The 71,171-nt window shown below is 36.1% G+C and overlaps 1 pseudogene; it reads right to left on the bottom strand.

The window, feature by feature from the left end:
* Positions 1 to 12,971: 12,971 nt before the first annotated feature.
* On the bottom strand, positions 12,972 to 40,086 carry LOC131151086 (beta-glucuronosyltransferase GlcAT14B-like; annotated as a pseudogene).
* Between the last annotated feature and the right edge of the window lie 31,085 nt (positions 40,087 to 71,171).

Below are 71,171 nucleotides of genomic sequence, written 5' to 3'. Positions count from 1 at the left end.
CTAGGGTTAAGGGTTGTATAGTTTTTGGTTTATGTGTTAGGGTTTAGGGTTTGGGTGTATGGTTTACGGTTGAGGTTTGGGTTTAGTTTTTCGGTGTTTCAGAGGGTTACCTTGGTTTAGTTTTAGATTACTCACTCAAACAAATGATCACTCGGAAAATCATCTCAGTATAGATTTGTGTCGTGTACTAATAGTCCAGTGTTAATCGTCTAGGGAATTCGTTTTTAATCTCGACGTTATACATTCGTTCCAATCGGACACAAAATGCATTGAACTTAGTTCATATTCGGGGTTTTTCATTTCAAATTGTTCATTTCCACTTTTGATGAATTAAAATTACACTTAATATTACAACCTCTAACTAACATGCACTAAATAAACCGGACAACAAATGAAACTCTGATCCTACTTCCGGAAACACTTAAAGCACTTCAATTAAAGAAGGAACTTTGAATATGCAATTAAAACACTCATTAAAACCTTAACTATATTACTCACAAACGATAACAACGAACCTTTAACAAGAAGAACCTCGAATTAAAAACTAAATTATTAATGAATTAAATGAAAACAAGACACAATAAAAACACAAACTTAATAAAAAAACGACCCTAAACTAAATCAAGTTTCAAAAAATAAAAATTAAATCTTGAAAAGATAACTATTCTAATTTCGTAAAAAAAAACAAAACACTTCCCTCTTTTTTTCGTATTTTATTTTATTTTATTATTTTTTTTAAAACAAAATCAAAATTTAAATTAAGCGAAGATAAATAAAGCAGGACTAATTTAAATGTTTTAGACCTAAGACTAACTTTAATTTAGAACAATAAGAGTAAATAAAAAATTTAAACTTCAATAAAAAAAAACTAAAATCCCTTAACACATACTCAAATCCCAAATTCCAAATAAACTTAAACAATAAAAGACACATCATTCATTGCAACTAGAAAAGCAGAGAAGGGGCGCAGGACTGCTGTTCCTATGCTCGGGTGGCTGTGGTCTCGGGTGGCTGTGATGAAGGCTGGAGCAGAGGGGCTTGCTGCTGCTGTGTTGCTGGCCGAGACAGTGCTGTGGCCGAAGGAGAAGTTGCTAATGATTCTGCAAGGTGGCGCTGCCGTGTGGAGTTTCTGGCTGTGGTGTGTGTCTCTTGGTTTGGCAGAGGATTTCACATACAGCAGAAAAAACGAGGGGAAAAGAAGGGAAGGAGAAGAAGAAAGGAAAAGAAGAAGAGAATACTGAAAGATATAAAATACTAAAAGAAATACCAAAAGATAAGACAGGAAACAGCAGGAAAGTAATGAGAAGAGAATAATAGAAGAAGAAGAAGAAGAATAAGGATTTAAGAGGAGAGGAGGGAGGAGAGGAGAGAAAGCTTGTGCGCTGGCACACGCTGGAAAGAGGGGAAATGTATAATAAATAGAGTTGAGAAGAAGCCCTGACCCTTATTAGAGATTTGACCCATTTAGAGGACCCGAATTATTATATTTTTTTGTTCTCTGTTCATTGCAAATTCTGTTCTTCTGGAGCCCGTATCTCCACAAAACTTAAAACACAAAAGTTGTAGATGATCCTTTCCTCTTTCCTTCCAAAAATTTGAATCATCTCAATTGGAGTTCGGACGGAAAAGTTATGCACGAATACGAACAGGTGTCGGTTTTGGTTTTCGGGAATTTTCCTGCGACAAAAAATTACCAAAATTTCATAAATAGTGGCAATAAAGTTCAGAATGATGATTTTTGGCACGTTATTAAAATATTGGACAATTTTGGACATTTAATTAAAATATAAACGGTAAAGCCCGGGATAAGCTTCCAATTACGCAGTTTTGACGCGTAATTCATTAGTGGTTTAGGATTTATGTTTAAGTGTTTAGGTTTACGGTTTTGGTTAGGGTTTAGGGTTTATGGTTTCAGATTTAGGGTTTACGGTTTAGGGTTTAGTTTTTACTATTAAGTATTTAGGGTTTAGGGTTTAGGGTTAAGGGTTTACGATTTAGGGTTTTTAGTTTTTGGGTTTAGGGTTAAGGGTTTGTGATTTAGGGTTAGGGTTTTGGGTTTAGGGTTTAATGTTTAGTGATTAGTGATTAGTGTTTAGTGTTTTAGTGTTTAGTGTTTAGTGTTTAAGGTTTAGAGTTTACAATTTAGGTTTTTAAGGTTTAGGTTTTAGGTTTAGGTTTGGTGATTAGGGTTTATGGCTTTTAGGTTTAGGGTTTAGTGTTTAGGGTTTAGGGTTTGGGTTTATGGTTAGGGGTTAGGGGTTTAGTTTTTAGGGTTTAGGGTTTAGTGTTTTGGGTTTAGGTTTTAAGTTTTAGGGTTTAGGGTTTAGGGTTTTAGGGTTTGGGTTTGGGTTTTAGGGTTTAGGGTTTAGGGTTTAGGGTTTAGGGTTTAGGGTTTAGGGTTTAGGGTTTATGGTTTAGGTGTTTTGGTTTTAGGGTTTAAGTTTTAGGGTTTTGGGTTTAGGGTTTAGGGTTTTGGGTTTAGGGTTTAGGGTTTAGGGTTTAGGGTTTATTGTTTCAGATTTAGGGTTTAGTGTTTACTATTGAGTATTAAGGGTTTAGGGTATAGGGTTAAGGGTTTACGATTTAGGGTTTAGGATTTAGGGTTTGGGGTTTTTTGGGTTTAGGGTTTAGGGTTTAGGGTTTAGGGTTATGGTTTAGTGTTTAGTGTTTAGGGTTTATGGTTAGGGTTTAGAGTTTAGGGTTTTGGGTTTTAGGTTTTTGGGTTTTAATGTTTAGGTGTTTGGGTTTTAGGGTTTAGGTTTTAGGGTTCAGGGTTTAGGGTTTAGGGTTTTTAGTGTCTCGGGTTTTGGGTTTTTGGATTGGGGCTAAGATTAGGGTTTAGGGTTTTGGTTTTAGGGTTTAGGGTTTAAGGTTTAGGGTTTAGAGTTTAGGGTTTAGGGTTTAGGGTTTAGGGTTTTAGGGTTTAGAGTTTAGTGTTTTTAGGGTTTAGGGTTTTAGGGTTTAGGGTTTAGGGTTTAGTGTTTAGGGTTTAGGGTTAAGGGTTTAGGTTTTAGGGTTTAGGGTTAAGGGTTTAGGGTTTAGTATTTAGTTATTAGTGTTCAGGGTTTAGGGTTTTGTGTTTAGGGTTTGCGGTTTAGGTTTTTGGGTTTAGGGTTTAAGGTTTTAGGTTTATGATTTAGGGTTTAGGGTTTAGGGTTTCATGTTTCGGGTTTAGGATTTTGGGTTAGGGTTTCGGTTTGGGGTTATGGTTTAAGGTTTTTAGGGTCTAGGGTTTTGGGTTTAGGGTTTTGGGATTGGGGTTTTGGGTTTTGTGTTTAGGGTCAAGATTTTTGGTTTAATGTTTAGGGTTTAATGTTTTGGGTTTAGTGTTTAGGGTTTAGGGTTTATGTGTTTAAGTTTTAGGGTTTTGGTATTAGGGTTTTGGGTTTTGGGTTTAGGGTTTTGAGGTTTAGGGTTTTGGGTTTAAGGTTTAGGGTTTAGGGTTTAGGGCTTAGGGTTTAGGGTTTAGGGTTTTAGGGCTTAGGGTTTTGGGTTTTGGGTTTTGGGTTTAGGGCTTAGGGTTATAGGGTTTAAGGTTTAGGGTTTCATGTTTAGGGTTTGGGGTTAGGGTTTAGGTTTAGGGTTTAGGGATTACGGTTTAGGGTTTTTGAGGTCTAGGGTTTAGGGTTTAGGCTTTAGGACTTTTGGTTTAGGGTTTAGAATTTGGGGTTTACGGTTTCGGTTTTGGGTTTAGTGTTGAGGGTTTAGGGTTTAGGTGTTTAGGTTTTAGGGTTTAGAATTTAGGTGTTTAGGTTTTAAGGTTTAGGTTTAATGGTTTAAGTTTTAGGTTTTAGGGTTTTTTGGGTCTAATGTTTTAGGGTTTAGACATTACTGTTTAGTGTTTAGGGTTTAGTGTTTAAAATTTGGGTTTAGTGTTTATTGTTTAGGGTTTAGGGTTTAGGGTTTAGGTGTTCAGGTTTTACACTTTAGGTTTTACAGTTTAGGGTTTAGGGTTTTAGGTTTAGGGTTTAGGGTTTTAGATTTAGGGTTTAAGGTTTAGGGTTTAGGGTCAGGGTTTAGGGTTTAGTCTTCAGGGTTTATGGTTTAGTGTTTAGAGTTTAGAGTTTAGGATTTATGGTTTAGGGTTTAGGTGTTTAGGTGTTTAGGTTTTAGGGTTTAGGGTTTAGTGTTTAGGGTTTTGAGGGTTTAGTGTTTATGGTTTTTGGTTTATGTTTTTGGGTTTAGGGTTTAGGGTTTAGGGTTTAGGGTTTGGAGTTAGGGTTTAGTGTTTTGGGTTTAGGGTTTAAGGTTTAGGGTTTTGGGTTTAGGTGTTTAGGTTTTATGGTTAAGGTTTTGGGCTAAAGGGTTTAGGGCTTAGGGTTTATGGACTTTGATTTAGGGTTTAGGGTTTGAGGGTTTAAAGTTTAGTGTTTTATGGTATAAGGTTTTAGGGTTTAGGGTTTAGGTTTTAGGGTTAGGGTTTAGGGTTTAGTGCTTAGGGTTTAGGGTTCAACTTTTAGGATTCAGGATTTAGGGTTTATGGTTCAGGTGTTTAGGTTTTAGGGTTTAGGGTTTGGGGTCTACTGTTTAGGGTTTAGGGTTTTGAATTTAGGGTTTAGCGTTTAGGATTTAGGGTTTAGGGTTTAGGGTTTAGTGTTTACTATTTTGTATTTAGGGTTAGGGTTTAGGGTTTAGGGTTTGGGGTTTTGGGTTTAGGATTTAAAATTTAGGGTTTAGGGGTTAGGATTTAGGGTTTATGACTTAGAGTTTAGAGTTTGGGGTTTATGGTTTCGGATTCAAGGCTTTGAGTTTAGCATTTAGGGTTTAGGGTTTAGAGTTTATGGCTTAGGGTTTTGGGGTTGGGGTTTAGGGTTTATTGTTTGTGGTTATACGGTTTAAGGTTTAGGGTTTCAAGTTTCGGGTTTAAGGTTTGGGGTTAGTGTTTGGAATAGGGTTTAGGGTTTTTAATGTCTAGGGTTTAGGGTTTGGGGTTACGGTTTAGGGTTTAAGCTTTTAGGTTTAGGGTTTATGGTTTACGGTTTATGGTTTAGGGTTTAGGGTTTTTGATTTAGAGTTTAGGGTTTAGGGTTTAGGTGTTAGGGTTTTGGGTTTTGGGTTTTAGGGTTTCGTATTTCGGGTTTAGGGTTTAGTTGTTAGGGTTTAGGTTTTAGGGTTAGGGGTTTACGGTTTAGGGTTTATGGTTTTAAGGTTTAGGGTTTAGGTTTTAGGGTTTAGGGTTTTGAAGTTTAGGTTTTAGAGTTTACGTTTTACAATTTAGGGTTTTGGGTTTAGGGTTTAGTGTTTAGCATTTAAAGTTTGGGGTTTAGTGTTTACGTGTTTAGGTTTTAGGGTTTAGGGTTTAGGTTTTGGGGTTTTTAGGTTCTAGGGATTAGGGATTAGGATTTAGTGTTTAGGGTTTAGGGTTTAGGGTTTAGAGTTAGGGTTTAAAGCTTAGTGTGTGGGTTTAAGGTTTAAGGTCTAAGGTTTATGGTTTAGGATTTAGGGTTTGGGGTTTAGGTGTTTAGGGTTTAGGGTTTAGAGTTTAGGGTTTAGGGTTTAGTGTTTAGGGCTTATGGTTTAGTGTTTAGGGTTTAGGGTTTAGATTTTAGGGTTTAGCTTTTACGGTTTGGGCTTTAGGGTTTAGGGTTTAGGATTTAAGGTTTTGGATTTAGGGTTTGGGGTTTTGGGTTTTATGTTTTAGGGTTTAGGATTTTGGGTTTAGGTTTTTGGGTTAGGGTTTGTGGTTTAGTGTTTAGTGTTTAGGGTTTAGAGTTTACAATTTAGGTTTTAAGGTTTAGGTGTTTAGGTTTTAGGCTTTAGCGATTAGGTTTTATGGCTTTTAGGTCTAGGGTCTAGGGTTTAGGGTTTAGGGTTTGGGTTTTATGGTTAGGGGTTAGGGTTTAGTTTTTAGGGTTTAGGGTTTATGGTTTTCGGTTTAGGTGTTAGGTTTTAGGGTTTAGGGTTTATGGTTTAGGGTTAGGGTTTGGGGTTTAGTGTTTAGGGTTTAGTGCTTAGCGTTTAGGGTTCGGGGTTTAGGGTTCGGGGTTTAGGGTTTGGGGTTTAAAGTTTAGGGTTGAAAGCTTAGGGTTTAGGGTTTATGGCTTAGAGTTTAGGGTATAGGGTTTAGGGTTCAAGATTTTGAGTTTAGCGTTTAGGATTTAGGATTTAGGGTTTATATAGCTTAGGGTTTAGGGGTTAGGGTTTTGGTTTTAAGGTTTATGGTTGTAGGGTTTAGGGTTTAGGGTTTAGTGTTTGGGGTTTGTATTTGGGGCTAGGGTTTAGGGTTTAGGTTTAGGGCTTTTACTACCTAGGGTTTAGGGTTTAGGGTTTATGGTTTTAGGTTTTAGGTCTTAGGTTTTAGGGTTTAGGGTTTATGGTTTAGGGTTACGGTTTGGGGTTTAGTGTTTAGGGTTTAGTGCTTAGTGTTTGGGGTTTGGGGTTTAGGGTATAGGGTTTAGGATTTATGGTTTAGGTGTTTAGGTTTTGGGGTTTAGGTTTTAGGGTTTTTGGTTTAGGGTTTAGGGTCTAGGGTTTAGGGTTTATGGTTTTAGATTTAGGGTTTAGGGTTTAAGGTTTACTATTAAGTATTTAGGGTTTAGGGTTTGGGGTTTGGGGTTTTAGGTTTAGGGTTTAAAGTTTAGGGTTGAAGGCTTAGGGTTTAGGGTTTATGACTTGGAGTTTAGGGTTTAGGGTTTAGGGTTCAAGCTTTTGAGTTTAGCATTTAGGATTTAGGATTTAGGGTTTATAGCTTAGGGTTTAGGGGTTAGGGTTTTGGTTTTAGGGTTTAGGGTTTAGGGTTTCGGGTTTAGGGTTAGTGTTTGGGGTTTGTGTTTGGGGCAAGGGTTTAGGGTTTAGGTTTTGGGCTTTTAGCGCCTAGGGTTTAGGGTTTAGGGTTTAGGGTTTAGGGTTTGGGGTTAGGGTTTTGTGTTTAGGCCTTAAGGTTTAGGGTTTATGGTTTATGGTTTTGGGTTTAGTGTTTAGGGTTTAGGTGTTTAGGTTTTAGGACTTATGTTTTGGGGTTTAGGATTTATGGTTTATGGTTTAAGGTTAGGGTTTAGGGTTTAGGGTTTATGGTTTAGGGTTTAGGTTTTTTGATTTAGAATTTAGGGTTTAGGGTTTAGGTGTTAGAGTTTAGGGTTTTGGGTTTTATGGTTTTAGACTTGGGTTTACGGTTTACTGTTTAGGGTTTTGGGTTTTGGTGTTAAGGTTTAGGTTTTAAGGTTTTGGGTTTAGAGTTTAGGGTTTTGGATTTAGGGTTTAGAGTTTAGGGTTTAGGGTTTTAGGGTTTAGGGTTTAGGTTTAGGCTTTACGGTTTAGGAGTTTTGGTTTTAGGGTTTAGGTTTTACGGTTTAGGGTTTAGGGTTTAAGGCTAAAGGTTTAAGGTTTAGGGTTTAGGGTTTAGTGTTTAGCATTTAGGGTTTAGGATTTAGAGTTTAAATGTTTAGGTTTTAGGGTTTAGGGTTTAGGTTTTGGGGTTTTAAGGGTCTAGGGTTTAGGGGTTAGAATTTTGTGTTTAGGGTTTAGGGTTTAGGTTTTAGAGTTAGGGTTTAGAGTTTAGTGTATATGGTTTAGGGTTTAGGGTTTAGGGTTTAGGGTCTAGAAATTAGGGTTTAGGTTTTAGGGTTTACGATTTGGGGTTAGAGTTTAGTGTTTAGGGTTTAGGGTTTAGGGTTTAGGGTTTAGGTGTTTAGGTTTTAGGGTTTTGGGTTTTGGGTTTTGGGTTTTGGGTTTTTGGGTTTTGGACTTAGGGTTTAGGGTTTAGGGTTTAGGGTTTAGGGTTTAGTTGTTAGGGTTTAGGTTTTAGGGTTTTGGGTTTAGTGTTTAGGGTTTTGGATTTAGGGTTTAGGGTTTAGGGTTTAGGGTTTTAGGGTTTAGGCTTTAGGCATTAGGTTTTAGGGTTTGGGAGTTTTTGTTTTAGGGTTTAGGGTTTAGAGTTTAAGAGTTTAAGGCTCAGGGTTTAGGGTTTAGGGTTTAGTGTTTGGGGTTTAGTGTTTAGCATTTAGGGTTTAGGATTTAGAGTTTAGGTGTTTAGGTTGTAGGGGGTTTAGGTTTTGGCGTTTTAAGGGTCTAGGGTTTAGGGGATAGAATTTAGTGTTTAGGGTTTAGGGTTTAGGGTTTAGAGTTAGGGTTTAGGGTTTAGGGTTTAGGTTTTAGGGTTTAGGGTTTAAGTGTTTAGGTGTTTAGGGTTTTGGTGTTTAGGTTTTAGGGTTTAGGGTTTTGGGTTTTGGGTTTTGTGTTTAGGATTTAGTGTTAGGGTTTAGGGTTTTGGGTTTTGGGTTTAGGATTTAGTGTTAGGGTTTAAGGTTTAGTGTTTAGGGCTTAGGGCTTAGGGTTTAGGTATTAGGGTTTAGGGTTTAGGATTTAGCGTTTAGGTGTTTAGGTTTTAGGGTTTAGCGGTTTAGGCTTTAGGGTTTAGGGTTTAAGGTTTTGGATTTAGGGTTTAGGGTTTTGGGTTTTGGGTTTCAGGTTTTAAGGTTTAAGGTTTTGGGTTTTGGGTTTTGGGTTAGGATTTATGGTTTAGTGTTTGGTGTTTAGGGTTTAGAGTTTAGGGTTTATGATTTAGGGTTCAAGGATTAGGGTTTAGGGTTATAAGGTTTCGGGTTTATGTTTTAGGGTTTTTAGTTCTAGAGTTTACGGTTTACGGTTTACGGTTTATAGTTTTGGGTTTAGGGTTTATGGTTAGGGGTTAGGGTTTAGTGTTTAGGGCTTAAGGTTTAGGGTTTTGGGTTTATGTGTTTAATTTTTAAGGTGTAGGTTTTAGGGTTTAGGTTTAGGGTTTAGGGTTTAGGATTTAGGATTTAGGGTTTAGGGTTTAGGGGTTAGGGGTTTAGTTTTTAGGTTTAGGTTTTACGGTTTAGGGTTTAGGTCTTAGCGTTTTGTGTTTAGGGTTTAGGGTATAGTGTTTTGGATTTAGTATTTAGGGTTTAGGGTTTCTGGTTTAGTGTTTTGATTTAGGTGTTTAGGTTTTAGGGTTTAGGTTTTATCCTTTAGGGTTTAGGTTTTAGGGTTTTTAGGGTGTAGGGTTTAGGGCTTAGGATTTAGTGTTTAGGGTTTAGGGTTTAGGGTTTAGGGTTTGCGGTTTAGGTGTTTATGTTTTAGGGTTTATGTGTTTAGGTTTTAGGGTTTAGGTGTTTAGGTTTTAGGGTTTTGGGTTTTGGGTTTAAGTTTTAGGGTTTAGAGTTAGGGTTTAGGGTTTAGTGTTTAGGGCTTAGGGCTTAGGGTTTGGGTTTTAGGGTTTAGGGTTTAGGGTTTAGGGTTTAGGTGTTTAGGTTTTAGGGTTTAGCTTTTACGATTTTGGCTTTAGGGTTTAGGGTTTATGGTTTAAGGTTTTCGATTTAGGGTTTAGGGTGTAGGGTTTTAGGTTTTAAGGTTTAGGGTTTTGGGTTAGGGTTTATGGTTTAGTGTTTAGTGTTTAGGGTTTAGGGTTTAGGGTTTTTACAGTTTATGGCTTAAGGTTTTAGGTGTTTAGGTTTTAGGTTTTAGGGTTTATGTTTTAGGGTTTGTAGGTCTAGGGTTTACGGTTTACGGTTTGGGGTTTAGGGTTTAGGGTTTACGTGGTTAGCGGTTAGGGTTTGGGTTTTTAAGGCTTAGTGTTTACGGCTTTGGGTTTTGGGTTTTGGTTTTACGGGTTTAAGTTTTAAGGTTTAGGTTTTAGGGTTTAGGTTTAGAGTTTAGGGTTTAGGGTTTAGGGTTTAGGGGTTTAGGTTTTAGGGTTTAGGTTTTACAGTTTAGGGTTTATGGCTTAGGGTTTAGTGTTTAGGGTTTAGGGTTTAATGTTTAGCATTTAGTATTTAGGGTTTAGGGTTTATGGTTTAGTGTTTAGAGTTAGGTGTTTAGGTTTTAGGGTTTTGGTTTTATCATTTAGGGTTTAGGTTTTAGGTTTTTTAGGGTCTAGGGTTTAGGGCTTAGGATTTAGTGTTTAGGGTTTAGGGTTTAGGGTTTAGAGTTAGGGTTTAGGGTTTAGTGTATAGGGTAAGGGTTTAGGGTTTTGGGTTTAGGTTTTACAGTTTTGGGTTTAGGGTTTAGGTTTTTGGGTTTTAGGGTTTAGGTTTTACTGTTTATGGTTTAGGACTTAGGGTTTTGGGATTAGGGTTTTGGGTTTAGGGTTTTGGATTTATGGTTTAGGGTTTAGGGTTTATGGTTTAGGTCTAGGGTTTTGGGTTTAGTGTTCAGGGTTTATCGTTTAGGGTTTAGAGTGTAGGGTTTAGGGTTTTGGGTTTAAGTGTTTAGATTTTAGGGTTTAGGGTTTAGAGTTTTTAGGGTCTTGGATTTTGGGTTTTCAGATTTAGGGTTTAGGGTGTAGGGGCCAGGGTTTAGCATTTAGGGTTTGTGGTTAGGGTTTTGTGTTTAGAGTTTAGGGTTTAGGGTTTTGGGTTTAGGTGTTTAGGTTTTAGGGCTTAGGTTTTAGGCTTTTGGCTTTAGGGTTTGGGGTTTAAAGTTATGATTTTGGATTTAGGGTTTAGGACTTAGGGTTTTAGGGTATAGAGTTTAGTGTTTTATGGTTTAGGGTTACATGGCAGAAGCAGTTAGACCCACTTTAAAGAAAAAGGAAAAACATAACCTTATGCAACAGCTAGACCCACTTTCTCCGATAAGTATTTATATTTATTTTCGAATTTCCATAATTGATATAATATAAAATTGCCTTAAAATTTCCACCAAGTATCACCTAAGTTAACGTACACCAGTAGTGTGTCTACAAACTCCAACATTAGTAGTAATTGTATAATTACTTCTAGGGGTTTGAGTTTTTATGCTTCTAGGGGTTAATTGCAAAAATCTAGGAAAGCCCATGAAATAAAAAGCAGTAATGCAAACTAGGGTAGCACGATTTCACCTGACAAGTTTTGCAGAAAAATCAATAAATGTAACTACGAATATCACATATTGGCCATACAATACCATATATTAATCATGACATATGACGTAATGATGCAAACAAACAAATTACTTAGGATAAATTCACCGGGTATCAATTTTAGGAAGTTACATCAGAAGATATTTTAAATATTATTAGGTCATATCTAGGTTAAACATGCAATAATTGACATAAAAATAGAATCCTACTGCAGGACTTGTGAACTTATACATAATTTGTTTTCTTCACAAACAAACTTCGTCACTAAAACTCAATCACACTGTTCACAAAAAATCATAACCTTAAACCAATTGAGCAAGATATTAATGACACAATAATCCAAAAGTCCAAAAAGAATTTATCATTTTAATCAATAGCCAATAACAGAGGTCTGAAAATATATGAATATCTAATATATTTATTAATTTATGCCAATGCAAGAGTGCCATAAGAACCAAATGAAAGTATGTGGGCAGATATTACATGAAGGCATTACATGAACTTTTTGGGATCCAAATATCACTACATCCCACCATGACAGCGGGAATAAAACTAACAACTGCATCAACCACGACTGATTGTTACGGATACTACACAGCTACAGAATTATTACAAAAAAAACAAAAACAAAAACAAACAGCTTTTTCATTCTTTTTTCTCACTTTCCTTTTCGTTTTCTCCCTTTTTCCTTTTCATACATCAATCCCAATATGCCTTGTGAAAGGAGGGGGAGGAGATTGTAACAAGATAATGATGCACAAATTAGTTGTAATACTAAAAGAACGATAATTGACAATTTAATATGACCATATTTTCTTTTGTAACTTCTATTTTCCCAAGTCAGTAGTAATTATCTGGGGCTTGATTATTTCTTTTTACTTTTTTATTTTTTCCTTGCATTCCAACAAATCTTCATCAATAAGTTCTATGACTATGATACTATGATTGTATGAGTTGGAATATAAAATATGACTATGTAAGTTTATGATAAATTTGGTATATATTATTTAACTTTTTAAGAATTTCCATAATAAAATAATGGAACTTGTCTAATTTTATATGTTTTATGACGCTTGACAGACTTATGATGTATTTGTACATGCCAACTCTATTTTGCTTCATTATTTATCTATCGAATTTGCGATCTAGTTATCGACTTATTTATGTGCTTAATCAATGATCTATTTATATTTATGCTCATAAACTAAAGAAAAATGGAATTTTGTGTGTTTTATAAGGCTTGACAGATTGATGATCTATATTGTACAGGCCAACTCTATTTTGCTTGTTTATTTATCTGTTGAATTTTCGATCTACTTATCGACTTATTCATGTGCTTAATCAATGATCTATTTATATTTATGCCCATAAAGTAAAGAAAAATGGAATTTTAAGTGTGTGCACATAACTCTCCCCCCCCCCCCCCCCCCCCCCCCATGCAATAGCATTTTAAGGCCAATATAAATTTATTAATCTTGTCAAGCTACCAACCATGTTTGTAGGTTGCACTAAGGAACCAAAACAGACTAAAAATTTTATTACGAAGAACAAGGGGATGAGGACGTCCAAGTCTACCTACATAGACAAGGCTGAGCATGCTTTAAAAAAGAAATTCAGTCAAATATCAACCACTCCAACTTGCTGCATAAACTATTGTGCTTAACAATATTATATTGCTATTTAAAACCATCATTCAGCAAAGCTTTTGAGAAAACAATTGAACACAAAATAAGTAATTGATGCATATAGGAAAAGGTGCCTTCAATCAATTGAAAATCTTAATTAGAACCATTATTCCCGTGTTTGACAAGAAGCACATCTCAAAATATAAATGCAATCCTTTGGCTGTCTCAGGATTGATTGCTAAATCAGAATCGTCATTGCATGACTATACCAATAAGGCCATGGTTTAAATTTCCAAACTTGTGAAAATAACAATTTTAACTCCAAACCCAATAATTGACAAGGGTGCATGGTTCCCAAGTAATTTCATCCGTTTGTTAACATGTTCATTCAGGCTACTTTACTAATTCAAGAAGCCAGTGTCAAGCTTAAGCTTCAAGCCTGATTGCATGATACAAGCATAAGCAAAACCAAGCTTGCCACAATCTCATTATCTATGGAAACTATTCAAACAAGGAAGCCTTCAATATTGCCATGTAGTTTTATGGTCTGCCTACCAAAAGAATGTAGTGTTATGGTCTACTTGAACTTCTACTTTTGAAAATAACGTTATCCACATCATTAGAAAACAACAGTAATTTATACCTCAAAGAAAAAGAAGAATTTAAGCCGATCAAAAAAAAAAAAAATAGATGGGAGGAGGGGGAGTCCAATATAGGGATTCTCCACAATGGTCAACTCCTGTATGTTTCTACTTACAGGAATTATCTTCCTTCTTTTTCATTTCATGGAAATAAAATATTTTAATGATCCATACCACTCAGGTGGAAATAAAAATATCTTGTAAATTCTCTTCATATATATGTGGACACACGGATGTGTGTTGATCAGAGAAGCCATCACTGCAAGTTCTTCAACAAGATGCCAACTTCTAGTAGCATGTTATATTGACACAATCAAAGCAAGCACCAAAATGATTGTATATGTCAGGTAAATCAAATCAGAATCTATATTCAGAAAACAATTTATTTTATCCCTAGAGTAAATACAACAAGAACGTATTCAGAAAATAATTTATAAATAATGTTCATGTAACATAACATGGACGTGAAATACTACTCTTAAGCTGAAGAAAACAAAAAAGGGAATAATGGATCACTATAACAAATTTGTTGAGAGTTAGAATATGCAACATAAGTAAATAAAAATAATAGCAATAAAACCCAAACCATATTAAGGGTAGTTGGTTTGCGACAAGAACAAGCATATTCATGTATGACGTAGCTTAGACTCAGTTCATCTCCAAGATAACTGACCATGAAAATAATGTACATGGAATTATAAAAATAAATAAATAATTAAATTAAATTAAATTCTTAATTAATTATATTAATAAAAATAAATAAATAAATTAATTAATTATATAATTAATATCATGAGTTTGTGAAAGCAACACGAGGCATTGCAAACACATCATGTGTGTGTCCCAACCTACAGCTTACATCATGCATGCAAAGCATACTCTTGACTATATAATGACAGCATAACAGGGAACATACTAATGACAGCCACATAGCTCGGTCGAACCAGGACCGATTCCAATAAAAACCAACCACTTTTCTGAAGGATGACATCAACAATTAATAATCTGATTGGTCACCAAATTAGCAATTCACCCAAACTCCAAGATTAGTAGTAATTATAGAATTACTTCTAGGGGTTTGAGGTTTTATGCTTCTAGGGGTTAATTGCAAAAATCTAGGAAAACCCATGAAGCAGTCATGCAAACTAGGGTTGCAGGATTTCAACGGACAGGTTTTGCGGAAAAACCAATGAATGTAACTGCCAATATCGTATATTGGCCATACAATACCATATATTAATCATGACATATGACGTAATGACAAATCATAACCTCAAACCAATTGAGCAAGAGATTAATGACAAATTAATCCAAAAGTCCAAAACAATTTATTATTTTAATCAATAGCCAATAACAGATATATAAAAATATATGAATATCTAACACATTTATCAATTTATGCCAATGCAAGAGTGCTATAAGAACCAAATGAAAGTATGTGGACAGATATTACGTGAAGGCAATACATGAACTTTTGGGGATCCAAATATCACTACATCCCACCATGACAGTAGGAATCAAACTAACAACTGCAGCAGCCATTACTGATTGTCACGGATACCAAACTGGTACAGAATTATTACAAAAAAAAAAAAAAAAAAAACAAAACAAAAACAAACTACCTTCTCATTCTTTTTTCTCACTTTCCTTTTCGTTTTCTCCATTTCATACATCAATCCGAATATGGAATGTGAAACGACAGGGAGGAGATTGTAACAAGACAATGATGCACAAATTAGTTGTAATACTTATAAAAGATAGATAATTGACAATTTAATAGAACCATATTTTCTTTTGTAGCTTCTATTTTCCTCAAGTTATTAGTAATTATCTGGGGCTTGATTATTTCCTTTTTTTTTTTTTCTTCGCATTCCAACAAATGTTCATAAATAAGTTCTAATGACTATGATACTATAATTGTATGAGTCGGATAGCTATGTAAGTTTATGATAAATTTGGTCTATATTAAAGCCTTTTAAGAATTTCAATAATAAAATAATGCAACTTGTCTAATTTTATATGTTTTATAAGGCTGGACAGATTGATGATGTATATTGCACATGCCAACTCTATTTTGCTTCTTTGTTTATCAATCGAATTTACGATCTAGCTATCGACTTATTCATGTACTTAATCAATGATCTATTTATATTTATGCTCATAAAGTAAAGAAAAATGGAATTTTGTGTGTGTCCAGGTAACGTGTCCCTGCAATAGCATTTTAAGGCCAATATAAATTTATTAATCTTGCCAAGCTACCAACCATGTTTGTAGGTTGCACTAAGGATCCGAAAAACATTAAAACTCTTATTACGAAGAACAAGGGGATGAAGATGTGCAAGTCTACCTACATAGACAAGGTTGTGCATTCTTTAAAAAAAATTCAGTCGAATATCTACCACTTCAACTAGCTGCTTAAACTGTTGTGCACTATATTATATTGCTATTTAAAACCATCATTCAACAAAGCTTTTGAGAAAACAATTCAACACAAATCAAGTAATTGATGCATATAGGAAAAGGTGCCATCAATCAAATGAAAATCTTAATTAGAACCATTATTCCCGTGTTTGACAACATGCACATCTCAAAATATAAATGCAATCCTTTGGCTTTCTCAGCATTGATTACTGAATCAGAATCGTCATTGCATGACTATACCAAAAAGGCTACGGTTTAAATTTCTAAACTTATGAAAATAACAACTTTAACTCCAAACCAAATAATTGACATGGGTGGTTCCCAAGCAATTTAATCCGTTCGTTAACATGCTCATTCAGGCTTCTTCACTAATTCAAGAAGCCAAGGTCAAGCTTAAGCTTTAACCCTGATTGCATGATACAAGCATAAGAAAAACCAACCTTGCCACAATCTCGTTATCTATGGAAACTATTCAAACAAGGAAGCCTTCTATATTGGCACGTAGTTTTAAGGTCTGCCTACCAAAAGAATGTAGTGTTATGGTCTACTTGAACTTCTACTTTTGAAAATAACCTCATCCACATCAATAGACTACAGCAGTAATTACCTTAAAAGTAAAAGCAGAATTTAAGTCGATAAAAAAAAATAGATGGGAGGAGGGAGAGTCCTATACAAGGATTCTCCATATTGGTCAACTCTCGTATGCTTCCTTCTTTTTCATTTTTTGGAAATAAAATAAGTTAATGATCCATACCACTCAGGTGGAAATAAAAATATCTTGTAAATTCTCTTCAGATATATGTAGACACACGGATGTGTGTTGAACACAGAAGGAAAGACTGCAAATTCTCCAACAAGATGCTAGCATCTAGTAGCATGTTATATTGACACTATCAAAGCAAGCACAAAAATGATTGTATATGTTAGGTAAATCAAATCAGAATCTATATTCAGAAAACAATTTATTTTATCCCTAGAGTAAATAAAACAAGAACCAATTCAGAAAATAACTTATAAATAATGTTCATGGAACATAACATGGATGTGAAATACTACTCTTGAGCTGAACAAAACAAAAATGGGAATAATGGATCCCAATAACAAATTTGTTACGAGTTAGAATCATGCAACATAAGTAAAGAAAAATAATAGTAATAAAACCCAACCCATATTAAGGGTAGTTGGTTTGTGACAAGAACAAGCATATTCTTGTATGACGTAGCTCAGACTCAGTTCATCTCCAGGATAACTGGCCATGAAAATCATGTGCATGGAAGTGTATAAATAAATAAATAATTAAATAATATTTAAAAAATTCATAATTTAATAATTAATTAAATTATTATTATTATTAATTAACTAATATAATATAATATATTAATATATTAATATAATATAATATAAAGAAATTAATTAATATCATGAGTTTGTGAAAGCAACACGACGCGTTGCAAACACATCGTGTGTGTCCCAACCTACAACTTACATCATGGAAGCAAAGCACAAACAACTGTCTTGACTATATAATGACTGCATAGTAGGGAACATACTAAAGACAAGCCACTTACTTCAGGCGAACCCAGAGCGATTCCAATAGAAACCAACCACTTTTCAGAAGGATCACATCAACAACTAATTATTCGATTGTTCACCAAATTAGCTCTTCTCTCAAACATCTTTACGGGTTCGGAGTCACCTACATGGGAGAAGCAGTTAGACTTACTTTACAGAAAAAGGTGAAACATAACCTTATGCAGCAGTTAGACCCAATTTTGTCTTATGCTATGAGTATTTATTTATTTTCCACTTTGATTTTACACCTAGTATGACCTAATTTATACGTACACCAGATTTTACAGTGTCTACAAACTCCAACATTTGTAGTAATTATATAATTACTTCTAGGGGTTGGAGGTTTTATGCTTTTCGGGGTTAATGACAAAAATCTAGGAAAGCCCATGAAATATCATGCAGTCAAGCAAACTAGGGTTGCAGGATTTCACCAGACAAGTTTTGCAGAAAAATCAATGAATGTCTGCAAATATCATATATTGGCCATACAATAGCATATATTAATCATGACATAAGACGTAATGATGCAAACAAACATAATACTTATGATAAATTCACCGCTTATCCGTTTCAGGCAGTTACATCAGAAGATATTTTAAATATTATTGGGGCATATCTAGGCTAAACACGCATAAATTGACATAAAAATAGAATCATGCTGCAGAACTTGTGAACTTATACGGAATTTAATGATTTTATCCTTTTTTCTTTCTTCACAAATAAACTTCGTCGTCACAAAAACTCAAACCCAACTGTTCACACAAAATCATAACCTCAAACCAATTGAGCAAGAGATTAATGTAACATTAATCCAAAAGTCCAAAAGAATTTATCATTTTAATTAATAGCCAATAAGAGAGATCTGAAAATATATGAATATCTAATATATTTTAATCAACTGCAACGGCCATTACTATTCATATGCTTAATCAATGATCTATTTACAATTATGCTCATAAAGTAAAGAAAAATGAAATTTGTGGGTGTGCACATAACTCCACCCTGCAATAGCATTTTAAGGCCAATATAAATTTATTAATCTTGCCAAGCTACCAACCATGTTTGTAGGTTGCACTAAGGATCCAAAACACATTAAAAATCTTATTAAGAAGAACAAGGGGATGAAGATGTGCAAGTCTACCTACATAGACAAGGCTCCCCAAGCTTTAAAAAAAATTCAGTCAAATATCTACCACTCCAACTTGCTGCTTTTACTGTTGTGCACTATATTATATTGCTATATAAAACCATTATTCAGTAAAGCTTTTGAGAAAACAATTGAACACAAAATAAGTAATTGATGCATATAAGAAAAAATGCCTTCAACCAATTGAAAATCTTAATTAGAACCATTATTCCCATGTTTGACAAGAGTTGAAGCACATCTCAAAATATAAATGCAATCCTTTGGCTTTCTCAGCATTGATTGCTGAATCAGAATCGTCATTGCATGACCATACCAACAAGGCCAGGGTTTAAATTTCTAAACTTATGAAAATAACAATTTTAACTCCAAACCCAATAATTGACATGGGTGGTTCCCAAGCAATTTAATCCGTTCGTTAACATACTCATTCAGGCTCCTTTACTAATTCACGAAGCCAAGGTCAAGCTTAAGCTACAAGCCTGATTGCATGATACAATCATAAGCAACACCAAGCTTGCCACAATCTCGTTATCTATGGAAACTATTCAAACAAGGAAGCCATCTATATTGGCATGTAGGTTTAAGGTCTGCCTACCAAAAGAATGTAGTGTCATGGTCTACAGGAACTTCTACTTTTGAAAATAACCTTATCGACGTCACTAGAATACAGCAGTAATTTATACCTTAGAGCAAAAGCAGAATTTAAGTTGATCTAAAAAAAGATGGGAGGTATTGGCATGTAGTGTTATGGTCTACGTGAACTTCCACTTTTGAAAACAACCTTATCCACACTAATAGATTACAGCAGCAATTGCCTTAAAGAAAAAGCCGAATTTAAGTCGATCAAAAAAAAAAAAGATGGGAGGAGGGAGAGTCCAATATAGGGATTCTCCACAATGGTCAACTCCTGTATGTTTCTACTTACAGGAATTATGCTTCCTTCTATTTCATTTCTTGGAAATAAAATAAGTTAACGATCCATACCACTCAGGTGGAAAAAAAAAATCTTGTAAATTCTCTTCAAATATATGTAGACACACGGATGTGTGTTGATTAGAGAAGGCAAGAGTTCAAATTCTTCAACAAGATGCTAACTTCTAGTAGCATGTTATATTGACGCTATCAAAGCAAGCACCAAAATGATTGTATATGTTAGGTAAATCCAATCAGAACCAATTTTCAGAAAACAACTTATCGTATCCCTAGAGTAAATACAACAAGAACCAATTCAGAAAATAATTTATAAATAATTTTCATGGAACATAACATGGATGTGAAATACTACTCTTGAGCTGAAGACAACAAAAAAGGGAGTAATGGATCACTATAACAAATTTGTTAAGAGCTAGACTGATGCAACATAAGCAAATAAAAATAATAGTAATAAAACCAAACCCATATTAAGGGTAGTTGGTTTGTGACAAGAACAAGCATATTCTTGCATGACGTACCTCAGACTCACTTCATCTCCAAGATAACTGGCCATGAAAATAGTGTACATGGAAGTGTAAAAAAATAAAATATATAAATAATTAAATTAAATTAAATAGTGAAATAATTAAACAATTAATCAAATTAAATAATTATTTAAATAATTATTATTATTAATTAAATTATATCATATAATATATTAATACAATATAAATAAATAATGAATTAACTAGATTAAAGTAAATAATTAAATAATAAATATGGTATGTTTGAGAAAGCAACACTAGGCATTGCAAAGACATCGTGTGTCCCTACCTACAGCTTACATCATGCATGCAAATCACAAACAACTGTCTTGACTATATAATGACAGCATAGCAGGGAACATGCTAAACACAAGCTACATACCTCAAGCGAACCCAAAGCGATTCCCATAAAAACCAACCACTTTTCAGAAGGATCACATCAACAACAAATTATCTGATTGTTCACCAAATTAGCTCCCCTCTCAAACATATTTGCAGGTTTACAGTCACCTACATGGGAGAAGCAGTTAGACACAACTTACAGAAAAAGGTGAGACATAACCTTATGCAGCAGTTAGACCAACTTTCATCTTATGCGATGAGTATTTATATTTATTTTCCACTTTGAATATTTGACATAACATAGTATGACCTAAGTTATACGTACACCATATTTTACAGTGTCTACAAACTCCAACATTAGTAGTAATTATATAATTACTTCTAGGGGTTTGAGGTTTTATGCTTCTAGGGGTTAATTGCAAAAATCTAGGAAAGCCCATCAAATATCATGCACTTATGCAAACTAGGGTTGCAGGATTTCACCAGACAGGTTTTGCAGTAAAATCAATGAATGTAACTGCAAATATCATATATTGGTCATACAATACCATATATTAATCCTTACATATGACCTAATGATGCAAAAAAACATAATACTTATGATAAATTCACCGCATATCAATTTTAGGCAGTTACATCGGAAGATATTTTAAATATTATTGGGTCATATCTAGGTTAAACATGCAATAATTGACATAAAAATAGAATCCTACTGCAGAACTTGTGAACTTATACGTAATTTAATTATTTTATTCTTTTTTTTTTCATCACAAACAAACTTCGTCACTAAAACTCAAACACAACTGTTCACACAAAATCATAACCTCAAACCAAATGAGCAAGAGATTAATGCCACATTAATCCAAAAGTCCAAAAGAATTTATCATTTTAATCAATAGCCAATAGCAGAGATCTGAAAATATATTAATATCTAATATATTTATCAATTTATGCCATTGCAAGAGTGCTATAAGAATCAAATGAAATTATGTGGACAGATATTACATGAAGGCATTACATGAACTTTTTGGGATCCAAATATCACTACATCTATCACTACATCCCACCATGACAGTGGGAATCAAACTAACAACTGCAGCGGCCATTACTATTACTGATTGTTACGGATACTACACTGCTACAGAATTATTACAAAAAAACAAAAAACAAAAAACAAAAACAAACTACATTTTCATTCCTTTTTCTCACTTTCCTATTCATTTTCTCCCTTTTTCCTTCTCATACATCAATCCCAATATGCCATGTGAAAGGAGGGGGAGGAGATTGTAAACAAACAATGATGCACAAATTAGTTGTATTACTTAAAAAAGATAGATAATTCACAATTTAATATAACCATATTTTCTTTTGTAGCTTCTATTTTCCTCAAGTTATTAGTAATTATCTGGGGCTTGATTATTTCTTTTTTTTTTTCCTCGCATTCCAACAGATCTTCATCAATAAGTTCTATGACTATGATACTATAAGTTCCAAAAGAATTTATCATTTTAATCAATAGCCAATAGCAGAGATCTGAAAATATATTAATATCTAATATATTTATCAATTTATGCCATTGCAAGAGTGCTATAAGAATCAAATGAAAGTATGTGGACAGATATTACATGAAGGCATTACATGAACTTTTTGGGATCCCAATATCACTACATCTATCACTACATCCCATCATGACAGTGGGAATCAAACTAACAACTGCAGCGGCCATTACTATTACTGATTGTTACGGATACTACACTGCTACAGAATTATTACAAAAAAACAAAAAACAAAAAACAAAAACAAACTACTTTTTCATTCCTTTTTCTCACTTTCCTATTCATTTTCTCCCTTTTTCCTTCTCATACATCAATCCCAATATGCCATGTGAAAGGAGGGGGAGGAGATTGTAAACAAACAATGATGCACAAATTAGTTGTATTACTTAAAAAAGATAGATAATTCACAATTTAATATAACCATATTTTCTTTTGTAGCTTCTATTTTCCTCAAGTTATTAGTAATTATCTGGGGCTTGATTATTTCTTTTTTTTTTTTTCCTTGCATTCCAACAAATCTTCATCAATAAGTTCTATGACTATGATACTATAATTGTACTAGTTTGAATATAAAATGTGACTACGTTTGTTTATGATAAACTTGGTATATATTACTTAACTTTTTAAGAATTTCAATAACAAAATAATGGAACTTGTCCACTTTTATATGTTTTATGAGGCTGGACAGATTGATGATGCATATTGTACATGCCAACTCCATTTTGCTTCTTTGTTTATCTGTCGAATTTGCGATCTAGTTATCAACTTATTCATGTGCTTAATTAATGATCTATTTGTATTTATGCTCATAAAGTAAAGAAAAATGGAATTTTGTATATGCGCACGTAACTTGGCCCTGCAATAGCATTTTAAGGCCACTATAAATTTATTAATCTTGCCAAGCTACGAACCATGCTTGTAGGTTGCATTAAGGATCCGAAACACATTAAAAATCTTATTACGAAGAACGAGGGAATGAAGAGGTGCAAGTCTACCTACATAGACAAGGCTGTGCATGCTTTAAAAAAAATTCAGTCAAATATCTACCACTCCAACTTGCTGCTTAAACTGTTGTGATTAACTATATTATATTTCTCTTTAAAACCATCATTCAGCAAAGCTTTTGAGAAAACAATTGAAGACAAAATAAGTAATTGATGCATATAGGAAAAGGTGCCTTCAATCAGTTGAAAATCATAATTAGAACCATTATTACTGTGTTTGACAAGCAGCACATCTCAAAATATTAATGCAATCCTTTGGCTGTCTCAGCATTGATTGCTGAATCAGAATCGTCATTGCATGACTATACCAATAAGACCAAGGTTTAAATTTCTAAACTTAGGAAAATAACAATTTAAATTCCAAAGCCAATAATTGACATGGGTGGTTCCCAAGTAATTTAATCTATTTGTTAACATGCTCATTCAGGCTCCTTTACTAATTCAAGAAGCCAAGGTCAAGCTTAAGCTTCAAGCCTGATTGCATGATACAAGCATAAGCAAAAACAAGCTTGCCACAATCTCGTTATCTATGGAAAGTATTCAAACAAGGAAGCCTTCTGTATTTGCATGTAGTTTTAAGATCTGCCTACAAAAGGAATGTAGTGTTATGGTCTACTTGAACTTCTACTTTTGAAAATAACCTTATCCACATCGCAAGAATACAGCAGTAATTTATACCTTAAAGCAAAAGCATAATTTAAGTTAATCTAAAAAGAACGATGGGAGGTATTGGCATGTAGGTTTAGGCCTGCCTACCAGAAGAATGTGGTGTTATGGTCTACGTGAACTTCCACTTTTGAAAATAACCTTATCCACACTAATAGAACAAAACAGTAATTGCCTTAAAGCAAAAGAAGAATTTAAGTCGATAAAAAAAAAAATAGATGGGAGGAGGGAGAGTCCAATATAGGGATTCTCCACAATGGTCAACCCCTGTATGTTTCTACTTACAGGAATTATGCTTCCTTCTTTTTCATTTCATGGAAATAAAATAAGTTAATGATCCATACCACTCAGGTGGAAATAAAAATATCTTGTCAATTCTCTTCAAATATATGTGGACACACGGTTGTGTGTTGATCGGAGAAGGCAAGACTACAAATTCTTCAACAAGATGCTAACTTCTAGTAGCATGTTATATTGACACTATCAAAGCAAGCACTAAAATGATTGTATATATTAGGTAAATCAAATCAGAATCTATATTCAGAAAAAACAATTTGTTGTTTCCCTACAGTAACTACAACAAGAAGCTATTCAGAAAACAATTTATAAATAATGTTCATGAAACATAACATGGATGTGAAATACTACTCTTGAGCTGAAGATAGAAAAAAAGGGTATAATGGATCACTATAAATAAAATTTTAAGAGTTAGAAGCATGCAACATAAGTAAATAAAAATTATAGTAATTAAACCCAACCCATACTACGTGTAGTTGGTTTGTGACAAGAACAAGCATATTCTTGTATGACGTAGCTCAAACTCCTTTCATCTCCAAGACAACTGACCATGAAAATAATGTACATGGAAGTGTAAAAATAAATAAATAATTAATTAAATTAAATTTATTAATTAATTAATTATTATTATTAATTTAAATTATATAATATAATAATACAATATAAATAAATAAATAAAATTTAATAATTAAATAATTAATATCATGGGTTCGTGAAAGCAACACGAGGCATTGCAAACACATCGTGTGTGTCTTAACCTACAGCTTACATCATGCATAAAAAGCATAAACAACGGTCTTGACTATATAATGACAGCATAGCAGGGAAGACACTCAAGACAGCCACATACCCCAGGCGAACCCAGAGCGATTCCAAAAAAATCCAACCACTTTTCAGAAGGATCACATCAACAATTAATTATCTGATTGTTCACCAAATTAGCTCCTCTCTCAAACAACTTTACAGGTTCAGAGTCACAAACATGGGAGAAGCAGTTAGAACCATGTTACAAAAAAAGGTGAAACATAACCTTATGAAACATAACCTTATTCCATAATTGCCATAATATAAAATTGCCTTAAAATTTCTACCTAGTATCACCTAAGTTAACGTACACCCGATCAGTAGTAATTATATAATTACTTCTAGGGTTTGAGGTTTTGCAAAAATCTAGGAAAGCCCATGAAATAAAAAGCAGTCTTGCAAACTAGGGTTGCAGGATTTCACCAAACAAGTTTTGCAGAAAAATCAATAAATGTAACTACCAATATCATATATTGGCCATACAATACCATACATTCATCATGACATATGATGTAATGAGGCAAACAAACATAATACTTATGATAAATTCACCGCGTATCAATTTTAGGCAGTTACATCAGAAGATTTTTAAATATTATTGGGTCATATCTAGGTTAAGCATGCAATAATTCACATAAAAATAAAATCAACTTCAGGACTCGTGAACTTATGCGTCATTTAATTATTTTTATTTTTTTTTCTTCACAAACAAACTTCGTCACTAAAACTCAATCACAACTGTTCACACAAAATCATAACCTCAAACCAATTAAGCAAGAGATTAATGACACATTAATCCAAAAGTCCAAAAGAATTTATCATTTTAATCAATAGCCAATAACAGAGATCTGAAAATATATGAATATCTAATATATTTATCAATTTATGGCAATGCAAGAGTACTATAAGAACCAAATGAAAGTATGTGGGCAGATATTACATGAAGGCATTACATGAACTATTTGGGATCCAAATATCACTACATCCCACCATGCCAGTGGGAATAGAACTTACGACTGCAGCAACCATTACTAATTGTTACAGATACTAAACTGCTACAGAATTTTTACACAAATAATAAGCAAAAAACTAAAAAAACTAAAAAAACAAAGAAAAAACAAAAACAAAAACAAAAACAAACTACTTTTTCATTCTTTTTTCTCACTTTCCTTTTCGTTTTCTCCCTTTTTCTTTTTCATACATCAATCCAAATATGCCATGTGAAAGCAGGGGGAGCAGATTGTAACAAGACAATGACGCACAAATTTGTTGTAATACTCGCAAAAGATACAAAATTGACAATTTAATATAACCATATTTTCTTTTGTAGCTTCTATTTTCCTCAAGTTATTAGTAATTATCCAGGGCTTGATTTTTTTTTTCCGCATTCCAACAAATCTTCATCAATAAGTTCTTTGAGTATGATACTGTAATCGTAACAATTTGAATATAAAATGTGACTATGTTAGTTTATGATAAATTTGTTATATATTGTTTAACTATTTAAGAATTTCAATAATAAAATAATGGAACTCTTGTAATTTTATATGTTTTATGAGGCTTGACAGATTGATGATGTATATTGTACATGCCAACTCTATTTTGCTTCTTTATTTATCTTTCGAATTTGCGATCTAGTTATCGACTTATTCATGTGCTTAATAAATGTGACTATGTTAGTTTATGATAAATTTGTTATATATTGTTTAACTATTTAAGAATTTCAATAATAAAATAATGGAACTCTTGTAATTTTATATGTTTTATGAGGCTTGACAGATTGATGATGTATATTGTACATGCCAACTCTATTTTGCTTCTTTATTTATCTTTCGAATTTGCGATCTAGTTATCGACTTATTCATGTGCTTAATAAATGATCTATTCAAATTTATGCCCATAAAGTAAAGAAAAATGGAATTTGGTGCGTGTGCACGTAACTTCCCCCAGCAATAGCATTTTAAGGCCAATAAAAATTTATTAATCTTGCCATGCTACCAACAATGTTTGTAGGCTGCACTAAGGATCCAAAACACAACAAAAATCTTATTACGAAGAACAAGGGGATGAAGATGGGCAAGTCTACCTACATAGACAAGGTTGTGCATGCTTTAAAAAAAAAATTCAATCAAATATCTACCACTCCAACTTGCTGCTTAAACTGTTGTGCTTAACTATATTATATTGCTATTTAAAACCATCATTCAGCAAGGCTTTTGAGAAAACAATTGAACATTAAATTAGTATATGATGCATATGGGAAAAGGCGCCTTCAATCAATTGAAAATCTTAATTAGAACCATTATTCCCGTGTTTGACAAGAAGCACATCTAAAAAATAAATGTAATCCTTTGGTTGTCTCATCATTGATTGCTGAATCAGAATCGTCATTGTATGACTATACCAATAAGGTCAGGGTTTAAATTTCTAAACTTATGAAAATAACAATTTTAACTCCAAAGCCAATAATTGACATGGGTGGTTCCCAAGTAATTTAATCCGTTTGTTAACATGCTCATTCAAGCTCCTTTACTAATTCAAGAAGCCAAGGTCAAGCTTAAGCTTCAAGCCTGATTGCATGATACAAGCATAAGCAAAACCAAGCTTGCCACAATCTCGTTATCTATGGAAACTATTCAAACAAGGAAGCCTTCTATATTGGTATCTAGTTTTAAGGTCTACCTACCAAAAGAATGTAGTGTTATGGTCTACTTGAACTTCTACTTTCGAAAAAAACCTTATCCACATCACTAGAATACAGCAGTAATTTATACCTTAAAGCAAAAGCAGAATTTAAGTTGATCTAAAAAAAAAAGATGGGAGGTATTGGCATGTAGGTTTAGGTCTGCCTACCAGAAGAATGTGGTGTTATGGTCTATGTGAACTTCCACTTTTGAAAACAACCTTATCCACACTAGTGGAATACAGCACTAATTGCCTCAAAAAAAAGCATAATTTAAATCCATCAAAAAATAAAAATAAAAAAAAAGATGGGCGCAGGGAGGGTCCAATAAAGGGATTCTTCCTTCTTTTCCATTTCATGCAAATAAAATAAGTTAATGATCCATACCACACAGGTGGAAATAAAAATATCTTGTCAATTCTCTTCAAATATATGTACACACACGGATGCGTGTTGATCAGAGAAAACAAGACTGCAAATTCTTCAACAAGATGCAAACTTCTAGTAGCAGGCTATATTGACACTATCAAAGCAAGCACCAAAATGATTGTATATGTTAGGTAAATCCAATCAGAATCTATATTCAGAAAACAATTTATTGTATCCCTAGAGTAAATGCAACAAGAACCTATTCAAAAAATAATTTATAAATAATGTTCGTGGAACATAACATGGATGTGAAATACTACTCTTGAGCTGAAGACAACAAAAAAGGGAATAATGGATCAATATAACAAATTTGTTAAGAGTTAGAATCATGTAACATAAGTAAATAAAAATAATAGCAATAAAACCCAACCCAAATTAAGGGTACTTAGACTCAGTTCATCTCCAAGATAACTGGCCATTAAAATAATGTATATGGAAGTGTTAAAAAATTAATTAATTAATTAAATTAAATAATAATTATTAATTAAATTATATAATATAATATATTAATATATTATAAATAAATTAATTAATTAATATCATGAGTTTGTGAAAGAAACACGAGGCATTGCAAACACATTGTGTGTGTCCCAACCTACAGCTTACATCGTGCATGCAAGGCATAGTCGTGACTATATAATGAAAGCATAGCAGGGAACATACTAAAGACAGCCACATACCTCAGGTGAACCCAGAGCGATTCCAATAAAAACCAACCACTATTCAGAAGGATCACATCAACAAATAATTATCTTATTGTTCACCAAATTAGCTCTTCACTCAAACATCTTCACAGGTTCAGAAGTCACCTACATGGGAGAAGTAGTTAGACCCACTTTACATAAAAAGCTGAAACATAACCTTATGCAACAGGTAGACCCACTATCGTGTTATGCGATGAGTATTTATATTTATTTTCCACTTTGCATATTTGACATAAGGTAAATTACCTTCATTTTTCCACCTAGTATCACCTAAGTTATACGTACACTAGATTTTACAGTGTCTACAAACTCCAGCATTAGTAGTAATTATAGAATTACTTCTAGGGGTCGGAGGTTTTATGCTTCTAGCGGTTAATTGCAAAAATCTAGGAAAACCCATGAAGCAGTCATGCACACTAGGGTTGAAGGATTTCACCAGACAGGTTTTGCAGAAAAATCAATGAATGTATATCATATATTGGCCAAACAATACCATATATTAATCATGACATATGACGTAATGATGCAAACAAATATAATACTTATGATAAATTCACAGCGTATCAATCTTAGGCGGTTACATTTGAAGATATTTTAAATATTATTGGGTCATGTCTAGGTTAAACATGCAATAAGTGACATAAAAATAGAATCCTACTGCAGGACTTGTGAACTTAAACATAATTTAATGATTTTATTGTTTTCTTTTTCTTCACAAACAAACTTTGTCAGTAAAAGTCAAACACAACTGTTCACACAAAATCATAACCTCAAACTAATTGAGCAAGAGATTAATGACACATTAATCCAAAAGTCCAAAAGAATTCTTCATTTTAATCAACAGCCAATAACAGAGATCTGAAAATATATGAATATCTAATAAATTTATCAATATATGCCAATGCTAGATATTACATGAAGGCATTACATAAACTTTTTGGGATCCAAATATCACTGCATCCCACCATGACAGCGGGAATCAAACTAACAACTGCAGCAGCCATTACTATTACTGATTGCTATGGATACTACACTGCTACAGAATTATTACAAAAAAAAACAAAACAAAACAAAAAATAAACTACTTTTTCATTCTTTTTTCTCACTTTCCTTTTCGTTTTCTCCCTTTTCCCTTTCCATACATCAATCCCAATATGCCATGTGAAAGGAGGGGGAGGAGATTGTAACAAGACAATGATGCACAAATTAGTTGCAATACTTATAAAAGATAGATAATTGACAATTTAATATGACCATATTTTCTTTTGTAGCTTTTATTTTCCCAAGTCATTAGTAATTATCAGGGGCTTGCTTATTTCTTTTTATTTTTTTATTTTTTCCCCGCATTCCAACAAATCGATCAATAAGTTCTATGCCTATGATACTATGATTGTATGAGTTGGAATATAAAACGTGACTATCTAAGTTTATGATAAATTTGGTATAAATTATTTAACTTTTTAAGATTTTCCATAATAAAATAATGGAACTTGTCTAATTTTATATGTTTTATGACGCTTGACAGATTTATGATGTATATTGTACATGCCAACTCTATTTTGCTTCATTATTTATCTATCGAATTTGCGATCTAGTTATCAACTTATTTATGTGCTTAATCAATGATCTATTTATATTTATGCTCATAAACTAAAGAAAAATGGAATTTTGTGTGTTTTATAAGGCTTGACAGATTGATGATGTATATTGTACAGGCCAACTCTATTTTGCTTCTTTATTTATCTGTCGAATTTGCAATCTAGTTATCGACTTATTCATGTGCTTAATCAATGATCTATTTATACTTATGCTCATATAGTAAAGAAAAATGGAATTTTGTGTGTTTTATAAGGCTTGACAGATTGATGATGTATATTGTGCAGGCCAACTCTATTTTGCTTCTTTATTTATCTGTCGAATTTGCGATCTAGTTATCGACTTATTCATGTGCTTAATCAAAGATCTATTTATATTTATGCTCATAAAGTAAAGAAAAATGGAATTTTGTGTGTGTGCACGTAACTCCCCCCCCCCCCCCCCCCCGGCGGCAAAAGCATTTTAAGGCCAATATAAATTTATTAATCTTGTCAAGCTACCAACCATGTTTGTAGGTTCCACTAAGTATACAAAACACACTAAATCTTATTACGAAGAACAAGGGGATGAGGACATCCAAGTCTACCTACATAGACAAGGCTGAGCATGCTTTAGAAAAGAAATTCAGTCAAATATCTACCACTCCAACTTGCTGCTTAAACTGTTGTGCTTAACTATATTATATTGCTATTTAAAACCATCATTCAGCAAAGCTTTTGAGAAAACAATTGAACACAAAATAAGTAATTGATGCATATAGGAAAAGGTGCCTTCAATCAATTGAAAATCTTAATTAGAACCATTATTCCCGTGTCTGACAAGAAGCACATCTCAAAATATAAATGCAATCCTTTGGCTGTCTCAGCATTGATTGCTGAATCAGAATCGTCATTGCATGACTATACCATGGTTTAAATTTCTAAACTTATGAAAATAACAATTTTAACTCCAAACCCAATAATTGACATGGGTGCATGGTTCCCGAGTAATTTTATTTGTTTGTTAACCATTCAGGCTCCTTTACTAATTCAAGAAGCCAGGGTCAAGCTTAAGCTTCAAGCCTGATTGCTGAATCAGAATCGTCATTGCATGACTATACCATGGTTTAAATTTCTAAACTTATGAAAATAACAATTTTAACTCCAAACCCAATAATTGACATGGGTGCATGGTTCCCAAGTAATTTTATTTGTTTGTTAACCATTCAGGCTCCTTTACTAATTCAAGAAGCCAGGGTCAAGCTTAAGCTTCAAGCCTGATTGCATGATACAAGCATAAGCAAAACCAAGCTTGCCACAATCTCGTTATCTATGGAAACTATTCAAACAAGGAAGCCTTCAATATTGCCATGTAGTTTTATGGTCTGCCTACCAAAAGAATGTAGTGTTATGGTCTACTTGAACTTCTACTTTTGAAAATAACCTTATCCACATCACTAGAATACAACAGTAATTTATACCTTAAAGAAAAAGCAGAATTTAAGTTGATCTAAAAAAAGAGATGGGAGGTATTGGCATGTAGGTTTAGGTCTGCTTACCAGAAGAATGTAGTGTTATGGTCTACGTGAACTTCCACTTTTGAAAATAACCTTATCCACACTAATAGAATACAACAGTAATTGCCTTAAAGCAAAAGCAGAATTTAAGCCGATAAAAAAAAAATAAATGGGAGGAGGGGGAGTCCAATATAGGGATTCTCCACAATGGTCAACTCATGTATGTTTCTACATACAGGAATTATGTTCCATCTATTTCATTTCATGGAAATAAAATATGTTAATGATCCATACCACTCAAGTGGAAATAAAATATCTTGTAAATTCTCTTCATATATATGTAGACACACGGATGTGTGTTGATCAGAGAAGCCATCACTGCAAGTTCTTCAACAAGATGCTAACTCCTAGTAGCATGTTATATTGACACAATCAAAGAAAGCACCAAAATGATTGTATATGTTAGGTAAATCAAATCAGAATCTATATTCAGAAAACAATTTATTTTATCCCTAGAGTAAATACAACAATAACCTATTCAGAAAATAATTTATAAATAATGTTCATGTAACATAACATGGAAGTGAAATACTACTCAAAGTTGAAGAAAACAAAAAAGGGAATAATGGATCGCTATAACAAATTTGTTAAGAGTTAGAATCATGCAACATAAGTAAATAAAAATAATACCAATAAAACCCAAACCATATTAAGGGTAGTTGGTTTGAGACAAGAACAAGCATATTCTTGTATGACGTAGCTTAGACTCAGTTCATCTCCAAGATAACTGACCATGAAAATAATGTACATGTAATTATAAAAATAAATAATTAATTAATTAATTAATTAATTAATATCATGAGTTTGTGAAAGCAACATGAGGCATTGCAAACACATCATGTGTGTGTCCCAACCTACAGCTTACATCATGCATGCAAAGCATAGTCTTGACTATATAATCACAGCATAGCAGGGAACATACTAAAGACAGCCACATACCTCGGGCGAACCCAGACCAATTCCAATAAAAACCAACCACTTTTTAGAAGGATCACATCAACAATTAATTATCTGATTGTTCACCAAATTAGAAATTCACTCAAACACCAAGATTAGTAGCAATTATAGAATTACTTCTAGGGGTTTGAGGTTGAGGTTTTATGCTTCTAGGGGTTAATTGCAAAAATCTAGGAAAACCTATGAAGCAGTCATGCAAACTAGGGTTGCAGGATATCAACAGACAGGTTTTGCAGAAAAACCAATGAATGTAACTGCCAATATTGTATATTGGCCATACAATACCATATATTAATCATGACATATGACGTAATGATGCAAACAAACATAATACTTATGATAAATTCACCGCGTATCAATTTTAGGCAGTTACATCGGAAGATATTTTAAATATTATTGGGTCATATCTAGGTTAAACATGCAATAATTGACATAGAAATAGAATCTTACTGCAGGACTCATGAACTTACACATAATTTAACAATTTTATTGTTTTTTTTTCTTCACAAACAAACTTCGTCACTAAAACTCAAACACAACTGTTCACACAAAATCATAACCTCAAACCAATTGAGCAAGAGATTAATGACACATTAATCCAAAAGTCCAAAAGAATTTATCATTTTAATCAAAAGCGTGCAAGATATTACATGAAGGCTTTACATGAACTTTTTGGGATCCAAATATCGCTGCATCCAACCATGACAGTGGGAATCAAACTAACAATTGCAGTGGCCATTACTATTACTGATCGTTATGCATACTACACTGCTATAGAATTATTACAAAACAAAAAACAAAAACAAAAATAAACTACTTTTTCATTCTTTTTTCTCACTTTCCCTTTCGTTTTCTCCCTTTTTCCCTATCATACATCAATCCCAATATGCCATGTGAAAGGAGGGGGAGGAGATTTTAACAAGACAACGATGCACAAATTAGTTGTAATACTTATAAAAGATAGATAATTGACAATTTAATATGACCATAATTTATACCTTAAAGCAAAAGCAGAATTTTAGTTGATCTAAAAAAAGATGGGAGGTATTGGCATGTAGGTTTAGGTCTGCCTACCAGAAGAATGTAGTGTTATGGTCTACGTGAACTTCCACTTTTGAAAATAACCTTATCCACACTAATAGAATACAGCAGTAATTGCCTAAAAGCAAAAGCAGAATTTAAGTCCATCAAAAAAAAAAAATAGATGGGAGGAGGGAGAGTCCAATATAGGGATCCTCCATAATGGTCAACCCCTGTATGTTTCTACTTACAGGAATTATGCTTCCTTCTTTTTCTTTTCTTGGAAATAAAATAAGTTAATGATCCATACAACTCAGGTGGAAATAAAAATGTCTTGTAAATTCTCTTCAAATATATGTAGACACATGGATGTGTGTTCATCAGAGAAGTCAAGACTGCAAATTCTTCAACAAGATGCTAACTTCCAGTAGCATGTTATATTGACACAATCAAAGAAAGCACCAAAATGATTGTATATGTTAGGTAAATCCAATCAGAATCTATATTCAGAAAACAATTTATTGTATCCCTAGAGTAAATACAACAAGAACCAATTCAGAAAATAATTCATAAATAATGTTCATGGAACTCATAACATGGATGTGAAATACTACTCCTGAGCTGAAGACAACAAAAAAGGGAATAATGGATCGCTATAACAAATTTGTTAAGAGTTAGAATCATGCAACATAAGTAAATAAAAATAATAGTAATAAAACCCAACCCATATTAAAACCATATCCTGCACAATCTGGGTAAAGAAAACTCACTAAGAAGTAAGGATTTCAAAGACATGTAATGTGCTGGCTATGCAAAATTCTTCATCTTACTTCTGCAGTTTTTGAGTTTTTTCTTTTCTCTTTTTTTTTGGCAGGTCAATGTAACCTCTCAAATGCAACTTCTAGACCATATATCAGAATTACCTCTCAAATGCAACTTCTAGACCATATATCAGAATTAACCCTCATCCGTATGAACTTTTAGGCTACACTACCTTCCCCAATGTAACACAATTCTAGGGTAAAGCATGGAAAAACAGGGCAAACTGAAGCCTTTCCCCAATGCTATTAGAAGTCCAAACAGATTATGACACTCATGAATAGCAGTAAAAGTGAATAGCAGTAAAAGTGAGTTAACTTGAACAATCTAAAAATTTAGACCGACAGATATTATATAACCTAAGCAATAAAATAACAGTATTATAATCATAAAACTTGTCACTAAAAAGTAAGTTAACTTGAACAAGACAAAAACTAGAAAAGAAAATGTGGAACAACACAGAAAAGAAATACCAAATTACTAATATTAAAAAATATATATTCTTAACAAAATTTGTTAATTAATGCATTTTTGTTGAATATTACAAAAAATAAATAATTTTGTATTGTTGTCATCCTCATTGATGAGGATGCTTAGATGGATGAGTGGTATAACATTGAAAGATAAATTAAGGAATGAACATATTCGTGGTAAGTTAGGTATAGCTCCTATAGAAGATAAGATAAGGGAAGAACGACTCAGATGGTATGGACACTTGCAACGTAGGCCTTATAGTGCACCTGTGAGGAAGAGTGACTTAGTTACTGTGGGGGGCAGTAGAAGGGGTAGGGGTAGACTTAAAATAACTTGGGAGGAGATAGTGAGTAAGGATTTAATATCTTTGAATCTATCAAAAGAAATGGTCCATGATCGCATAAATTGGCGGAAAAGGATTCATATAACCGACCCCACTTAGTGGGACTAAGGCTTGGTTTTGTTGTTGTTGTTGTTATTGTTGTCATCCTCATTATAATAGTTCGTTCCCCCTCCTCTTCCCATAATAGCTAATCAAGACTAAACAAAAAAAAAAAGGCCGTACCCAGTGCACAAGGCTCCCACTTTGAGTGGAGTCTTTACTAAAAGGAAATATGAGAGCAAATAAGAAGAAAAAGTAGGGGGAAAAAAAAGAAGAAGATAAGTTTGTGTTAAAACATGATGGCAACAGTCCCATAAGGCCAATACATGGCAGTAGCGAGCAGTAGACCACTATGGCTGTGATTTTTATTCCCACTATAATGGCAATGTGCAACAATATCGAGACAACAAAAATTCATCACAAAATGACTGTGGCCCCCATCTAAAACTATGCCATAGCCACCTGAATACATCACATAAATATGAGGATTGATTGCTTTGCTGGGTCTTCACCGGTCTGATTGTTAATTATGCTGAGTATGGGTGAGCATTCAATTAGTATGGTTAACTCAGTTGTGACTCCAAATTCCAAATTAACCCCCTTTTTTGGAGCGGGCGGTGGGGGGGGCTACCTGTCCACTCTTGTCCTACATCAGTTTGAAAGCAGTGGACAGTCCAGCTTTAGAGGGCTATAAATTTAACACTCCTTGCCCCCTTTACCATGCCTTTGTTGACACTATAACTCACTCTTGCCTATTGTCACTGCCCCAAAATTAAATTAATGAAATTAAAAATGTTGAAATATTAAATATGAATTAATTAAAAAATTATAATTAATTGAAATTCAGTTAATTAAGCTAATTGGTTAAAATTTTATGTTAACCTAACAAAGAAAGAAAATTTTCTATCAAATTGACCAAATTAATCTAATTAACCAAAACAAATATTTTTTATTCCGTCAGTCAATTCAATTTTAACTGAGTAGCGCTCAGCCCTAACATTGAGCAACAAAGTCCGGGTGAACTCCTTGATTTTGAAAGGCACATTTTGCTTCCATTTACTATCTCTAGTGAGAAGAGAATACAAGAAGAGGGTTTTGGCAACAGCAATAGAAAATTTTGAAAATTACTAGAATAATCCCCTTCCCCAAAGTTTAACATCGCATCTGGGATGAAGAACAAAATAATGAAAAACACACAACAAATTAACAAATTTATCCACTTTTCCCTCAAAAAGACTCCCCCTCTTTTTTCACCTAAAATTAAATAAATAAACCACGAGAAAAAATCCATTCACATAATAAAAAAAAGAGAATGGAGCATTACGAATACACAGGTATACAAATACAAGTAAAGGAAAGGAACATCCCCACTCAAGTGCCTTCTAAAAATGAATAGAAGAGCTATCTCCAACTTAATGCAAAGTGGAAAAAAAAAAAAACAATAAGACACCTGAGATGAATTCTAAGAACTTGTATGAGCAGCATAAATGTCCACCTAGCATTCCACCTATTACGATTAATTGATCAGACTTTTTTTTAGTACACAACAAAGATCCTACTTTCCAAAATTTGGTGATGGTAAGAGAAGCCACTTGGTTGGTGGTTAGTGGACATAAATTGGAGTGGAGTTTGAATCCTGGGAATTTGGTGTCAAAAAATATATCTTTTGTTAGGAAGTTGTGTAGGTAGGTTTCTTAAGAAACAGGCTCCTTATGGCTCAAATTTTTCCCAGCATTCAAACCCCACTCCAATTTATGTCCACTAACCACCAACCAAGTGGCTTCTCTTACCATCACCAATGTCCAAGCATAAGATATATCTACTCCGACCTCTCTGCCATTCCAATAGGAATCCTAAAATGAGATTTGAAAAGGAAAGGTAATTGGACTATTAGGCCTCTTGTCCTTTCACTCACAGCTCCATTGGGTAAAAAATTTCCCCCTTTCTTTTTAGAAATAGGATGAGATGAGACGGGACATGATGCGATACATCACGCAAGAATCGCATGTCCCAAGATAAAGTTTTATTTTATAATTTCGTTTGTTATAGGATAATCAACAGCATACTTTAGTAGGGTGTACAAATTTTGGTTAAAATTAAATTAGCAGACTGAACAAACACATCTGGTTAATTTAGTTTGGAAGTTTGGTCTGTTGGGTTGAAAAATAAAACAGAAGATAATTTTTGGTTTGATTAACAAAATTAAAAAACCACTGAGCAGATGTGACTGAACTAGATTTACCTTAAAACTATTTCTTCTCCTTTTTGGTAAAATCTATTGTTATTCCTTATGCACCTTGACCCTCTTTATCTTTCCCCCTTATAAATTAAGTGCCGAAGAGAGAGAGAGAGAGAGAGATGGGGAACCTCAAGATAAACAATGAGGATCAAAGCCCTTATGATCCCCAGTACTAAGGGCTTTGAAACCATTTACAGCACCACATGGCTGTAAACAAATCTCCTCAGCTATTGAGTCCAATCCTATGAAAGTTCAAAACTCAAGCATTTCCAGTCCTTATACACCCAAAAAAAATTTCTGTTAGACCAATTTCAGCTAACTCCACTGAGTTCGCTGTTTCAGTTGTTCTAAACTATACAGCCAAAATTTTTCAATTAAGTTAATAAGTGCACCAAACTGACTGATTGCAGACCCGTGTAATCTCCTCCCCTATTAGACTCCAATCTTAACTAATTCCTATCTGACTTGACTAAAGGCTTGTTGTTGTTGTTTTGACTCCCTAATGAAGCCCCTCCATCTTTCTCCCACTAGCAAAGCCCATGAAAAAATCATATCTTACAATCACCATCATTAACCTACATTTCTCTACATTTATGTCTTTACTTATATTCTCCTTGCCAACAGTATCTTCTGAATCATTCTTCAGGCAACATGGCTAGCCAAATCCTCATCATTCAACAACCCACATTCTGCCAATTTGTCAAAGCTCTAAGATCACCAAAAATCTCATTGTTCCAAGACTTACAACCTTAACTCCACCAACTTCATCTGCATCATAAAATTAAAGCCTTCCGAACCCATACCTAATGCTCCTCCCAACCAAACCTCCACAAAACTCCCAAGAGAATGATGTGCAAGCCACATAATCTCAAGCCAAGAAATCTTTTGTCTAAAAGCAGAAGATAATAATTGGAAAACACACTGAAACAAACCCTCCTGAACAAAATAGGGAAAATTACCCCCACCCCGGGAACCATTAGCAAATAGAAACACATCATGATGGGTGGAAACAAGGCTCTCCAATCATGACATCCAAGTGAAGTAAGCATTAGAATGAGGAATATCTCTAGGTCTGGCAATCTCAACTAAGAAAAAAATAAAACAAAAAATCCTGGCAATTGTCATAACTCTTGCCTCACAACTTTTCACCCAATGACCTAATGACAATAAAACCTCCACTGAAATACCACCTCTAGCTATAGAGACCAAAAAAGACTGGCATAGCCAACTTGTTCAGATAAGACAACCCCAAAGCAAACTAACTAGGACCGTAGATTAAGTCTATACACCACTACCCAAAATCAACTCTAAACAACAAACAAAGGATAAGACCCATGCAATCTGCAGACCACCAGAGAGTCTACCAAGCCCATTAAACCACAAAGCAACAATACCCCTAACACTTTCATGGACAAAAGAAAAACCAATTCTTCCATGCAAAACAAATTCCAGCTCTAGGTCCCAGCTTCATATGCTAAGCAAAATTCAAGTTTGCAAAAACATACGTGATACCACCAACCCCAAGAAAACCATACAGATCTAGCTGACAATTAAGATAGCCACATAGAAGTTCCATGGGAAAATGAATCATATTGATATTTATGCAGAGAGAGAGAGAGAGAGAGAGAGAGAGAGAGAGAGAGAAAGAGAGAATTCATTAGCTTAGAGAAAGAATTAACGAAAATTAGAGTAAAAGGTAATACACTAAAGGGGAAAAATTAAATATACTGTACCTGTAAAGAGTTTAAAGGCTGTCGGCACACTTCTTTGCTGTGTAACCCAGAAAACATCAGCTTTCTTTGTCATGTACAGCCCTGGATCTATGATAACTGGCTTTGCCATTTGAAATCTACACATATAGATAAACTAGAAAGACACTTTCACAGCCTAACACACACAGAAAACTTCAAAAGGAGAAATTTCCTTACTCCTTCCCCCCAATATCGCTAGTATGATCAATGAAATTAAGATCGCGTGGCAAATACGAAAAAGTGTGCAGCAGATCTGGCAATAAAAACCCATAAACCAATCAATCGACGAATGCAGAAAACAATTGAAACAACACACAATTTCAAATTGAGAACAATTAAAGCAACACCTACCATCTTGAGTAACAAAACCAGTCCCAGTCCCCACCTTCCTTCAACAAGATCGCCGCGGCGTGTAGCGTGTTCACCACCATTGTTGGTACCCTGTACGCTACAAGGTTTTCTTTCGTAATCATTTTCACATTACCAAATTTCACAAAGACAGGGTGATTCTTGACGTAATCCAGCAGATCAAGGTGCTCATCGGATGAAGACTCGAGGTCTAGATGCACAACGTAGCGGTTGTTGGGGTGGTAGAGAGCTTGGAGGGTGCGCTTTAGCATGTGGCCGTCGCCAGTGGAGCCGAAAATGAGGTAGGCGAACCGCGGTGGCGGAGGAAAAGACGAAATGGGCAGTAGGTGAAGCTTCGATTCGACAGCGGTAGAGAGGGAGGAGAGGAGAACCATCAGGCGTGTTAGGGTTGCAAGAAACAGAAGGAATTGGGAAACTATGCAGCCTATCGCTAATGGGATTACCCATTTTCGCTCCATTGTTTGTGGGTGTTTCAAGTGTAGATAAATAGCTCTTTAATTTCTTCATTCCCTCTCAATCCCTCCACCCTCCGTCTCTTTCTCCTCTCTCAGAAGAGAGAAGAACAGAGAAATAGCTTAGAAAAAACTGATTCAGTGAGAGAGAGAGACACACACACACACACATTAAACCCAAAAATTCCCGATGTGAGAGATGATCGATGAATCAGTCTCTGTCTCTCTGTGGGATGGTTTGAGACTGATCGATGAATCAGTCTCAAATGCATCCATCACCGACGATTTCTCCATTCTCTCTCTCTCTCTCTCTCTTAATCAATTTCAAGATCTTAAGAAGATGCTTTGGAAGCTGTATTATCCTTTGCGGATTCAAGCTCGTTCTCCAACGGTAACATTTTTTTTAAAAATTTTTTTACATATGAAAGGAAGTACGGAAATAACTTATTTTTGTTTGAACAAAAAATAATAACATTTCTTTTAAAATTTTATAATTCTTTCTTATAATTTAATTAAAAAAATAAATATTTAATAACAAGATAAGTTCATTTACAAATTATAAGTATTGAAATTTAGCATATTAATAATTTTAAGTTTTTTAAATATGATAAATTTTTATAAAATTTAAGAATTTCACTATAAGTTCTATGTAAATTCAGACTCATAAAAATTTTATTTTTATAACTAAATTATACTTGCTTTTTAAATTGATTGCAATGTTTGACAGCAGTGTCTCGTGCAATATTAATATTAGACGTTACTATCATATTTCAAATAACAAATTATCGTGATTGCAATAATATAAATTAATAAAAAATAAAAGTAATATTAGTATAATTTTTATAATATAACTTTAAAGTTGAAATTTTATGACCATGCATATATTGCATATTATTTTGATTAACTATATTCAAGTATCAATTTTTTTTATTTATGGTGGTTGGGACTTTAAGGATGCAAATGATAGAGTTTTATGTTGGCAATATAATTATTTTTCGAATATTGTTAATTGATAACTTCAGTTTATTCATCTCCAAACACTATATCAGCATGATATGCACATTATTTTCTCTACAAGTCTAGCAGGATAGATTTTTGAATTGGGTTTTCCAAGCACCAATTCAAGGTTAAGGTAAGATTTAGGGAATTAAGCAATTGGTTATTTTTGGGAGTTTAATTGTTTATTTGAAGTTTATAAACCTAGAAAATGTTAAAGCAATAATGTATTTGAAGTTGATTTGATTGAACTAGGATTTATGAATTTAGGGTTTGGGTGAGCGTCGCGAGTATAATTTCGGGACCCCTGCAGGTATAATACAGGGAACTAGGTAAGGGGAATAGGTTAAGCCGACAATTTTGTATTTCAACCGGTTAAAATGGAAATTATGTGGGTGTGTGCGTGTGTGTGTGTGTGTGTGTGTGTGTGTGATATTATGATTATCATGTGGGTTTTGAAAAGCCAACCATTTGAACTGTGATTTTGAGCCTAGGGCTATGTTATTAGTTCTTATTTGCGAAAATGGAATGATTAATGTAAAGACCTAGAAAATTATAGTAATTAAATAATAAGATAAATGAGAGCAAATTATTTTTCAAAAGGGACTCAGCAGGGACTCGTCGACGAGCGCAGAGAATTCGTCGACGAGTGACCTCTCAAGGACTAATTACGTGCCTGAACTGCGTAATTAAGTGTTTTAATTCATGCATTGAGGCTTATATTTTTAATTAAATACCTAATTACTCTCAACATTTTAGCATGGTATCCTATTTATAGTATTTGGGTCTTATTGAGTTTATGAATTTTTTGTATTTTTTTATCGCAGGGCAATTATCAGGAGCTAAAATCGGAATAGGTTTGTAATTCGTGCATAATTCTTTCATCCGAGCTCCGATCAAGACTTTTCAAAATTCTAAAGAAAGATGAAAAGATTATCTACAACTTTCATGTTTTAAGGTTCGAGCGATACAAGCTCTAAGATGGTCAAACTCGGGCTTATTTGCTGGGAAACAGAAAAGAAGAAAAGAAGAAATAAGAAATAGAAAAAAGAAAAAAAATTTAAATACTCACCTGATGTGACCCGACCATGCAGCCGTGTTGACCTTATAGGTCATTTCTAGTTTTGATAATGACAAATACTTTGGTATTTAATGATTGCCAAGTTTGTGTGCAAGTTCTCATTGACAAGTTTGCGGCAACTTGAAGAGAAATGAAGACCCTGACATATTTATTATTTGTTGTAAAGTTATTGGGTCTGTAATAATTTCATTTCAAAAAGGTATGTAATAATATGCATTGCATGCATGTGGAACTATAAACCTCAAAACCTTAGAGACCTTAGGGGCCAACCTTCGGTTTCGGTCAACCGACGCCAGATTTTTTCGGTAGGATAAAAAGACCTTAGAAAAGACCCTAGGTCCCCACACTTAGTGCACATTGTCCCCATAATCACATATATTATCTAGGAAATTAATTGAAGTAGAAGTAGGAATAGGTTTGTAATTCGTGCATAATTCTTTCATCCGAGCTCTGATCAAGACTTTTCAAAATTCTAAAGAAAGATGAGAAGATTATATACAACATTCATGTTTTAAGGTTTAAGCGATATAGGCTTTAAGATGATCAAACTCGGGCTTGTTCTCTAGAAAACAGAAAAGAAGAAATAAGAAATAGAAAAAAGAAATAAAATTTAAATACTCACCTGATGTGACTCGGCCATGCAGCCGTGTTGACCTTATAGGTCATTCCTAGTTTTGATAATGACAAATACTTTTGGTATTTAATGGTTGTAAAGTTTGTGTGCAGGTTCTCATTGACAAGTTCATATAATGACATACGGCGACCTGAAGAGAAGTGAAGACCCCGACATATTTATTATTTGTTGTAATGTTATTGGGTCTGTAATAATTTCATTTCAAAAAGGTATGTAATAATCTGCATTGCATGCATATAGGAACTATAAAGCTCAAGACCTCAGAGACCTTAGGGATCACCCTTCAATTTCTGTCGATCGACGCCAAATTTTTTCGGTAGGGTAAAAAGACCTTAGAAAAGACCCTAGGTCCCAACACTTAGTACACATTGTCCCCATAATCACATATATTATTTGAGGAATTAATTGAAGTAAAATTGGGCAAAATTACAAAAACTAAGAGAGGTAGGGCGACCGAACCCTAGGAATTCAAAACTCCTCGAGCGCCCGAACTGTTGGAAAGTCAGCAGTTTGACCTTGGCTCGGGCTACCGAACTAGAATGAACGCATCTCGCCCGAGCGACCAAACCCATTTCAGAATGCTTTTCACCAACCTGAGCACCCGAACCTTCACATTCAAATCAGAACTCAGGCGACTGAATTGGTCAGTTTGGTTAACCAAACTTAGCACTGAGCACCCGAACTTACAAACAAATGCTACTGACTTTTGTTCGGACTACCATACTAGAACTCAAGCTGCTGAACCACTTAAAAACGCTTTTCAAAATGAGTCTGTTCGGGCAACCGAACCTCGGTTTAGCCACCCGAATCTTGCTGCTTAAATCATTTTTTACCAGGGTTAAATATAATTAAACAGGGTTATTTTTCCTAAACCATTTAAAAACAATTTTAATAATGCCCCACATGTCCCCAGTGGTTATAATTTTGTCATTTTCTATATATAGGGGCTTACTTGCAAAATTAAGGTGGGATTAGCAACATAATTAGTAAAAAATCCTCTCAATCTCAAAAACCTATTTTTGCCTATTCCACTCCATATACTCTCAAACCTTCATTCCCTTGATACATCCTATCCTTGTGAGAGTGTTATATTGTGTTATTAATTAATATAGTTTGCTCATACTCCCATTTGCTTCGTTGTTTATTTGATATTGCTTTTGGGGAGTTAAACAAAGAGTTATCCCACATATTTTATTTGATAAATCTTGTGTTGGTAAAAACTCATTAGCTTGAGGATTTTAGCATTGTCATTGCAAGATTCCTTAAAGCTTTATTTGTTTGTGTGTACAAAATATTTTATAAAGTTAGATTTCAAACAACTCTTTTGCTAAATACATTTGAGAAAATACTTTTGAGTTCGTTTGAATATTATTGCTAGCATCTTTAAAATAATAATCAGATATTGGGATTTGATATACTTTGCTTAGTTTCAAAGATGAGCTTGTGATACACTCTTGTGCTTGATTAGATAAAGTGATTATTCTGAGTGTTGATTGCACACGTAGAGCACCAAACTTATAGTTCATACATACTTGAGGTGCATTGATTATACTGTGCGTATTGGGTACATATCTGCTTTCCTTGAGAAGCATAATCACAGTACCGATTATTTTGTGAAAAATACTATTGTATTTCCAGGCGTGGCTTGAGAGGGCTTGATCTAGCCTAGAAGGATCAGGTTGGGGTTAGCCCTGTGAATTTGACCTAGGGCCTTCTCCGCCCTACAAGGAGAATTTGTAAAGGTTGAGGTCAACCCTGTGCTAATTGACATGGTTGTAATCAGTGCCGCTCCACCCGTTAAGTGAGCATTAGTGGAATCCTCGGGCTTGCGAGCTAAAGGCGGGGACGTAGGCATAGTTGGCCGAACCTCGATAACATATCATGCGTGTGCTTTACATTTTCGTAATTTATTTACTACACGTGTATGTTTTTTTGTTAATGATTGGATTTATTATTGCATAGACAGACCCTAGGGTTGCGTAATACTGCTGATCTAATTTAACCTAGGAAGTAATTTTTTAAATACCCAATTCACCCCCCTCTTGGGAATACACCAAAGCTAACAATTGGAATTAGAGCCTCGTTGCACTAGGCTTAATAGCTTTTATAAAAAGATCGCAATGACTCAATTTGGTGTATCCCCATTCGAAGAGGGACGATCACCTTCCAGTCCCCCATCATTTTTTGGTGTTGATTACACCGTCTGGAAAACTAGAATAAGCATATTTGTAAAATCTATAAATTGGAGGGCCTGACAGGTTATAGATAAGGGAATTTGTATGCCTGTAGAAAATGATATTAATTTGATGCATGCAAATTCATATGCCATGGACATGTTATATCTTACATTAGATTCTGATATTTTTTGTTGAGTTTGTGGCATGTCGGCTTGCAAAAGAAATCTGGGATGAGTTAGAAAACAAATATGGAGAGACCCAGGAAAAGGAGGTAAATCATGAGTTAGTAATCAGCGACGAGGTATATGATTCTCTCTCTAGCTCGATTGATGATTCTGTTGTTGAATTTTATAATATATCATATGCTGAATCATCTATTGAATATAATGATAGTTCTGGTGATAATGTGTGTGATGATTCTTGTGAAAAGCATTGCAGCATATCGTATGATGAATCATCTGATAATCTTTATGATAATCCTGTTGAACATGCATGCAATGATTCATATGAAAACTATTGTGTTAACTCTTATGATGAATCATGTGTTGAATTGAATAATAAAAGCATGCTGTCATTTGAAAAACTAGAAAAGATTTTATTGAAAATGAATAAATTTCTAGTTAAGATATCTAAGCAGAAATCATTTTTGAAAATTGAGAATAAGGGGATAGTTATACAATTAAAAGAATTAAAAGATTATCATGCTATCCTTGAGAAGAGAAAGATTAAGAAGATATTGAAAATGATCTGCTTAGAAAAAGAAATAGATGATTATTTTAAAGTTTCTTTCAAAGATAAAAATGAAAAGAATAATCAAAATAAATCCTTAGGAATTAAAAGGAAAATCATATTCAATAAGGGTTCAAGCTTAACTCGTATATCCTATAGTCTTGCCTTATCAAGCAAAAAGAATCTGAATAAGTATAATTTTTCACATATATACAAAATATGCTTATTTCATGAAAGAAAAGGGCACGTGTGGTTTAACTTTATATTTAGAAGTGTCACAGGCTTGAGTAAAGAGATGATATGGGTTATCATGATAGCAAACCCAGCAGGAGTTGAGGAAGGATGGTTTCAATAGAAATTGCGTAATTATTTAATTCTTCCTTAGTTCTTAGGTTTAGGGGGATGTGATGACTGTAGGTTTGGGAAGTGATTGTTGCTGAAAATGAAAATCTTAATATACGCACTCACTAAACACTATCTTGTTATACTATGAACCTTTATCCACTTCCAAATGGACATGGGATCTATGCCTGATATTTAATTCAAAATGCTTAACCCACACTTAAACATAAACATCTTAAGTTAAGCATACTTTGTCCATTGCACATAATTGATCTTTAGGGAATTCGTCTTGCATTATAACATTTTACCCTAAACTCATCAATAAAAATTAAGTCATCGCTCTAGGTATAAGAACCAATGATAATAAATTTCATATCTATCAAGTGCTAATAAAAAGTCATCCTCCTTGTAATATTGAGACTCTTCTGAAATCCCTGAACATTATATCTTGTACTTGAGCTTCTATGATTTGATATGAAATGTTCTTGGGTCATTAACATTATTGCATGTCTTAATATATATTCTTTGATGCATCTATGGTGTATAGGGACAACTATACTGATAAGGATAAATATAATTGATTAATAATCAGTATGGTTGGTTTAGATGCTTCCAAATGATGGCTTATACTACTAGGCATAATAAAATAATTCTTTATCCAGTATAAGCATCTTATTGTATCTAAGCATGAATTCAAATTGATAGGGGGAGCATCAAAAATTAAATTCCTATCCTGTTATGCTCACCATTATTTTTGGCTTAGGTCAATTTGTTATTCACTGTGACACGTGCTCAATTGTGATGACCTTATTGAATATCTTAATTGAAAAATATATTGCTTTGCCACATGTTGTTTTTGTTTGTCATGTGATCCTTACTTTAAATTGTTTGACATCTTTAGGATCATTGTGATTGTGATTTTCTAATTATACTTTAGTATGTGCTAAATGGACATACCAGAAAATTTGTTGCTTGCTTGCATGATCTTTAAATTTACTTTTGGCAAGCAACCCCCAATCCTTAAGCAAACATCATAAGGGGGATATATATTTATTATGTACATATATACATACATACATATATATATATATATATATATATATATATATATATATATATATGTGTGTGTGTGTGTGTGTGTGTGTGTGTGTTTTAATTATATAACTAGTTTGGTAACTTCATCTGAAAATGCATGTGAACTAGTTAGACTGTGTTTGTGTTCAAACCAGTCGTGTGTTTTAAATTCATATCTTTCACGGGTCTTATGATATGTTTCAATTGCAATGGTTTGTGCATACTTATGGTCTAATTCTATTTTCACGTCTTTTAAATCTTTAAAATGACCAGTTATATATATAGTTTGTGTGCTCAATTGCTATACTTCATACTTTGTCATTTATTGTGTATTGTATGATTATATTATTTTTTTTGGATGCTAAAAGTAAAAAATTCTTGATCATACTTAATTGTTTGAGTTGATTGTTGTGGATATATTGTAAATTTAAAACTCGATCAAGTCATTTCTATACAGGTACTTTTGGGAAAATGCTCTATTTTCAAACGGCATGCTGCCAAAATTTCTAAAAATTTTCTCAATCTTATCGTGTATTTAAAGGATTCATACTCAAATGTCTTGCTTACATGCTTTATATTTATAGACCTTTTTTCTGTTTCCAAAAGGGGAAGAAGTGACAAAATTGGGTAGTGTTTAAATTTTAAAATAAAATCCTTATTTTTCCCATTATGCATAAAGTCAAGGGGAGCCTGTCCTGACTGTACCCATTTTTGCATGATGTATTTGTCATCATCAAAAAGGGGAAGAATGTTGACCTTATAGGTCATTTCCCAGTTTTGATAATGACAAATACTTTAGTATATAATTGTTGCCAAGTTTGTGTGCAGGTTCTCATTGACAAGTTCATATAATGGCATGCGGCAACCTGAAGAGAAGTGAAGATCCCGACATATTTATTATTTGTTGTAATGTTATTGGGACTGTAATAATTTCATTTCAAAAAGGTATGTAATAATCTGCATTGCATGCATACAGGAACTATAAAGCTCAAGACCTAAGAGACGTTAGGGATCACCCTTCGATTTCGGTCGATCGACACCGAATTTTTTCGGTAGGGTAAAAAGACCTTAGAAAGACCCTAGGTCCCAACACTTAGTACACATTGTCCCCATAATCACATATATTATGCGGGGAATTAATTGAAGTAAAATTGGGCAAAATTTAAAAAAATTAAGAGAGGTTGGGCGATTGAACCCTAGGAGTTCAAAAATCCTCGGGAGCCCGACCAGCTGGAAAGTTAGCAATTTGACCTTGGTTCGGGCTACTGAACCAGAATGAACGCATCTCCCTCAAACGACTGAACCCATGTTAGAATTATTTTCACCAATTTGGGCGCCCAAACCTTCGCGTTCGAATCAAACCTCAGGCGGCCGAATTGGTTAGTTCGGTTAATGAAACTTAGCACCGGGCACTCAAACTTACGAACAAATGCTACTGACTTTTGTTCGAGCTACTGTACCAGAACTTGGGCTGCCGAACTACTTAAAAGAGCTTTTTAAAATGAGTCTGTTCGAGCGATCGAACCTCGGTTCAGCCACCTGAATCTCTAGAGTTAAATTAGTTTTTACCGAGGTTTAATTTAATTAAGCAAGGTTAGTTTTCCTAAACCGTTTTAAAACAATTTTTAGAATACCCTACATGTCCCCTATGGTTATAATTTTGCCATTCTCTATATATAGGGGCTTACTTGCAAAATTAAGGTGAGATTAGCAACATAATTAGTAAAAAATCCTCTCAATCTCAAAAACCTATTTTTGCCTATTCCACTCCATATACTCTCAAATCTGTATTCCCTTGATACATCCTATCCTTGTGAGAGTGTTATATTGTGTTATTAATTAATATAGTTTGCTCATACTCCCATTTGCTTGGTTGTTTATTTGATATTACTTTTGGGGAGTTAAGAAAAGAGTTATTCCACAGATTTTACTTGATAAATCTTGCGTTGGGAAAAACTCATTAGCTTGAGGATCTTAGCATTGTCATTGCAAGATTCCTTAAAGCTTTATTTATTTTGTGTGTACAAAATATTTTACAAAGTTAGATTTCAAACAACTCTTGCGCTAAATACATTTGAGAAAATACTTTTGAGTTCGTTTGAATATTATTGCTAGCATCTTTGAAACAATAATCCGATATTGGGATTTGATATACTTTACTTAGTTTCAAAATTAGCTTGTGATACACTCTTGTGCTTGATTAGATAAAGTCATTATTTTGAGTGTTGATTGCACACGTAGAGCACCATGCTTATAGTTCATACATACTTGAGGTGCATTGATTATACTGTGTGTATTGGGTACATATCTGCTTTACTTGAGAAGCATAATCATTGTACCGATTTTTTGTGAAAAATACTGTTCTATTTCCAAGCATGGCCTGAGGGGGCTTGATCTAACCCGGAAGGATCAAGTTGTGGTTAGCCCTGTGAATTTGACCTAGGGCCTTCTCTGCCCGTAAGGAGAATTTGTAAAGGTTGAGGTCAGCCCTGTGCTAATTAACCTGGTTGTAATCGGTGCCGCTCCACCCGTAAGTGAACATTAGTGGAATCCTCGGGCTTGCGAGCTAGAGGCGAGGACGTAGGCATAGTTAGCCGAACCCTGATAACATATCGTATGTGTGCTTTACATTTCGCAATTTATTTACTACACGTGTATGTTTTATTGTAAATGATTGGATTTATTATTGCATAAAAAGCCCCTAGGATTGTGTAATACTGTTGATCTAGTTTAACCTGGGAAGTAATTTTTTAAATACACAATTCACCCCCACTCTTGGGAATACACCAAAGCTAACAAGCCGAGTCTGGATCTTCTTTCCCGCGCGCACTAGGGCTACCTCCCCCTTTCCCTTTATAAATTCTTTTTTTTTTCTTCTCCAATAACTGGAGCATCCCAGCTCCCTCTTCTTATTCTCCTTCCCTTCTCTCCCTTTTCCTCTTCTCCTTCCCTTCCTTTCTCTTGTCTATCTCTTTGCAATTCCCTCTCTCCCCGAACTCCCTATTCTCCTTTTCCCCTTACTCTTCTCTTTTTCTTCCTACCTTGATGTGTCCTTCTCTCTTGCGTTGCTGCCCCTGCCCGAGAGCTTCTATCCCTTACTGTTACTTGCTACTTCCTCTTCTTATTATACTCTGCTGTGTACCCTTGCTGCAACCACCCAACCTGCTCCAGCCAAAGCCCTGCCCCTTCTTGTTGCTCCTGGTCATCGCTGTTGCAGTGCTGGAGAAGGCTAGCCCAAGCCCTGCCAACTGCTGCTGCTTCTGCCATCTGCAACCTGAGACCTCCTCTCCTTGTTGTGCTTCTGCTCATCCGTGCTGTTGAAGAAGAAGAACCCGAGGGGTTGTTTGTTGCTGTCCAGTTGCCTTGCTGTCAAACCCCAACGTGAGGAGCTCCTGCGTTGTTGCTGCTCCAAGCTACTCCACGACCAGCTTCTCCATATCTGTCTCTTTCTTTCTTATTTTTCTTCCTTCCTTCTCTCTCTTTAATTCTTTTGTTCTTGCTTTTAATTAATCGAGTAATTGTATTTTTTTTTTAAAGTTTAATCAAGGTTTCAACTTTTTAATCTTGTTTGGATATTTTTAATAAAGTTAATTTTTTTTTTTGTATTTAGTTAGTGTTCGGTTGAGTGTTATCTTTAAGTTTGGTTTGATCTCCTAAAAAAAAAAGGAGAATAAAATACAAAAAGAAAAAAAATATTTTTTTTAGAAATTAAGTTAGTAGTTTTCCTTAAAATTTAAATTTTGTTGAGTTTGATTTAGTTTAAATTTAATTTTATTAAACTCCAATTTTTTTCACCGTGTTCCGTTTACTGTTTAGTTCTTAAAGTTTGAATTTTTGTTTAAGTTCTTAATCGCTTTAAAATCAGTTTTTTTAAAAAAATTTGTGATTGGTTGAGTTTTTAGAATTATGTGCTTTAATTACATAGGAAAGTTATTGTTTTTAGTTTTTATTCCAAAATTCAATACGTGTTCCAATTCTTGTTTGGTTGTTAACATAGGACTTTCATTTCTCATTATTAAATTCATAGCATATTAGGTGTAGTGACCCAAAGAATAATAGTATTTTAATAATCAAGAGGGAGGAAAATGGAAATAGGAACTGAAGGATGCAGTAGACTTCGCGTTCGTCGATGACATCGCACTATAGAGGTAATAATAATTTCAAGAAATTTACAGGCCTCATCGACGAATACAGGGGTTCGTTGACGAGGGTTCTTCAGGACCTCGTCGACGAGGTTCCGTCTCGTCGACTAGAAAATACCGCAAGAAGAATTTGGGCTACTTTGAATTTTATCGATGAAGGGTAAGGTTCGTCGACGAAATTACTTAAGGACTCATCGATGAAATGACGTGGCTCATTGATGAAGCCCGCAGTATAAATAGCCCTAAACTCATTTTAATCACAGAAAATCAGCGCCACTCTCTTCTCTCTCTCTCTCTCTCTCTCTCTCTCTCTCTCTCCTACAACCTCTCCCTCTTCTCTCTTCGATTCTGGCCCCGTCAGTCACCGGATCGACGATCTGAGGCCACCACAACATTCCTGGCGGAGTTTTTTTCAAGTATGTTAGAGCGGATCATTGGTGAAACGAAGTTGGAATTCATCCCAAATCCAGGGTAAGGTCTTTCATTCAGAATTTGGCTTTGTAGCAGTTGTAGAAAATACTATAGGCGTAGAAATAGTGACATTTTGTTCTAACGAAAATTATTTTCAGGGTGTCGAGTAGGAAACCCTACAGGTGGAGGACCCGTCTTAGTAGGGGATTTTAGCAGGAGTCAGGTAAGAGAAATATGCTATGCTAGGCAATTTTACTATGTTTCAGTATAAACTATAAGTTTTTATCAGATGATTATTCACAATAGAAATTTATACAGTTTATCATTTATGTATAATATGTTTAAAATTACTATGTGGCTTGAGAATAGGGGTATAGTAAAGCAACATGTTTTACAGTATTTTCAGGATATGTTTTACAGAATAAATAGCCAGTGGTTATGTTTTATAGTAATTACAAAATACCATGATTATACAGTTTTAAGTACCATGATTATACAATTTTCAGTACCATGACTTACAGATTACAGTTCAGTTTGGCAATACAATTGATATAGTTACAATTATTTCAGAATCATGGTAATTCAAATAGTTGTATATAGAAATATATTATACATTATCAAAACCTGTTGGACCATTACAGTTACAGAGCACGGTACTGTAGCTATAGATATTCAGTTCAGAGTGCAACCACCTATTCAGATAATACGTGATAGTAGATCGATCGTATAGTGCCCTAACGTGGATAGGCTCCCCATCAGATATGGATTGAGTAGGGCAGATCAGACCGAGGGAGTATAGTGGTTTACCCTGGTCGGCCAGCCAGGGTAGATCCCACCTTTGGGCCGCACAACCCTATCATTAGGGGTTAAATCATGACACACAGTTATCCACAGGGAAGTTTTCAGTTATTATTATGTAAACACAGATTTGTAGAGACAGAGATTATACTTATGTATATTAGAAGTATTTTGACTAGTAATCTAAAATTACAGATATGTTAAGCAATATGGAATTGGTGGTGGTTTCTGTTATTTTTATAGTATTCATAGATCCAGTTATATATGATTATATAGAAACAAATTTTCATAATATTGTAACTCATTTGCCACACACTAGTAATAACACATTTCGTCTTACTGAGCGTTGGCTCGTCCCACTTAATTTATATTTTTCAGGTGATCCAGGTACGCAAGCAGATCAGGCTCGCAGGTAGATGGGTTTCGGTGACGACCTGTCAGTAGAGAGTGGGTATGTTTTTGGAGTATTTTTGTATAGTCCTAGCCCAGTTGAGGGTATTTTGGGGAACAGCCGTACATGTATATTTTGGGAACATTTTAGCACTCTAGTATTGTATATAATTATATGTGGTTATGTATATTTGATTTTCACATCTCGCTGCTTAGGTTGATGATTGGGTTTAATCTAGTATGATATCAAGGCATTTTAAATGTTATAGTATAAAAAAAAAAAGTCAAATAGCAAGTTGTTACAATTTGGTGTCAGAGCCTAGCTTGCTAGGTTTTGTAGACTTTAGAGTGCAATGGAAGCAATACCAGAGTATAGGAAAGGATTTGAGGTTTGTTCAGTTGTATAGGTACAGGACTTCCATGGTGGTTTTTGTGTTTTTCCTGAGGTGACGATTTCAGGAAAACCATAGTAAATTATTTTTGGGTTGTGTGTCTAGGTGACAAAAATGGATATTGAGTTAAGGTCATGGAAAGCAGTTAATTTTGAATTGGTATAGGTTAGATCAGTGTAGAAGATGAGGTACTTAAGTGTGTTTCTTGTTTTTAGGATGGACCTAGGAAGCAGTGGCACGAATGCTGATGAGGATAAGCCAGGACCTTCCAGCATAGGTGGAGGAGATACAGATGATGTACTGCGTTGCGTCACTCAGCAGGTGATGGCTGAGATGGCCAGGAGCTCTGGGGAGCGTGGCTGTTCGATCGAATGAAGCCCCTATCCTTTGCTGGAGGAGATGACCCGATTGCAGCTGAAAATTGGGTCCAGGATATCGAAGAGACACTGACTGTGCTTGCTTGAACAGATGAGTAAAAGGTGGTGTTTGCGGCGTTCAAACTAACAGGGGAGGCGAAGCACTGGTGGAGATCAGCGCGTTTGATAGAGAAGCAAAGGCCAGTTCTAGTTCTAGTGACGTGGGACCGATTCAAGGAGCTGTTCTTCGAGCGGTATTTCCTTGTTGTCATTTGGAGCGCGAAAGCAGTAGAGTTTATGCATCTGGTACAGGGCCAAAAACTGTATCTTAGTATGCGGCTCGATTTATTGAGTTGTCGCATTTTGCTCCGCATCTAGCACCTGAAGAAGAGAAAAAGGCCAGGAAGTTTGAAGAGGGACTGAGGCAGAACTTGTTTGAGTAGGTGATTGGTTTCAGGGCTCAGACATTCACAGAGGTTGTAGATAGAGCTGCGATCATTGAGAGTGGTATTTAGAGGGGTTTAGTAGCTCAGAGTCCGAGGAAGAGACCTGCGCCTCAGGGTTTTCAGGCTGACTCTAGTAGGGGTCCATGGAGAGGAGGTCGTGATATTGGAGATCAGAGGTAGATGGCAGGACCTTGTGGGAATCAGAGTACGCCGACTTACCCGGTATGTCAGACGTGCGGGAGACGCTATTTAAGGGAGTGCCGGGTAAGCAGAGGGGTATGTTATCGGTGCGGAAGACTCAGTCACGTGGTACGCGAATGCCCAGGTCAGCCAGATCAGGTCCCAGCTCCCAAGCCATATTGAGGAGGATATCAGGCACCTCGTGGAGATCAGCAGAGGAATGTAGCCCCGGCGAGGGTTTACGCGCTAACACCGGGTGATGCAGAGGCTACTATGGATGTGGTGACAGGTACATTTACTATTTTATCACTTTCCATTATTGTCTTATTTGATTCAGGTGCCACTCATTCCTTTGTCTCTGCTTCCTATGTTAAATTATCTAAGAGTGAGACCCAGTCATTAGATGTAACGCTGTCAGTAGCTACACCATTAGGATCAGTGATCAGATGTCAGAGGGTACTTAAGGGCTATCCGATAGAAATTCAAGGGAAAGTGTTACCAGCTGATCTGATTGTATTTGAGATGTGTGGGTTTGATATAATACTGGGTATGGATTGGTTGGCTGTTAATCATGCCAGCATTGATTATCGTCAGAAAGAATTAATTTTCAGACCCCCTGGAGAGCAAGAATTCAGATTCGTTGGTTCACGAGTGCGTGCTCTATCGCAGCTGGTGTCAGCCGTGCAAGCGAGTGGATTACTCTTGAACGGGGGTAAGGGGTTTATAGCATTGGTGAAAGAAGTATATGAAAATGAATTGAAGATTGACAGCACCCCAGTAGTACGATAATTTTCAGATGTTTTTCCAGAGGAGTTACTTGGATTGCCTCTAGGTGGATTTTCCTATAGATTTACCTCTAGGGACTACGCCAATTTCTAAGGTTCCCTATCGTATGACTCCAGCTGAATTAGGAGAATTAAAGGAGCAGTCGCAGGATTTGTTGAATAATGAGTTTATACAACCCAGTGTATCGCCATGGGGAGCTCCAGTGTTATTCGTAAAGAAGTAAAACGGGTCCATGAGGATGTGTATTGATTACAGGGAGATAAACAAGGTTACTATTTAGAATAAATATCCTCTACCCCGTATCGATGATCCGTTTGATCAGCTCCAGGGTACACAGGTGTATTCCAAGATCGGCCTCAGATCAGGGTATCATCAAGTAAGAGTGAAAGCATAGGATGTTGCGAAGACAACCTTCAGGACTAGGTACGAGCACTATGAATTCCTCGTTATGCCGTTTGGTATAACGAATGCCCCAACTGTGTTCATGGACTTGATGAATAGAGTTTTCCACCAGTATTTAGATCAGTTTATAGTAGTTTTTATTGACGATATACTAGAGTACTCGAGGAGTTTTGAGGATCATGAGGTGCATTTAAGGTAGGTTCTACAGACACTTAGGGAAGAGAAACTCTATGCCAAGTTTAGCAAGTGTGAGTTTTGGCTTGAGAAAGTTGCATTTTTGGGCCATGTGATCTTAGGAGATGGCATTTCAGTAGATCCTAGTAAGATTGATGCAGTAGTGAATTGGGCCAGGCCGAAGAACATGCAAGAAGTCAGAAGTTTCTTGGGCCTGGCAGGTTATTACCACCGATTTGTGGAGGGATTTTCAGCTAGGACCTCTCACGCGTTTGACCAGGAAAAATGTCAGATTCATGTGGGATGAAGAATGCGAGCAAAGTTTCCAAGAATTAAAGCAGCGGCTTGTCACTGCACCAGTTCTAACGATTCCATCAGGAGGTGATGGTTATATTATCTACAGTGACGCGTCATTGAAATGGCTCGATTGTGTACTGATGCAGCATGGTAGGGTGGTGGTGTATGCATCCAGACAGTTATAAGAGTATGAAAAGAACTACCCTACTCACAATCTGGAATTGGTTGCGGTTGTGCATGCACTGAAGATCTGGAGACATTACTTATATGGTAAGAAATGTGAAATATTTTTGAATCACAAGAGCCTAAAGTATTTCTTCACACAAAAAGAGTTGAACATGCGGTAGAGAAGGTGGTTGGAACTTATCAAGGATTACGACTATACCATCAGTTACCACCCAGGTAAAGCAAATGTGGTGGCTGATGCTTTGAGCCGTAAATCAAGAGACACGGCACAGCTAGTAGCGGTAGTTCAGCACCCAATGCTGATGGACTTGGAAAAACTTGGTATGGAATTAGTGGAAGATGATCCTCAGGCGCTTATTTCCATTTTGGTCGTACAACCTACACTTTATAAGAAAATTAAAGCTGCTCAGAGGGATGATCTAGAATTGGCAGAAGTGATTTTAGAGGAGGCACACAGATCTCTATACATTGTTCATATTGGCAGTACAAAAATATATAGGGATCTGCGGGAGTATTTCTGGTGGAGTGGCACGAAAAGGGAAATAGCAGAGTTTGTGTAGCAGTGTTTGACGTGCCAGCAGGTTAAGGCTGAGCACCAGAGGCCGACTAGTCAATTGCAACAACTTTTCATTCTTGAATGGAAGGGGGACCACATATCCATGGATTGTGTTACAGGGCTACCGCCGGCGCCGCATGGTCAGAATGCCATCTAGGTAATTGTTGACAGGTTAACAAAGACAGCGCACTTTCTGCCCTAAGATTAGCTACCCTATGAACAGTTTAGCAAAAATTTACAAACAGGAGATTGTTCGACCCCATGGAGTGCTGGTATCCATAGTCTTGGACCGTGATCCACATTTTACATCGCGGTTATGGAGAAGTTTACAGGAGGCATTGGGGACTCAACTAGCATTCAGCACCACTTTCCATCCTCAGACTGACGATCAAACAGAGAGAACTATTCAGGTACTTAAGGATATGTTGCGAGCGTGTGTATTGGATTTTGGGGGTAGCTGGACTCAATATATACTGTTGGTGGAATTTGCCTACAACAACAACTACCAGGCTAGCATTGGCATGACTCCTTATGAAACACTTTATGGTAGGAAGTGCCGTTCTCCTTTATACTGGAGTGATCTGGGTGAGAGGCGAGTTTTGGGACCAGAGATAGTTCAGCAGGTGTGCGATAAAGTTCGACTCATTCGAGATAGAATCAGTGCAGCACAGAGTCGGCAGAAAAGCTACGTAAATACTTGCTATCGAGAAATGGAATTTGAAGTGGGTAAGCATGTTTTCTTGAAAATAACACCATTTAAAGGAATCATGAGGTTTGGGAAAAATGGTAAGTTGAGTCCTAGGTTCATTGGCCCATTTGAGATACTCAAGAAGATTGGATCAGTTGCCTATCGGCTGGCTTTACCGCCATCTCTATTCAGGATTCACGACGTCTTTCATGTATCTATGTTAAGGAAATACATCCCAGATCCTTCCCATATCATCAGCTATGCGGAATTGGAACTCAGTGGTGATCTAGCATATGAGGAAGCTGCGGTACAGATCCTAGATAAAAAAGAACAAGAATTGCGCAATAAGAAGATACAGTTGGTAAAAGTCCTGTGGAGGAATCATGCAATAGAAGAAGCCTCATGGGAGCTTGAAGATGAGATCAGACGAAAGTATCTCGACTTGTTTTGAGAAGTTATAATGATAATGTATATATTAGGATAGTAATTTTCTTTTGTTCGGTATAGTGTAACTGTAATATAAAGTATATGATAGGTGGTATTTTGGTTTTGGGAGAATTTTCTTTTATAGTTGTAATCTCCCAGAACTACCCATGCAACCACGACATTCCTCCGCCATAAGTGAGGGTAGGTAATAAAATAAGTAGACCATTTTCTTTTAAGGGATGATGAATTATATGAACAGTAAATTTTGAGGACGAAATTTTATAAGGAGGGGAGAATGTAGTGACCCGAAGAATAATAGTATTTTAATAATAAAGAAGGAGGAAAATGAAAATAGGAACCAAAGGAGACAATAGAATTTGAGATAAAACTACATTCCCTAAGGAGGCGATCTGCCCTTTGGGCTAAATATTAAATGACAGAACTCGTATACTTGGGATAACTTCCAAACTGCTTATTTTTAGAGTGAGTCAAGTTTTTGGCACCGTTGCCGGAGAATGCCAATTTTAATATCAAAATTTGTGTTTTACCAATTATTTTTTATTTTTCATTAAATAAAAAATTACAAAAAATAAAAAATAAAAAATAAAAAATAAAAAAAAAATTTGAAATATTTTTTTAAAAAATTTGAGCATGCTTGTTTGTTTGTGGTTGTGTTTGTGAGTTTCTACTGTTTACATTGATGTTTGATGCTCTGGGTTCGAGAAAATTCGAATAGACTGTCCAAAATTTCACTTAGCACTAGTAGTGATACATAGAGCACATAATCTGATTGTTCTCCTGTCACTTTTACGAGTGATTCTGAAATTGATTTAAGTAATATGTTTGAAGAATTCTTTGAGGAAGTTATGGCTGCACCTGCACCATGTACACTCCAGGATTGTCTACAGCCTACATGAACATCCACACCTTCCTGTATTGTGTTACTACAAGATGCACCAAACTTCAACATTAAACATGACATGTTATTTGTGATACTCCATTTTCACAAGATGGATTCTGAGAGTCCATACCAACACTTGACAAATTTTGAGTTGGTCTGCACCACTTTCATTAATAGGGCTGGAATTGATAAGTATATCAAACTTCGCTTGTTTACATTTTTTTGAAAGATAAGGCAAAAATCTAGTTTAATTCTCTGCGACCTAACTCCATTACTAGCTGGACTGAAATGCAGCGTGAGTTCTTACATAAGTTCTTTCCTTTTCAGATAACTCAGTACCTGTAGGAGCAGATCAGTCAGTTCATGCAGAGAGGTGACGAGACGTTCCTAGCTTGTTGAGAGAGATTCAAGGACCTGATGAATATATGTCCACACCACGAATTCGAATCTTGGAGGTTAGTGAATTATTTTTATACTGCTTTAACCCTTGCATGTAAACACTTTGTCCAAACCATGTGTAACGGGGAGTTCTTCAGTAAGGAACCAGATATGGCTTTATCATTCTTCGATTACTTAGCTAAGAGTGTCCAACAATGGAACACATGACATGAACGGACGAGCTCCAATAGCAGAACAACCTCTCAAAGTGATCAGTGGTGATGGTAGATACGAGGTCAAAGAGGAAACTAGCCTACATGTTCTTGTTGTTGCGTTGTCTAAGAAACTAGAGGTTATGGAATCATAAAAATTGAAAGCTGAGGATTGCTTTATTTGTGAGACTATTGACCTTATAGGTCACGCCCGGTTTTAATAATGACAAATATTCATGTATTTAATGAATATCTAATTCATGTTCAGGTCTATATTAGCAGATACATTGTTGGCACATGAAAGCTTAAGGCTTGAAGACCAGTTCATATTTTTCAGTTGTAATATATATTAAGTGGTGAAATTAGTCTGTAATTGTAATTAGATTATTTGGTTTGTAATACGCACACACAACACTTGCATGGTTTATTATGTAAGCTCAAACCAAATACGAACTAAAAGTGACCATAGAAAAAGACCTTAGGATTTACCCTTCGGTCGACCGACACTGGACTTTTTCGATGTCTTAATTTTGGACATAAATGACCCTAGGACACACACATTTGCACATATGTGTATTAGGAACTTGAATAGGGTTTGTATGTTTCGAAACGGGACCGAAATGCACACTTGGTGCACTTTCGATCAACCAGCCAACACAGTTCATTTTGGCCTAGTCGATCAAACCGGACCTGGGTCAGCAGTTGACCAAGGTCCTGGTCGACCGAGCTACGTAGTTCAAAAAGCCCCATTGACTGAAACCTCCTTGGGTCAACATTTTGATCATTTGGTCGACCGAGCCACTTTTGTACTCCAACTACCTGGTCGACTGAGGGTCCTCGGGAGAAATCCCAATGGTCTAGTCGACCGAACCATATGAGACCTGGTTGACCGAAACTGTTCTAGTCGACCGGACCTCTCGGGTTGCCCTAATTTTTACTGTGGTTAAATATTTTTTAAATAGGGTTAAAATGTTTAAAATGTCATTAAACTTTTCTAAACAATTCCTAATAGGTCCTCATCGGTCAAAAATCATGGGATGTCTATATATACCCCTTCATTTAGGTAAATTAAGTAGTTGATTAACAAATACAAAAATCCAAATTTCTCTTTTAAGCAAAATATTTTATATTGCTCATACTATTTCCAAATCCACTCAAACTTACCTACTTCATCTCAGTATCATTTGTAAGTGTATTTGAGTGTTATTGGTTAGAGGTTTGCTCTCTTATTCTGTAAGTGTTTGAATCGATCTTTACGAGAGCATAACCTAAGTATTCTTAGGAGGCTTTTCTAATAAGCCTTCCCTAAGAAGACTTGTGTTGAACTTCCGAGTGTTGCATTCTCATTGCAATATCTTAGGAAGTTTGTATTTGTTTTTGGCTTGCAAAAATATTTTCAAACTTACTTAAATATCTTGTGGTATTCATATTGAAATTTTTGTGGAGAGATATTTGTGTTTGGTATACTAATCTTTGTGACAATAATTATTCAAGTTCATATCACTTGCTAAATACAAAGATTGCTTAGCTTTTGCAAACCAAGCATATACACTAGTTGAAGTGACTGACACATACTATTATTTGAAATATTTGAGACTTGCATGATATCTTTGTTTGAGCATCTTGATTGAGAACATATTGAAATATAAAGATTGCTTGTTGACACTCTCATGTACGCATTACACTGATAGAAAACATATTTGTGAGTTGAAATATTTAGACCACATTGAGCTTACATTTTAAATTATCTGTGGTGTATGTGATTGAACGCATTTGGGTACAAATCTGTTTTACGTGAAAGCACCCTTATATTGTACCTTTTGATTGTATATCTGAGAGATTCCAGGCGTGGCCTGAGGGGGCGGTAATCCAGCCCGGTAAGGATTGGTGTAAAGGTTGAGGTCAGCCCTATGCTAATTGACCTAGTTTGTATTGGTGTCGCTCCACCCGTTTAAGTGAGCAAGTTATTATGATAATCCTTGTGCTGGTTAGCCAAGGCGGGGACGTAGGCAGTTGGCCGAACCTCGATAACATATCTGCGTGTCACCCTCTCTTTACTACTTTCTGGTGCTTGTGTGATTAATTAAACTGCTTTATTTAATTTATGATATATTTATATTACTTGCACTAGATTGACCATAGGATTATGAACATACTGCTATTAAGAGGAATACCTAGGGGCTAAATTTTAAAAATACCAATTTACCCTCCCTCTTGGGATCACGGAGACCTCAGACCACAAGATTCAGGATTGTTGTTTACTACCAGTTTGGCAAGAGAGTAGATCTGATAGGGTACAATCAGTGAATTGAGTCAACAAATCTCAAAATCAACCGTTCTCAAATACTTATAATCTTGGATGGAGGAATCACCCGAACCTCTCATGAAGGAATGATCAGTCCGGTCCATTATCCTCATAATATCAGAAAGTTCGTCAATCTTATGCACCACCTCTGTAGCCGTATCACCCAGTTGCAGCTCCTCAATTACAGTATCAACTGCAACAAATTTCTCAGAGCTACGCACCTTCGGGATTTCAAACAAATTTAGCACCTATTCCAGTAAAGAAATCTCCTGATGATAGCATGGTGTAGATGGCGAACATGTTTTAGAAATTCATGCAGATTCACGTCACAACCAACAATCAGAGTAATCAAGCCTTCAGTGAACTAAGAGACACCATGAATAAGATAAGCACATAGTTGAATACCTTAGAAAAATGGAAATTTCCTACATAGCCTCAGCCAAATCCCCAAGTATATCGACAAAAATAATAATCGGTGCACAATGTTTCAGGGGATGCTTTAGAGTCAGCTAAGGCAGGTACAACCTTGAGAAGTGGAAAAGAAGTTTCCTGTCTTGATCTGAGAAGTGGAAAAGAAGTTTCCTGTCTTGATCTGCCTACTGATCGACAAACAGTTACTCCAACACCTGAAGTGACAGTTGAGACAGATAAAGAAAAAGAAAAATCAGATGAAGCAAGCTCAAGTTCAAAGAAGTCAGATAATGAGGAGGATGAGATTGCTAAGGAATATCAACCTGTGATACCCTATCCTCAGCAGTTGACATCTGGTTAGAAAAATAAGTATCACACTGAGATCCAAGAAGTCACGCCCTGAACCTGCAGGTGGGTTCCAGTTGTGAACTTGAGTAACCTAACCTATCTTTGTATCAATTTAAAACATACATGATACGATACAAAAAAGGGTCCGACCCCGTGGGGTGAACGGATGCCCACATACATACATATAACCATCCATACTCATCCAAAATACGCAGTGAAATATGGTCTTTTATACATAAAACAATATCATACTAGATTCTATACAAACTAGGATATACATTCCCATCATACAAAACATACCTCAGATGTCTAGAAAACTATCCCGGCAACCTAGATATCAAAACTCGTACCTAATAGGTACTCGCAGTAGCTATGACACCCTTGCTTCCAGACGCTAGGATGCTACTTACGGCTACCTGAGGGACCTGAAAAACGTTGTATGTACATTCGGGGTGAGACACCTCTTAGTAAGGAAGAAAATAGGTTATATCAATGTGTGGCATACCATTGTTATTTTACATAGTTCTTAACACTATAAAATACGATACAGTTCGAAACATTTACATACAGTTTCATACAGATACATGCAGTTCCAATATTTTCACAAAAACCATTCCAGCACATACAATACCTAAAACATACGATCAGTGTCATCACACTAGTTCACAACTACACAAGGTCACTTCGTCTCACAATGATTAGATTGCTACATACGCAACTACGCTGCGACAAACGAGGCCCACAATGATTACATTGCTCCATACGTAACTACACAAGGTCACCTCATCTCATAGCGATTACATTGCTACATATGCAACTACGCTGTGACGACCGAGGCCCACAGTGATTACATTGCTCCATATGCAACTACACAAGGTCACCTCGTCTCACAGCGAATACATAGCTACATACGCAACTACACTGCAATGACAGAGGCCCACAGTGATTACATTGCTCCATACAGTGTAGAACACACCTTTTGGTGACCAGCCGGAACATATCAGTGATATTTCACACCCCGGATATAGAGCCGGCCACTCTTGCCCACGGTAGTTAATCGATACATAGCTGTTTTACAAATCCCAGGAATCATTTTGGAACTCATGTCCCTATACATTTCAGCGTACGGTAATAAGCCACCACATAGCTGTTTTACAAATACCTGGAACAAATACATACAACCATACATACCACACTTATTTGGTTTACGGAAAATCATATCATTTACAAATTTAAGTATACTGTTTATGCAAATATGGATTACGGTCACCTTAATAATACAGTTTTAACAAAACTAACAGTTTTCCGAACAAAGCAGAGATAATACCCAAAATCCCCAATTTTTCCAAAAATTGTAAACCAAAAATCCCGTATTTTTATCCGATAGATTTTCCCAAATAAGTAGCCAAAACATACATACGATCATAGCCTACAAGCTTACCGATCCTGATTTTGAAAATGAACAAATATAAACAGAATCCCCTTACTATAACCCAAATTCCAACTACGAACTCTACGGTCCCCAAAACTACGAATCGAGACTCCAAAACCTACAAACCACAGTACAACACAGGCTTACAATCCGTACTACTACACATATACTGAATCAGAAACAAAAACCGAGGCTTACCTCAATTTTAGCCCGAAATCCAAAATTGCTCAAATGAGATTCTAGTCCGCTAGAAACGTAGAGAATCCTTCACTAATCCTCGCAGTAACTTTGGATTTGCAATTTAGGTGACAAATGGCAAAGAAATCAAGGAGAGATAGAGAGAGCTTTGAATTCTAGAGAGAGAGGGAAAGGATTTCCAAAACTTAGCAACTAAGCAACCCCAAAAGATCTTTTAAAGGCCTTTGACCCAGGCGATTTCGTCGATGAGATGGCGTCCTCGTCGACGAGGTCTTCAAGGATTTCATTGATGAGATGGAGATTTCGTCGACGAACCTGATATTTCCAACTTTCAAATCTCTCGGCTTTTCCTCGTCGACGAGCCTCTGAATTTCTTTGATGAGAAGCCTTCTACCTTTGTCGACGAATTATGGCCTCGTCAATGAAGCCTGTACAATTCCATTTTTACCCCTCTTTTACACAATAAACCCATATATCACGGTTCGGGTTCTTACAACCTCCCGTCCTTACAAAAATTTCGTCTTCTAAATTTGCAATCTCTCATTACAAACACATTCACACTACTACATACATACATACCTTGAGGTGAAATGGCGGTTGTTTATACGCAACCCCTCTACGATACATACATACTTTGGAGAATACAGCGGCCATTTATATGCAGCCCCATTACGATACATACATACATTCCCTCACTTATGGCGGAGGAATACCGTGGTCACATACATACACGACCTTGGGAGCTTACAATACAACATGACTCTCCCAAAGACTAACCACTAAATACCATACGATAACAGAGGTTTTACATACATACATACTCATACCACCCTGCTATCCAATACTACTTAGAACAATTGCAGATACTTCCGGTGTATTTCTGTTTCTAGTTCCCAAGAAGCTTCCTCAACATTGTGGTTTCATTACAATACCTTCACCAATGGTATTTCTTTGGTACGAAGCTTCTGAACTTTACGGTCCAGAACCCGAATAGGTATTTCCTCATACGCTAAAGTATCCTCGATTTCCAACTCATCATAATTGATAACATGGGATGGATCCAACACGTACCTCCTCAGCATGGTACGTGAAACACATCGTGGACCCTCGAGAGTGCTGGGGCTAGTGCCACTCTGTTGGCTACCGGACCCACTCGCTCAATAACCTCGAATGGTCCGATATACCTCGGGCTCAACTTGCCCTTCCTTCCAAATCTCATCACTCCCTTCATTGGAGCGATTCTAAGGAATACTTTGCCCCCTACCTCGAACTCCAACTCATGGTGGCAAACATTTGCGTAGCTCTTTTGTCAACTCTGAGTTGTTCTAATCCTCTCCCAGATCAAACCTACCTTCTCAGATGCCTGCTGCACAAGTTTAGGTCCTAAAACCTGATGTTTCCCGACCTCATCCCAATACAAAGGAGATTGAAACCTCCGACCATACAAAGCCTCGAACGGTGCCATCCCTATACTAGCCTGGAAGCTATTGTCATAGGCAAACTCCACTAGTGGCAGAAACTGAATCCAACTACCACCGAAGTCCAATACACAAGCCCGTAACATATCCTCCAAGATCTATATCATCCTCTCCAATTGTCCATCAGTCTGGGGGTGGAAAACTGTACTAAAAGTAAGCTTCGTCCCTAGTGCTTCCTGCAAGCTCTTCTAAAATCGAGAAGTAAACCTCGGATCCCGATCTGACACAATGGACACTGGTACGCCATGCATTCTCACTATCTTATGCACATATAGGTCCGCTAGTCTACTCAAAGGGTAGCTAACCTTCATCGGTACAAAGTGAGAAGATTTCGTTAACCTGTCCACAATCACTCAAATAACATTTTGCCCGTGAAGCGTTGTCGGTAATCCGGTAACAAAGTCTATGGAAATATGCTCCCATTTCCACACTGGAATAGGCAAAGGCTGCAACGGCCCTGCTGGCCTCTGATGTTCAGGTTTCACCTGCTGACACGTCAGACACTGCTCCACAAACTAGGCAATATCCTTCTTCTTACCACTCCACCAGAAGGACTCGCGCAAATCTCGATACATCTTCGTACTACTCGAATGTACCGTATACAAAGAATGATTTGCTTCCTCTAGAATCGTCCTTTTGATCTCATCGTCATTTGGAACACACATCCGGGTCCCAAATTTCAACACTCCTCTGTCAGAGATGTTAAAATCCGCAATCAAACCCTGCTGTACTTTCTCCACAATGTCAGTTAACTCTGCATTACTCGCCTGTGCGGCTTTAATACGCTCAAACAAAGTCGATTGGATTACTAAGCAAGCAATGAAAGTGTGATGATCACCAGAGACCAACTCCAAGCCAAGGTTTTCCAGATCCCATCTGACATGATGCTGAGCTACAACTACAGTTACTGCTGCACGTTCTGACTTCCGACTCAACGCATCGGCTACCACATTAGCTTTTCCCTGGTGATAACTGATAATGCAATCGTAGTCCTTAATCAACTCTAGCCACCTCCTTTACCTCATATTCAACTCCTTCTACATGAAAAATTTCCTGAGGCTTTTGTGGTCAGTGAAGATCTCACACTGCACCCCATACAGATAATGTCGCCAGATCTTCAGTGCATACACAACAGCAGCCAATTCCAGATCATGCGTAGGGTAATTCTTCTCATACTCCTTAAGTTGCCGAGAAGCATAAGCTACCACTTTACCCTGTTGCATAAGCACACATCCCAAACCTTTCAGAGACATGTCGCTATAAATCACAAACCCACCATTCTCCAAAGGAATGGTCAACATTGGAGCAGTAACTAGTCGGTGCTTCAACTCCTGAAAGTACTACTCAAAATCTCTGGTCCACTCAAACTGCACTCCTTTCCTGGTCAACTGTGTCAGAGGTCCAGACAATTTAGAGAATCCCTCCACGAACTGACGATAGTAAACCGCCAATCCCAAAAAACTCCGAACCTCCTGCACATTCTTCAGTCTAGCCCAGTCGACCAAAGCTTCGATCTTGCTAGGATCAACAGAGATACCATCCTCAGAAACCACATGGCCTAAGAATGCAACCTGATTCAACCAGAACTCACACTTCTTCAGCTTAGCATACAACTTCTTCTCTCGCAGAATCTGTAACACCAACCTCAATTGGTTTTCATGCTCTTCCGGACTCCTCAAGTATACTAGAATGTCATCGATGAACACAACTATGAACTGGTCTAGGTATTCATGGAAAACCTGATTCATCAGATCCATGAATACTGCCAGCGCATTGGTCAACCCAAACGACATAATCAAGAATTCATAGTGGCCGTATCTGGTTTGGAAAGCGGTCTTTGCTACATCCTCAGACCTAACCCTCACCTAATGATACCCTAACCATAGGTTGATCTTCGAAAAGACCCACGTTCCCTGCAGCTGGTAAAAAATATCATCTATACGAGGCAAAGGGTAACGGTTCTTCACTGTCACTTTGTTGATCTCACGGTAGTCAATGCACATACGCATCGACCCATCCTTCTTTTTCACAAATAATAGTAGAGCTCCCCAGGGTGAAACACTCGGTCAAATAAAACCCTGGTCCAGTAGCTGCTGCAGCTGCTCCTTCAACTCTCGAAGTTCTGCTGGAGCCATTTGGTACGGAGCTTTATAGATCGGTGCTTTCAGGCAGCAACTCTATCGTAAACTCCACCTCACGATCCGAAGGTAAATCGGGTAAGTCGTCTAGAAACACATCCTAAAAATCATTAACCACCCGAATATCCTCGAGTCTCAACTCATCCCACCGCGGTTCCTTCACGCAAGCTAGGTACCCCTGACAACCATCTAAGAGTAACCTCCTCACCTATAATGCCGATAAAATCTATGGCGTCGAACGCACACACGACCCCACGAACTTATGCTCCTGCTTCCCAGGAGGTCTGAACACTACTACCTTATTATGACAATCAATCACCACATAGCTAGAGAACAACCAATCCATTCCCAATATGACGTCAAAACCCGACATGTCGTATACTACAAAATTTGCTGATAGCAGTCTCTCCTGAATCACAACTGGGCAGTTTCCTAACATCTTACTATAAATCGTTACACTCCTAGTCGGCGTAGTCACAGACAACATCTCATTCATCACATAGGTTTCCGCCTCACACAACTTCACAAAACTAGTAGATATGAACGAATGGGTTGCCACTGAATCAAATAAAACAACAGCTCTATTCGAAAGCAATAACATGGTACCTATCACCACGTTCCCAGTGTGTTTCGCATTTGCTGGAGTAAGTGGATATACTCTCACTGGAGCCGTGGTTTCCTGGTGGTTCCGCCGAGGCATTTGATTACTCCCACGGTTCTGACTCTGTGCAGGCATAATCCTCCTCTATTCCTGATAGCCCTTCCCCATGTGGCTCGACTTGCCACAGTTGTAGCAGACACTCCAAAATGGTTGACATTCGCCATCGTGCCATTTACGACACTTAGTGCACGGTGTGGAGGATGAATCCCCCTAAGAACTCGGCCGCTCGGTGTTCCACCGATAACCAGAGCTATAGTTCTTCTTCTTCTTCCACTAACCCTGCCGAGGACCACTCTGAGGACTAGAAGATACTGGCCTCTTCCCCTGATCCTGCACTCCTTCATCTCCCTGAAGGTTGGTCTCAACTATGGTGGCTTTATCCACCAGGACAGAGAACTCATGGATCTGCAGCATCCCCACAAGACGGTGGATGTCTTTCCTCAGACCCCTCTCTAACCTTCGAGCCTTATCGTGCTTATTCGGAATCAAGTACGGCACAAATCAAGATAACTCAATATATCTGGTAGCATACCTTTGCACCGTCAAAGTTTCCTACATCAGGCCCGAAAACTCATCAGCCTTCACATCTCGAGTGGAGACTGAAAAGTATCTCTCAAAAAATACCTCCTTGAAGCGGCCCCACGTCATACCAGATGGACCAGCTCTCTGCCTCTCAAGCAGACTCACCACCATCCACCATCGCCCTATCTCCCCAGTCAGCTAAAGGGTAGCGTACAAGAACTTCTGCTTCTCCGTGCAGTGGAGGACTTCCAAAATCCTCTCGGTCTTCTCAACCCAGTACTCCGCTACTATCAGATCAGGTCCTCTCGTAAATGTTGGAGGGTGCATGCGTGTGAACCTGTCGATGGTTCACCCTGCATTAAAAGGAGAGCTCTCGCGTCTCCTAGCACTCCGCCCAATCTCTTGGATCACCTGTCTCGCCAAACCATGAGACACAGAAGGGGACTCATCGCTTGCCGTATCCTCAGTGCCACTTTCCAAGTTATTATCCTTGGGCTCCATTCTGAAAACAGAATAGGAATCAGTTAGAATTCCTATATCGTACGCAGTTAACACAATCATAGACCTAATCATGTCAACTATTACTCTCACAGGTCTAAGCCTATCCCGTCACACCGACACGAATCCATCAATGGTCTACCCTACCTTTATTGGAATCGTCATTCCAAGAAAAACACGGAATAGCGCCGACACATCCCGATCTAGTAACAGAACAACCCTCAACCAACACTACCTATTTCCTATATCCTATACTCTGGTATGTACACATCAATACTCCTAACCAAGTATACAAGACCTAACAACCTGGTTTGCTCTGATACCAAGCTGTCACGCCCCGAACCCGCGGGTGGGTCCCAGGTTTGAATTTAAGTAACCTAACCTGTCTCTGTATCAATTTAAAACATACATGATACGATACAAAAAAGGGTCCGACCCCATAGGGTGAACGGATGCCCACATACATACACATAATCATCCATACTTATCCAAAATAAGCAGTGAAATACGGTCTTTTATACATAAAACAATATCATACCGGAGTCTATACAAACTAGGATATACATTCCCATTTTTTTATACCCCTGGTGTCTACAAAACTATCCCAATAACCTGGATACCAAAAATCGTACCTAATAGGTACTAGCAGTAGCTATGACACCCTTACTTCCAGACGCTAGGATGCAACTTATGGCTACCTGAGGGACCTGAAAAACATTGTCCGTACATTCGGGGTGAGACACCTCTCAGTAAGGAAGAAAGCAGGTTATATCAGTGTGTGGTATACCAGTGTTATTTTACATACTTCTTAACACTATAAAATACGATACAGTTCGAAACATTTACATACAGTTTCTTACAGATACATGCAGTTCCAATATTTTTACAAAAACCATTCTAGTACATACGATACCCAAAACATACGGTCAGTGTCATCACAAAAGTTCGTAACTATACAAGGTCACCTAGTCTTACAGTGATTACATTGCTATATACGAAACTACGTTACGATGACCGAGGCCCACAGTGATTACATTGCTCCATACGTAACTACACAAGATCACCTCGTCTCACAGTGATTACATTGCTACATACGCAACTACGCTGCGACGACCGAGGCCCACAGTGATTACATTGCTCCATACGCAATTACACAAGGTCACCTCGTCTCACTGCGATTACATAGCTACATACGCAACTACACTGCAACGACAGAGGCCCACAGTGATTACATTGCTCCATACGGTGTAGAACACATCCTTCAGTGACCAGCTGGAACATACTAGTGATATTTAACACCCTGGATATAGAGTCGGCCACTCTCGCCCAAGGTAGTTAACCGATACAGGATTGTTTTACAAATCCCTGGAATCATTTTGGAACTCACGTTCCTATACATTTCAACATACGGTAATAAACCGCCACATAGCTTTTTTACAAATACCTAGAACAAATACATACAACCATACATACCACACTTATTTGGTTTACGACAAATCATATCGTTTACAAATTCAATTATACAGTTTATGCAAATATAGATTATAATCACCTTAATAATACAGTTTCAACAAAACCAACAGTTTTCCGAACAAAGCAGAGATGATACCTGAAATCCCCAATTTTTCCCGAAAACCATAACCCAAAAATCCCGCATTTTTATCCAATAGATTTTCCCAAATAAGTAGCCAAAACATACATACGATCGTAACCTACAAGCTTACCGATCCCGATTTCAAAAATGAACTGATATAAATAGAATCCTCTTACCTTAACCTGAATTCCAACTACAAACTCTACGGTCCCCAAAACTACGAATCGAGACTCCAAAACCTACAAACCACAGTACAAAATAGGCTTACAATCCGTACTACTACACATATACTGAATCAGAAACGAAAATCAAGCCTTACCTCAATTTTAGCCCGAAATATGAAATCGATCAAACAAGATTCTGATTCGCTAGAAACGTAGAGAATCCTTCATTAATCCTCACAGTAACTTTAGATTTGCGATTTAGGTGAAAAATGGTGAAGAAATTGAGAGGACAGAGAGATAGAGAGCTTCGAATTCTAGAGAGAGAAGGAGAGGATTTCCAAAGCTTAGCAATTAAGAGCCCTAAAGATCTTTTAAAAGCCTTTAACCCGAGCGATTTCGTTGACGAGATGGCATCCTCGTCGATGAGGTCTTTAGGGATTTCATCGACGAGACGGAGATTTCGTCAACGAACCTGATATTTCCAACTTTCCAGATCTCTCGGCTTTTC

Source organism: Malania oleifera, chromosome 3, assembly GCF_029873635.1.
Source record: "Malania oleifera isolate guangnan ecotype guangnan chromosome 3, ASM2987363v1, whole genome shotgun sequence".
In the NCBI taxonomy this organism is placed as follows: Eukaryota; Viridiplantae; Streptophyta; class Magnoliopsida; order Santalales; family Ximeniaceae; genus Malania; species Malania oleifera.
Note: the sequence above shows the minus strand (reverse complement) of the source record. Positions and strands in the feature narration are given on the sequence as shown.